A 72,089-nucleotide genomic window follows, 5' to 3' on the forward strand; every position below is an offset into this window, starting at 1 on the left:
GTTCCCTATGGACATGACATTGGATGTGCTGCAGTCTTTATATCTCGCATAACTGATATATCATTTTAAGCCAAAAAGCTTATGTCTTGTACTGATAAATAAAGTCCTAAATATCTACTCTTTGTTTACACTATTCTGTTCAACTATTTTCCAAACACTTAGCTCTCAGTTCCTGGGTCTGATCTTAGAGTTTGCTGAATACAAATTCTTAATATACTAGCTTACTGGCAAAAATAATTAAATTAATAATATGTTTTCTTAAGACCTCTGCCAGCTATCTTTTGTGATCCAAAAGGTTAAAAGGATGGTTGAGTATGTGCAGTCTCTGAAAGTCCATATAGTTCACACCTTACTGATGCCAGAATGAACTTACATAGGTCCCCAGTCACAGTAGATTCCTCATCTCTGAAATTATTTGAAACAAAGGTTATATGGACAGGCTATAAATAAGAAGCTCATCAGAATAATTTATGTTCATATTTGTAAAATAAAAGTGCACCTAGAAATTTTCCAAGTGAACAGTGCAGCACAACACAGGAGCTGTTTCTGAATAAAACATTGAATTTGAATTATTTTATAACTCCTAAGATGACTTAGTACTCCTAATTATCCAGAAAAAATAAAGTATGGAAAAAAGAAAATTATTCATGACTATGTAACTTAAAAAGAGGAAATTCTAAGGTCAAAAATCTTGAGATTATCAGAAATATAAATCTAGAGTTTTTCAAACACATAAACTGCTGATTCCCGAATTATTCATATTCTCAGGACAACTTTATTCTGTGGCAGAGTTAAATTTTGTTTCTTGAAGCCAATCATGAGAATGTAATTATATATAACTGTAGGGAAAAAAAGTTTAAGTTATATAAGATTTTTTTTTATCTGATTTGGAGATTAGAGTTCATATGGTCTATAATTTGTCAAGAGTACAAAAATTACTAATTACAATCATAGAATTGAAACTGTGATTGTAAAAGGAAGAGACAGAAAATAAAGTGTAATTCAGCTCTAAATGACTATTCCTGAGATGCCAGCATACAACTTCCATCTTTTCCAATAAATTTTCTGTGCACAGAATAAGATAAACTATTATCCCTAATGATTAATTTCTTACTGTAGTCCACAGATTAAAAGACATGGAAGAGGAGATGGGATGGATAAATCATTCTGTCTGGTTACTAAAAATTTTATGTCTATTTGCATATCTAAATATATGATCCCAGCACTGTAAGACTATATCAAAAGCTCCCATTTAACTCACATACATATCTGTTACTAGAAACCTGAAAATTCAAGGCAAATTGTGAGGAAGGTCATGTTTGGTTAGACAGACTTTCAATTCAAAGTACTTAATATGTCCTTAATTCACGAAATCCACTCAAATAATGGTTTAAATAAGGCTGTTTCAAAGGTCTGCTTCTCTTCTGCACTATCTGTATGAAAAAGAATCCCATAAAATTCTCAGAGTAATGCTCTGCAAGTGTGGGCTATCTAGTTCTGTCTTTTATTTTTTCCCATAGAGGTTATTGATTAAGCAAAAATGGCATATTAATGGATTAATTAATACTTGAAATTATAGCTCTGCAGTCCAAAAAATACATCATTGATATGGGTAATAAAAGACCCAGGCTTTTTCCACCATTGAAGCCTGAAGAACTGTGTGGATTTGGCATGAGCTAAGTTTAGGTTGTTTAAGCTGTCATAATAATTGCTTAACGATTGGGTAATGATTCAGTGTCTTGGGAGTTTGGTTATATTCATGAATCTGATATATGATAAATGTTTAACAAATCTGTGCAGAGGATCACTGAAGAAAGAGCAAGACTGCATTAGCAAATATATGAAAGTCACACTAAGCAGATCTAAGACAGAGAAGGAAGAAATCTCTCTCCATCAAACCTGCTGTCTCTCCGTGAAGAATATCTGTCATTACCAACCCTTTGGAACCCCCAGTATCCATCTGAAGTAAGGTGGGTATCATCAGCCTCAGGACTTAGGCAGTGTAAGATTGGATATAGCACCTGAGAAATAAGGGTAAATAGAGGAAAAGGGACTTTATGACAGTGATAAACTGCTGAACGGGACATTAGTTCATTCATTATATAATTAGCATTAGTTTTACAGTAACTTCATTGATACTCATGTGACACCATCCCCTTTTACCCATAGTATAATTTCGAGTGCAATATTATAGGCAGGAAATAAAAGCACTGTGTCAATACTGAATGTTGTAATTTGACACACTGGATTACCCAGGTAAATTCTTTACCTAAAAAGATTTTGTTTGTGAGCCTGATGGCATTATTTTTTATCCAGAGCTATATAAAAATTTATTTATAACTAAACACTCAGGATCATATTTATCTAGAAGCATAACAGTAATAATGCCCTAACCACCAGACCTCCTTCTTTAAACATAACTCATGTGTAAATATCTTATTTACCTTTTCTTTTTATCTGTAAGTATATTAATATTTCTTTTATTATATTAATCACCTGTATTACACTGATTCAACTTTGTCTTGGTGTATATGGACAAAACATGTTACACAGAAGTAAACCATTTATACTGGATATATTCCTGAATTCTTATTGACTTTGTTAAACACACATTTGGAAATATAAACATGAATAAGTTTTAATTAATATTAACCCCAGTTATTTTTCTTTTAGCTCAGTGTAAACCAGTGCTTGTCTTTCAGTACTGTGTTTAATGTAAGATCCGCTATTTAGCAAGAGTTACTGCAATTATTTAAGTATATTTATAATGTGGTCTATGGTTCCATTGTGCCTATGTATTATATGTATTTTTATTGCATAGGTTTGGTTCTAGTCCACATTTGGAATGGTTTTCATACAATTCCAGGGTCACAGGGATGGGAAGAAAATTATAGAAACCCTCCAGCTTAGTGGTTGTTTGCTTTTTTTCATTCCCCTCTAATTTAGTAAAAAGCTTATTCAGATAGGTTTGGAGCTCTTTGTGAATATTTTAAGCTTACTGATCCTGTTCTCTTTTTCACTCTCCAAGGGTGTTTTATGCTTACTTTTGTAATTGACAAGGTGACTATGTTTAATTAACAAGGTTCTTTGATTCTGTTAATCTTACAATTTGAAGCTAGAAATATGTTTGCTTCTCTTTGGAGACTCAACATTTAGTGTCAAATTAATGAAGACTAAAGACCTACTGATAATAATTATTGCTTATTTAAGAACATTTGCAAGTAGATAATTTCCAAATTCTTGTTCTAATTTCAGCCCAGGATGTGAGGGGGCACAGTCTGAAGCCATGTGGGTGTGTCTATGTTGTTATTCTGTACCGCGTACATCATTCCTGGGCACAGAAGTAGGGCATTCTCACCTCTGAGAAGAAGGGCTCCAGAGACATTTTGTCCTTTTCCAGGGAGCAAGCAGTGAATGAGCCATGGGGTAATGCTGGTCCTGACTGCAGGGTTTGTCTGCAGTTGTTTTTCTATGTCTCAGGCTTAGGGAAAAAAATATTCACAGAGGGTCCGGGGGCCATTCTGTCCTTTGTCTCTTTGGCTGGCCGTGGTCACATCAGGTCACACTTGGTGAGAATTTTGCATGTAATCACTCTCTTTTATACACTGTTGTTATTTACATTGTTGCTGTTATTGCTTGTTTTCTGAACTCATTGCTGTTTCTAGTAAATTGTTATCTCAAGCCTCAATATCTCTACCTCATAATATCTCTGCCTATTGTCTCTCTTGCCTGAAGGGGTAGAAGGAGGGCTTAATTATCAGCTGGACATTTTTTCATAACTCATTGCTTTTATTGGCTTTTTTAATAGGTGCTTTTAGTACTCAGAGAATTGGGTTTTTATTTATCCTTAAAGTCAGTATATCAATTGAGAAGTGAAAATAAAACTTTGGTATTTTTTGTAAAAATTCTTTACAATTTCAAATTTCCAGGGAAAAACACAGTCAATTTATATTAAATTTCTGGGAAAGAAATAGTGATTTCATATGGGTTTGAACTGGGTTTTTTGTACCCAAGGTCAACTTTTATGTATTATGGAGCTTTAGTCCTAAAATTACAGTTATTTGCCTCAATGTTAACGGTTCCTGTTTCTTGGGGGAATTAGGAAGTAAACAAAGTGGATAACTGCAATTTTTCTACTGTTCTTAGTTTTCCAGCGCTTCAGATAGTAAAAATAAATCACAAGTCTTGCATACACTGCTCTGGCCTTGGTTTTCAGCATGGAAACGGAAATATTTAAATTTACTGACTCTTAAGCAGAAACAGAGAAAACAATTTAACGGTGTATGTATATTGAGAAGGAAAACAAAACTAGGCACTGGAGAAGAAGTAAAAAAAAAAGGCTCTAGTTGTGTCTACCTGATGCAGCTCATAATACACTCGGATAATATGTGTTAAGAAATGGAAAAAAGATATCTAGAAGTTGAGTTCTGACTTTTTTTCTCTGATCCCTGAATAACACAAAATCCTAACAGACTACACTCAAAGACACTGGATATAAAGAAAAAAAAGCAAATTATTTTTCAGGTCTCTTTTAAGAGATAGAGCCAAAAAGAAAGCAAGGAATAAAATTCTGTTACTTAAGAAAAGAATGGAAACAAAGCAGAGAAAGGAAAAGAAGTGGGCATGGATAATATAAAGCAGTAAGTCTGAATAATGGAATCATTTATGTTGAAAGAGATTCTTAAGATTATTGATGCAACTCTTGAGCTAACATTAATGAGTCCAAATGCCCCTAAATGCCACATCTGTAGCTTTTAAATATTCCCAGGGATGGAGACTCGTTCTTTTCCTGGGCAGCCTGTTCCAATGTTAGACAGTCCTTTCAGGAAAGAAGTTTTTCCTTGATCTTATAAAGAAAATCTTGTGGGAAATAAAAATGAAGTGAATTGTATATGTTAACTTTCAGATGAACATATTCCACTGAGTTTGGTTAGTTCCTAATTTTTGATAAAACTCATCCATATTAGCTGAAAACTTAATCTGGTTTATAGTTAACTGATCCTAATAAATGTGTCGCAGGACACACAGAAAGCTAGAGGAGTGGAGAAGATAAGAAACTCCATGTTTTAATTGTTACACAAGCATCTATTAGTAGTTTTTAAATCTCTCACTATCATTTTAAAGACTTTTTTGGTAAGTATTTTTCCTATACCACAGAACTTTGGGTTTTTTTCTTAATTTCAAAGATAGGAAAGGTAACATCAGCTCCTATGCTTCTTGAGGCAGTGACTCAGCTAATGGAAGAATCTAGGATGGAATAATTTATGCTATAACACACAGGAGTTACACATTTAAATATGGACTGGAACTTGGGATTTCTTAGCTCTATATTAGAGTGCAGATTACTGCATCACTTTTGATTTCTAGTATATCTTTGGATGAAGTGTGTCAGAGTTAATGCATTCACTATTTAAGATGTATATTTAGAGTATTTCACCAGCCGTGGTTGAAAATGACCCATGTAGAGGATCAAATAAGTGCTATTCAAGGAGCACAACAGAAGTGAGCTGTAAATTCAGTCTTTGAATTGGTGGTTGTTTTTCAACTTAGATGCACAACGGAATAGTTTCTTGAACCGAGGTTTAAACATTTTGTTTTTTAACAGATCTGAAATTTTTAAACTTTTGATTAGAGGACAAAGATGTCTTTTGTAATGATTAGCATTTACAAAGTCATTATTTTAGAATGTTTCAGTGTTTATTCCTTGATGAAAATTCTTTGTGCATAATATAAATATTAAAAATTCACAGTTAGATCAAATTTAGAAATTAGATTGAAATAGTTTTCTTTTTAAAAAATTACACTTTTTATTTAGACCTAAAAGAACTAAAGATTTCTTTTTATCAGAATACTATATTTAAATCTATTGGAAGATATAATTTAAATGCCTGTATAAATATCTTGTTGAATATCAAGCACTGATGATCAAATACTTGGTCAATATTAACCTAAGTATTATTTGGAAAGCCTCTATTATATAATTTTCTTTGATCCAAGTTATAGGTCAGACAGCAGGGTAGACATTGGAATAAATGTGCAGGTCTTTAGTGCACTTCAGCAGAGGGCAATAGAGAAAGTTAATATTTATGCTGCTTTGTTGCAAGTGGCAGGCTATATTTGCCTTAGCAAAAGAAAGTAAAAACAAAAAAAAAAAGGACTGGAGGATGGTCCTTGGTGACAGTATATCACTGAACTTTGACTGAGAGGTAATTTGAGTTATTTAATGACAGAGTAATTGTTTTTTATTCTTCACTCTTTTTTAAAAATTTTGCAGTTGCATCAATGGGCATGTCCCGTACCTACTTAACTACTTACTCCATAGATAATTGGAAGTTTGATTATGATGTACAATATATTGGAGGCTAGGTTTGGAACTGAAGTAGCGGTAAAAAATATAATACATTTTTTGACCTTTTCGCTGTGTTTCTAAAAATATTTAGTTAAATATCAAGCTTAGTGGACTGGAATAATTTTTATTATAATTGTCTGAGGAAGGGATCCCTTTATAGGATAGCATGGAAGATTTTTAAAGTTTGATTTAATATTTATTAAGTTTTGCTGCCTAAAAATTTTTTTTCTACTTTCTCTTCATGATTGGCAATAGTTATAAGCATAATTAAAAGTAGATCTTTCAGCAAGATCATTTCAAATCCTAGTCATACTATAGTAAATTAAATAGGCTTTTTTATAAAATCAGACTATTTTTTTTTTGCCAGGTGCCATTGTGACCTGGTTGAGATGTTAGGCAAGCTTCTTTAAACTTCTGCCCAATGTTTCATCTTTAGACCTAAAAACAAAAAAGCCACCCAATTTTTCAAAGTTTGAGTTTTACATAATTTGTTTAAGAACACTTTTTCTTCAGCCTAGCATAAACATCTGATTCCTCCTCAGTATCTTTTAGTAGTACAAATTTAATTTTATGTTACCCCCTATTGTTAAGCGTATTAATTATAATACTTGGAAATTTAAGTTCTGGACTCCAATGTGGCAGGCAGACAGCTATGGACAGGGCTGTAAAAGTGAAGCAGTAAATTACAAGAAACAATTCTACCTTTCCCACAGGAAAATGATGCTGAAATTTACTTTGTAATGTATATTTGAACACCAAAGGGAGTTATTAACTTTTCTGGTCACTTTTCATTTAGCTGATACTACTGTAAATGCATTGATTCCAGGAAAGCTAATTCTGATAAGCATAATTTTACAAAAGATAGTAAAACAGTAATTTTACCAAGTCAATGAACTAATGCTGTGAAAATGCTTCCTTAGGATCTGATTTTTATTCTACAGTTTCCTTCTCTCTCTTAGCTGTTTCATTCATTCCCCTTTTCTTGAGTTTATTTTTGGGAGAACTAGTTTTAATATGCTCTGCTCTTATGTCAACTTTACTATGACTCACTAATGCAAAAATTTTGGATACTGTTTTCTACCCTGCAGTCCTGACTTTGACCTTTCCAGTCAGAAGCTAGAAGTTAACAAAAGCTAAATTTTGTTTGAAGTTAAAAGCCTTCCACTTAATAATTAAAGACAGTGATCCCAGTCTATATATCAGATATATACTCATACTAGGTGAAGTGACTGATCAGAAGACTGAATTATTTTAGTTATATAAATCACTGCTCACAAATGCTCAAGCAATGATTTGCTGCCTGGTTTTCCTGTATGTCCATTAGGGAAGATTTACTATAATGTTAATATTTTTCAGTGTTAGTAAATGCCCTTCATAAATAAATAAATTTTCTGGAAAACAAAAGAAAAAAATTGTTCATAACAATTAGTCTATGTAAACACGATAGGAATGTTTTCTGTATCCTTTTGGTGTTCAAAAATTGTCACACTTCGACATTTGTGCTCTTTGATACAATATTTTTGTATAATATCATAAGTTCATGTTCAAAAGATCTTTTGTGGAATTTTTCATAACTGAAGGATATTTCTGCTGATAGAAATTTCATCATGCCATTTTGCTTATGGATTCATTTGCTGTGGATATGTGCCCATTTGAGCATAAAATAAGTATTGAGGATCATGGAAACTTTTTAATAAATTAATCTTCTGTTTAATCTAAACAATTCAGTACAGTTAGTTCTAATAAAACACTTTTTGTAAGTTGTTTTCAAAGGCCAACACCTCCTAGTCGTTTTTTTTTTTTTTTTTTAATGAAGAAACCCTGAACCCAGTAGTCATCTTCCACAAATCTGATCATATAAAAGCAAGTCTTGTAGTACAAACTGCAAAAAGGTGTGTCTGGCTTTGCTCTGCCGCCTTACAAAGTGACAAGTTCTTCCAGATGGCTGTTTGTTCAGGTGCATGAGCTACAGGTGGGACATGAATGAAAAACTTAGACTAGATACCTCATTATTAGTTTTATAAACTGATTTTCACAAACACTGGCATAAAAAAAAATGACAGAAAAACTGACTAACAAATATGTTAACCTTATCGATCCTCTAAATAATTTTCATTATCTTATTGAACTCTTTCAATTAAAAATAAATCACAGGAAAAAATCTAGATTGAGTGATCCAACTTTTGCACTTAAAAAATACAAATTTGTATCTGATAAACAGTTGTAACATAATAATACTTGGATTATGTCATTGACTGTCTTTGTCATTGATAGCATTTATTGAGTTTTTCACAGTGTATCTACTTTTTGGACAGCAGTGGAAACCACTGGATTTCGTGGCATGAGAACAGCTATGGAACTGTTTTAATGACAGCTGAAGTTACTTTTCCCTTTGTTTCAGGGAAACTTGCAAATACTTAGAAAGAAAAAAAAAGAAGTGCTGAAATACATACAGTAAGCAAGGCAGTATTATTGTAGATTATATTTACAGGACCTCATTTAAAATACAGGTTCTTTGAGAATTCTTTTCTTTTTTTCGGTTTTCCACTAAACTGTATCATCTGATTGGTCTCAACACAATATAATTAATATGTGAATGAGAGAGTGATGTGAGTCCAGTAGATGAGCAGGTGACTGTTTTCCTCTATTCTGTGGTCAATAGCATTATGTTAATGTCTAGTATCTAACATGAGGTCTTTAAATTTTAAAGAATAAATGTGAGAGAACTAGTCTCTCTTATTTGAGACTTTAAGGACAGTCAGTTCAAATAGTCCCTCATATAAATATGTAGGTATGAAGTAATATTAGTGATGTAAATTCTGCAATACAATAGGAAAATTATATGTGTCTTAGCAGCATTTCCTGCATGCAAACAATTTCAAAATATTCTCAAATATATAAACAGGAAATTTTTATAGCCAATCCTCAGAAGCTTTAACAACATTAATAAAATTTCAGACTCAACTGGACATGGCCCTTTAGCAACATGCTTAACTGGGTCAGCTTTCAGCAAGGGGTGGGATAAAATGACCTCTGACAATCTAGTCTAACCTAAAATATTCCAAAATTTAAAAATTTTTAATTTTAATAATTTAAAACTAGTTAAAGAAAAACTTGTGTAAACCTGAATCTGTTTGGCCTTGGTAGTGGCCCCTAGTATTCTGGACTTTTGACAATAGGACTTTTTTTAAAAGAGTATAGTAACATTTTAAAGATCCAAACAGTTTTTAGAAGTGAGGTGGCTCTTATTCAATTCAGAAGTAGAAATAAAATACCAGGGTCTCCTCAGATATCTTTTAAAATCTAATTTTACATACATGAAGAAAATAAATTCAATAGGCTTTTAGTTTAAAGTTAATTTTTGAAAGCTGCAAGGAACTAACAGCCTTCATTATTGGCAAATGTATCAGTATTTGGATAAGATTAGAAGTAACATTGAATATCTAATAAATATGTCACTCTTCACACATAAACTCAAGTATCTCGTAATTCACTCTAACAATCTACATCTCAGATACAATGCAATTACATTCTGTCTTACGCTTTCTAAGTTAAATACTACAGCTATTATATTATTTTAAAAGGAGGAAGCAGAGTAGGTTGTTACTAAGTGCTGTTTTGTGCATGAAATAATGTTCTAAGGTCCAGCTAAAACCAATGTTACTAAAAACAGTCAGTGACACCAAAATGCTTCATTGAAGTAATCAGTAAAAAGCATGGTGAAATGAAAATGGGAGCATTAATTGTTTATTAATTTGATTCTTTAAGACAATAGCCCTAAAACTAAAATACTATCACTATATATATTCTGTAAATACTGTATAATATATTATTTATTTATGTGTTTATTTATTTCACAAAGTTATCAATATTTAATTTAGAGTCATTGCCCAAATCTTGTATTAGGGAAAATATATTTTCTCGAGGCATGTACTTTAAAGACACAGCTTGCTTATTCACACTTATATGCAAGAACGTTTATGAATAGTTAAAAAAAGGATGCTAAAATATTGATACTCTTATGACTTTAACAAAACATTCTATGAAGTATGAGATAACAAAGCCATGATACCTTGATACCTTTTTTGTTTGAGCATTTTTTTCAAGTTTTGGGTAATTTTTTCATGCTCTAAAAATATCGCAGTGTAATGAAATATTGAATTCAAATAAACAAAAAAAGTAGGTAAAATCCACATTTATTTCAAAGTGCATTGGATTTATTTGGTTAATTTTTTCTCTGCTGAAACTCATAAAGAATTGTTTGTCATGATATATTTGTAACATCTGTGTAATTATAGTCTATGTGTTCGCATGAGCTGATTGCAAAGAAAACAATTTTCGTTTGGGGCTGAGCTGGTTTTAAAAAATGCATAATGTACTTAGATATATTCATTATGCTGGTTGTGGCTTTTTTTCTCTCAGTTGTTTCTGCAAATCAACATACAAAGATACAATGGGTAAGGACTGACAGTTTAAAATAGGAAAGTGAGAAGTAAAAAGGGTAGGAATGGGGAATTCTTATTTCTTGCACAAATTTTAATTTTCAAATATGTAAAATCACAGTGAACAAATTTTAGCCCCTTTTCTTGAAATTAACATTTTTTAAATTATTTAGCAAGGTAAAAAATATGCCTCAGAGAGAGTTAAACACCTAGGGAATTTATCTCAAAAATCAGAAAATACTCTATGAAGGTTTTATTCAGAACTATTTTATTTGGTTTATGTGGCAAGATTTGGTTGCAGGGGATGGAAGGAGTGTCAGAGAAGGTTTTTTGTGAGAAATTTTCAGAAGCTTTCACCTTATCAGGCACAGCTAAATTCAGCCAGCTCCAGGATGGATACTCTTGGTCAAAGCTGAGACACTCAACTGTTTGCTGATTGAAGCTGTTTGCTCTTCTTTGATATCAAATTCAAAAAAAGAGGGGTTTTTTGGTTTTTTGTTACATATTTGAAAATTTCTGTGTGACGGAGTTAGAAGATGTGAGAGAAACAACTCTGTAACCACCAAGGTCATGAAGAAGAAAGGGAGAAGATTGCAGTCTCTGTTCCCCATCCACCATTTAATAGAAGGAAGCAGAAGAGATAGGAACGAAGAAGAGCTTAGGAAGAAGGGAAGGGTGGGAGAAAAGATTTGGGGGTTTGTTATTTCTCATCATCCTACTCTGTGTATTTGGCAATAAATCACATTAATTTCCCCAGGTTGAATCTGTTTGGCCTGTGACTGTAATTTCTGTGTGATCATCCTGTCCTTATCTCAGCCCAGAAAGTTTTTCTCTCTGTATCATGTTGAGGAGGGTGAGTGATAGAGCAATTAGTTTGGTGGGCACCTGGCAGCTTGCCAAGGTCAACCCACTACAGCTATGAATTAGTTCTAATTTTTAGGCTTACCAGTAAAGAAGATCATTAAAAAAAAACACAACAACTTTTTACTGATAGCTAAAAAAATAATGGTAACTTCTTTTCTGGCAATTGCTAGGCTACACAAAAAAAATGTCTTTACCCTTGAGTTTAAATTAAAGGTATTCTATCCAAATAAACAGCAGAAAAAAAGACCTCTTGCTACCATTGTGAAGGCCACTTAATGAATAATTTACGAGTTGTTAAAAGAATAAAGAAATCCTAACTTTTTGTCTTTCAGTTGAGTGAAACATCATTCATATACTTTCTGAAACTGTTACCGCTGAAAGAACAAAGCATGACAGTTCACAGTATGGTTCCATGTCATGACAATGGCTGAAATGATGACAATGTGAAAAATGGTGTGGAAGTTAGGATGGAAAATCTACAGTTCTGTATTACAGTTAAAAATAGAGCACAAATGTAGCACAAAAATCCTAAAAACAGTTTCAGCAGAACTGTTTTATGACATGTTCTCTTGGGACCCCTGTGTTCCTAAACAGTCTCTGTCTTACTTTACACCACTGACCAGTCTTGACCATTTTTTCATGGTTATCTCTAGTTTTGGATATTTCAATGATTACAAGATATGTTACAAATCATAGCTGCTTACTTCTTACTCCTTCTTTCTCACTTTTTGAAATTATATCTATTCTCTTTTCAGTACTTACCGGGGAATACCTGAGTCTGGAGTCTCTATACTTCCAGTGAAAATGCTTGACAAGATAGCAAAGATTAATTTCTCCCTGAAGAGATCATCACACTTATGTCCTCAAAACATCTAGAGATTTCCTGATTTTTTTTTTCAGGTAGTCTTTTTTTTAATGTAAATCATATAACTTAAATCAAAAGCAGACAATCAGAAAATTTCAGCCAAAAAAAACAGCCTACGGACAAAAGTTCAAAGTCCAAGTAAGGGAAATTTAGATGGGTAGCTTCATAAAGTATTTGGGTAAATGCCACATATAATATTTTTAAGAATGTATACATTGAAGAAAGAAATTGCAGAAAAAACCTGTTAAGGGAGTTAAGATCTGTTTTTCAGTCCTTTTGGAGGCCAATGGAAAAATTACATACTCATGAACACAAGCACCCAAAAATAAACATGTATATGTTGTGTGTGTACTGTCTGAAAGAACTGTTTTAATTTACCTGGGACCACTGGGATCGTGTGTATCGAGTCAATGTGGCAGGTTTTGGTAGCAGGGGGATGCAGGGATGGACTCTCAGAAAAACTACTAGAGGTTTCCTCAACATCCAATGCCAGACATCTCCAATTACTCTGGCCAAGGCATCATGAGCCCACCAATGATGATGGTAGTGCCTCTGGAATAAAATAATTTAGAAGGGGAAAAAAATGTTTCATGCAACCCATTGTGGCCACAGAAGAGAAGAATGATAATTTTGAGATTGACAACTCTGCAGGCAGCAAGGTCAGTGCAGAATGTGTGGGCGGACACGATCCAGGCACTGGAGAAGAGATTCCTCTGCAGCCTGGTGAAGACCATGGTGACCCTGTAGCCCACAAAGGTCCACAGGGCAGCAGAGATCCCCTTGCAGCTCCTGGAGAATTGCACAAATGAGCTCATGTACTTCTGGATGCCCAGAGGTAGAAGCTGTGACCCTGTGGGAAGCCCATGCTGGAGCAGGCTCCTGGCTGGGCCTGTGATCCTGTGGAGAGAGGAGCACTGGAGCAAGTTTGCTGGCAGGATTTGCAACTCCGTGGAAGACATCCACGCTGAAGCAGTTAATGAAGAATTGAAGTCTATGGCAAGGGTTTGGAGGAAGTCCCAGAAAATTGTCTCCCATGGGAGGGATGCCACATTTGATCAGGGGAAGAGTATGAGGAGCCATCTCCCTGAAGAGGAAGAAGTGGCAGAGACAGCATGTGCTGAGCTAACTGCAACCCACATTTACTGTGCAGCCAGGGGCAAGGAGGCAGAGAATTTAGTAAGTGAAGTTAAGCCCAGAAATAAGGTGAGTGTTGGAAGAAGAAATTTTTTAAACATTTTATTTTATTTCTCATTATCCTACTCTGATTTGCTTGGCAATAAACTAACTCTCCAAGTCAGGTCTGTTTTGCCTACGACAGTAACTGGTGAGTGATCTCTCCCTGCACTTTTCGTGACTCAAGAGCCTTCGTTTTATTTTCTGTCCCCTGACCAGCTGAGAATGGGACCAATAGAGTGGGTTTGGGGAGCACCTTGTGTCCAGCCAGGGCCAACCTACCACATCCTACTGAATATTTAATTTGAGGTTGCCATAAGGACAGGACTTTGACTGTGGTAAATTATAAGGTCCAAAACATGAAGATTTTGGAAGTTGAAACTCATTAGATATATTATTATAAATTTTATTCCTGACAGACTATTCAATGATGCATGTTTCCAGATCTGTAAGTACCTGATGCAGCTTTTATCATTTACATATAAACAGAAACTGAATGGCATATAAGTAGAGTGTTATAAGGTATTTCTGATTTTATTTCCATCTACAGTTCTTTAGTATCTAGGATTATTTTCCTGTTTTACATAGATGATGCAGTTCTGCTTTCTGTATCTCCACTAGGCCTGACACTGTTCCCAATTTTTCTTCTAAGCTTATAGCTTAGATTCACTGAGAAATGTAAGAACCCCAAAGTTACTGTCATTTAACTTTTCAAGAACTAGTCATGTATTTATATACCTTACTCAGCAATAAGGTGCAAATGAGTGTTTGAGGAAAAGGTGCATTAACTAAAGTAAACAGATATGTATTTTCATTTTGTTAAAGAATAAATGCTCCTTCATTTATAGAGATAAATTCATAACTTTACCATCTCCAAAAGTTCTAATATTTCCTTTTGCATTTTCTGCAAACACACAGATAATAGTGAGATGATGCCTTTTAAAATTTTAGCTTCTATAGTCATATTTAATACTACATTCTTCCACCTTATGTTTCTGCGTTAAGTGCTTTTATTACTCACATGGAGTAATTTCAGTTTGAAAAAGGAGTTAATTTTGAATTTCATTATGTACTCTCATATCAAAACTTGTTAGTATTTTAAGATGTAAAGTATATTTATCAAAATAAAATATTACCCAAATTACTTGATGGTGTTAGCATGTTAAATCACTTCATTAAAAGCTAGTTTGCATTATCTGGTTCATGAATATTTTATTATTTCAATTATATTTGGAAATTTTACATGTTTCATTTTTCTGTTTCTTTCCTATGTTGAAAAACATTCCTCATATTTTTTATATAAAAATGCTTCAATGCTTTTAGGGGAAAATGAATAACAAACCTAACTACCTGCAACCTGCTATTTATCAGTATCTCAATATACACTAAACCAGCAAATTAAAAATATACATAGCTTTTCCACTACCAGATAATTATTAAACATTCTAGCATTTCATATACTGCTATAGGAAGAAATGCAGAGCTGAACACTCTTATTGAAGATTTCCTTGTTTATGCTTATAAAAATCCCCTGTGAAGAGCTGAGAAAATGCATGTATTAAATTTTAATGACTATTATCTGTGACCTTTTTTGCTCAGTTTTGTATTTCTGCCTGTCTGAAAGCATAAAATTAAGTCAAAGGAAGCCCCATATGTGTTTAAATCAAGAACAGCAAAAACTATCAACAAAGTAGAAGAAAAGTGTGAAGTGATGGGCCGTGCACCTTGTGGCTATGAAAAGAATCCTTCTAGCTCCCATCCTCTGAGGGCATTGTTCTGCAAATGCTGAGATGTGAGATCAAAACTTATCAGTCTCTTGAAAGCTGAAGTGCTAGAGAAAAACTGAGCACACTGTAAATCAGACTGGGCTGTTTTCCCAGCAAAGAGTCTAGGACCTGAAATAATTATGCATAAAAAATTAAAGTTAACTAAAAAAATAGTCTTGGAGATTTTTTTTTTTTATTTTAAACAATATTTTCACCTCTTTTTATTTATATTATCATTTTAAGAAGGCATTTTATGGGGTAGGGGAGCAATCTGAAACAAGAAAATAAGCTACAAAGGAAAAAGAAGAAAGTAGGAGAGAGCAGTTATTTAATTACATCTACTACAGTATCACCCAAAGATATAAACCTTCCATGAGACTGATCTCATTAGAGCGTCCTGAGACATTTGTATTAGCACTACCAAAATGAAGGCTAGGTACACAACTGCAATTTTAGAACAACTTGAATAAGAACCCATTTACTATGGCATGGTTGAGAGAATATCAGTGAAGGAACATCCTTGGATGTCCTTGGATATGCTGATAAAATTCCAAATTCGAGAAGGCTGTAGAGACAGTATTCAACAAACACCATGAAAAAAAGCACAAAAAACAAACAACAAAATAAACAAACAAACAGACCAAAAAAAAAAAACCACATAAAACCCCCATACCAGGCACAGAATTATTCATGGCTTGATAAACACATGTAATTTTATCTAAATTTAGTTGTACATTGTCTAGCTAAATAGAATTAGAACTCTGTATTTGCTATATAAAATCTTGTTCATTTTATTGAAGGTTTTAGATTACAACTGGTCTCTTTAGAGGCACAACTACTCTTTGTAATCCACCCAGGACTCCCTGATTGGCTCCCATCATCCATAAAGGGAAAATCTTTGAGGTGATGACTGCAATCTTTATCACACATACATTATGTGGTTCTGAAATCAGGTGGAATTCCTTCTTGAAGGATGAATTGCATTAACACTTTTAAGGCAAATAATAGAAAAATAGGAAAACGAACAGGTTTATAAGAGGCTTTTCACAGGAATTACATGCCACTGTTGCTCAAGAAAAGCTCTCAGTTTGTGGGTATTTAGACTTAGTTAAATGCATTGATAATCTTTTACCCCTTATACATATTTAAAGAGAAATATGGAAATGAAGCCATATGATGTATGCATTTAATGAGTTATGTGACAAAAAGTCATTGTGATCCAGTAGATATTGGCTACTAATATTCAATTAAGAAAGGGAATTTCATCAGCTCTATTTGATTTACCCATTACTTAACAGTTTCTCAAATTGACCAGATGTCTGTGGCTAGCTTGATTTACTTTTTTTCTCTTTTTGTGTTACAACCACAATTTTATATAGGTAGTAGTTATCGAAACAAATCGTTATCAAAAAGAAAAAGAGAATAAAGAAAGAAGAGAGAAAAGAAAAAGAAAAAGAAAAAGAAAAGAAAAGAAAAGAAAAGAAAAGAAAAGAAAAGAAAAGAAAAGAAAAGAAAAGAAAAGAAAAGAAAAGAAAAGAAAAGAAAAGAAAAGAAAAGAAAAGAAAAGAAAAGAAAAGAAAAGAAAAGCCTCATGCCCATGAATGCCTTTCCAAACTTTAAAACAAATGAGTGAGGAGACTGTGTTGAGGAATTATCTGAATGCAACCATACTTCACTCTAGTGAAAATACAGAAGTGTGTTTCAGAATTCCTTGGTTGTCTGGAGCTGCTGAGGGAGAAATTATTCTTTTAATTCCATCTTCTGATGATACATAATATTGTTTGGAAATTTTGATATGGTATCTTTGGACATTTTTTCACACTCTACTAGACAGAACAGACTGGTAGAAATGAAGCAAGTACTTGTGTGGAGAAAAAATAGTGGAGAGCAATTGGAACAAGAAGCAACATAACATGGGTCATGATGTGAAAAAACAGAACATGTCAGACATTCAGTAACACTGGCCTAAGGAAAGGAGAAGTGCATGCACTTTATGAGAAAAAACATCTTTATCTATCTAACCATTCATATTTCGTCTTCAGTACTTTTTTCCTGGTAGAAAATTTAAATGGAAACATAGAAGTAAAATTGTCAGCTTTAAAAATAAAAATCACCTTCCTTAACAATAATTACATGCTGTTAATTACAAACCCAACATATTCCACCTGCTGAGATTTCTACTCTTTGGAAAATATCTATGGTGATTCCATTATATCCTCTGAAAACTTCTGTCTTTAATTGAGAAATACTTCTCACTAATGCTTTGCAGAAAATGTTAACAGATGCATTTTCCCTAAAGATTAAATATCAATCTATTTTATGAATGTCTAAAAGTATTTAGAACCAGTGATTTCCAGAAAAAAAAACCAAGTTATTTGGTGGAACTTAAGAAAACAAACCAGCACAAAATTTTTATCTCATAGAAGTCAATGAAAATTCAATTCCTTCGGTGATTGCAAAGATAATTTCTGTCTTACAGAAATTCTTTCTGTCTTCTTTCTGTTTTGGTTTCATTCTGTGTCTCTGTTCAGTTCAATTTTCAAGTTTTAAGTTTCTTTTGTTAACTACTCAAATTTTCCAGATCTGCAAAAGGCATGAAGGCTTGTCACTGGAGTATATTTTCACTCCAAAGACTGGACCTGCTTTTTAAGTAAATGTGGTGGGTTAACCTTGGCTGGTGGCTTTCTCACTTCTCCACCTCAACAGGGCAGCGGGAGAAAAGAAGATGAAAGATTTGTGGGCTGAGATAAAGGCAATTTAAGCAAAGAAAGCAAAGAAAGCAAAGGTTGTGCAGAGAAGCAAAACAAAACATCATTTTTTGTCTACTTCCCATCACCAGGTAACGTCCAGTGACTTCTGGGCAAGTAGAGTCTGAGTACGTGTGGCAGTTGCTTTGGAGAGCATTTGGAGAGCATCGCCTTAACAACAAACACTGCTCCCCTTCCTCCTCTTTCCCCTCAGCTTTTATTGCTGAGCACAAAGCCATATGATATGAGACATCCCTTTGGACAGTTTCTGTTATCTGTCCCAGATGTGTGTCCTTCCAAACTCTTGCCTGGACCCAGCCTAGTGGCTATTGTGTGGGAGTTTGGGAAAGATAGCCTTGATACTGTAGGAGTATTGCTAAGCAACAGTCAAAATATTATCAACATTCTTCCAACTACAACTAAAAGCAAAGTGCTACATAGGATTCTCTGGGGAAAGTTAACTCCATCACAGCCAAATCTAATAAATCTCTAGCCCACATTCCATACCATTTGCAAAATGCTCGGGTCCCACACAATCTGATTAATTTAGATATCTTCTGACCATTCAATTGTATGTTTCTTATTCCCAAAATCCCCTTTTACCAACTCTTAGAAATTATGCTACATCCTTAAACCGTCTTTATGATTAATAGATTTTGATTAACCATCCCATGCCTTAGCAGAGAGACCTAATTTGCCCACTCTATGAGTCTCTGTCACTCCACGAAATGTCCAGAAGAACAGACTGTGATCTGAGACTCATGCCTCATGGTGGTTGCTCAGGAAACCAGAAGCAATATGCTTGATTGCTGAATGCCCAAACTCACCCAGTTCGTTGTGAAGCCCCCATTTCATCAGTTCAGGTAGTTTCTGCTACGTTACTTCCTATGACATGAACTCACATCATTGGTTATTTCTTCCCAAGGAAGAAAATCCTCCAGAAAGCAGGCACTGGATCTCCTCATCCTTCTGCATTATTTACCAAGTACACCCAGGTCCTTGAGCGAAGACAATCCCACAGCTGCTTGCCTTTAAACAAGTGAGGAATAATCTACACTGCCTTTCCCAATCTCTTACTACAGGAGCTTTATTTTCTCCCAGGCTTTGTAGGGGTTCTGTTTGGGCAGGACTAGGACATTTAGAAATTACTCTGGTGTTAACCAACCAAGTACCCTCAGAAAAGAGTACTTCAAGGACCCAAAGACTTCAATTGACTTTTGTTTTAGCCACCAGGAGTACAGACATCAAAACAGTTCACTGCTTTGCCTGGTCTCTCTATTTGAAATATTCACCCTCAGCATGGTGGATGTTTCAAGTAATGACTTTTCCATGTGCCGTAAATGTGTGGTCTATTACTTCACCACCTTAAAGTTGATGAATATATATTTTGGACACCTGGCTCTGAAAACATATGGAATTCACAGTCCCTGATCTGGCACCTACTTCCTTTGTACCACAAATGGAGAGTGTCAGATGCTTAAAGATAGAATATGTACAGCCAGAGCATGAAATGAGAAGACACTCAGTCCCTCGCATAAGTCGTATGAAGGCAAATTCTGAAAATAGTCATGTGGGGATGTGAACAAGTATATCAATAGTCATCATTCTGATTAGAATTTATAATACATTCCATGAATATTCAAATTTAAAATTAAACTAAGGAAGTTGTTAAAATCATATTATATGCTAATGACAGACTTACAAAAATGAGCAATACTGAAACATCAGATCAGTGCAACTTCAACAATTTGAAATACAGCTACAACAGGAATAAATCATGTTCCTTTGTGTATAGAATGTACAAAAGCATTCTTAACAGCTGCTTATTTAAATTTTGTGAAGTCAAGATGAGCTATATAAGGCATATTTAGAATCACACAAATAGGAACCTAAGATGTCTAACCACAATTTTGGATCTCCTACACTTTCAGGTTTAACAACATGAGTAAGTATTCAGGTGCTTACATTTTTGCTGCTTTCATTCATAATGAAACACAATTATTCCAGCTAGAAGTATATTTTGATTTTCCCAGAGTTTACAAATTGACATTTTCCTATCAGAAGTTCTTTTCACTGGGTTGTCAAAATGTCATCCTTAAGGCACTCTACACTAGTGAATCTGGGAGGTCACATAGAGCTCAGCCACAATCTCATTAATTGGTCACTCACATTAGTACCTCAAACCTGGTTCCTATAAAAAGTGAGTGAAGGTTTATGTCATTCATCTGCAATATCTCGTGTAATTCTGTAGAGCATTTCAGTACTGGGTAGTACTAGGGTGGTAAAATCATCTCTACTGGGAGACTACAGTCACTAGGGAAGACTAGAGGGCACACTAATAAATAACAAATACTTGCAAAATATTTTAAATCTAATTTCAATTTTGTTTCCACTTCGTAATTTTATTATTATCTGAACAGGCACAAGAGTCTACAAGATTCACACCTATATTTCATTTAGACTAGACTTTTCACACTTAGGAGGGAAAATTTGGTTCTTTTACCATGTTATTCTTCCCATCCAAGACCAAATGTTTCAAGTGAGATTGCTTATGCATTGGAAAGTTTTGCCTTCTCTTCTGTGCAATGAGATATTTAACATAGAAGACAGATGTTAAGGAAAATAAGTCCTATTTTCAGAGTCTGAATCCATTATTTGCAAACAATCTTCTAACCCTATATTCTGTTAATGGTTGGAATTTTCTGCATGCTTCCATTTTAGATGGGGTATCTAAAGTGATGGGTTGAGTAGTATTTTGGACTGGGTAAGCACAATCTCATAAACAATTGTGCTATCTCTAGATGTAAAATTTTCATGGAGTCATAGAATCTGATGAGTTGGAAGGCACTCATCAAGATCATTGAAATCCAGCTCCTGGCCAAGCACGGGACACCCCAGGAGTCACTACATGTGCCTGGGAGCATAATCCAAATGCCTCTGGAACTCTGTCAGGCTGGTGCTCTGAGCCCTTCCCTGGTGAGCCTGTTCCAGTGCCCAACCACCCTCTGGTGAAGAGCCTTTTCCTAGTATATAACCTACATACATACATAATTTACTATCTTTTGTAATAGCTCATATTGTCATCTGTACATAGCAAAATACTTCACAAAGGTGACAAAATCATCATCACTTTAGGTGAAATAAAATTATTTTGGGGAAATTGTTTTTCAAAAGAAACTAAAATAGAGGCAAGAAATTGGAATTTATTAAGTAGTTTTCCTAAAATTTTCTCTAACTGTACTTTCCTGTAGGTGCTTCCTTTTAATGCTACTAGGGGGAGCCCCTGACAGCATTCTGTTAGCAGTAGAATCCAATTCTTGCATTCATATACAGAGGGATATAATATATACTCATGGAGAAATATAAATATATAATTTTTAATTACATTAATCTGTAGGAAAAAAAGCCCCACAAGGCATAACAGGTTTCCAAGGACAAGGAAGACCTTTTATGACATGTTTCTAGTATGGAAACTGAGCCATTAGCAATCTGTAGCTCAGCAAAAATCCTAAAATGGAACTTCTGTCTTTGGTTGCACTAGTTTTTTGTGACACTACTTGCTTTGAGTGGAAATAATATTGTATGTTAGGTCCTGAATGTGAGATTATATGTGAGGGGGTAGGGATATAAAACAGGAAAGAAGCACATCAGGTGCAGAGGCCTGACATGAATGTCAGGTTGTGATGTGGGGAGAGCTCTTTACATATGCTTGTTATGAGAAACTAAACCTAGAGATGTACACGTGCTTATCCATCATGGTACATGCTGAGGTGAAAGTGAAACGTGCATAGTCAAAGGTTGGTGGTTTTAGAAGAACCAAAAGGATGAGGAATGAAACGTATGAAACTATTATGTTATTAAGTTATGAAACTTTTGAATTGCAGAATCACAGAAAGGAGGAATTTGGAAGGACCTCTGGAAATGATCTGGTTCAACCTTCTGTACATAGCAAGGTCATGTAGATTAGCTTGTACAAGACTGAAATGCTGTGAGGTAGATTGTTGTGCTGTACTTGCAATTGTCTACATTAAAATTCCTTTATTACCATTCTGGTCAATCTCTGTTTATCAGAATATGCTTTGTAGTCATGAATGACTGACTTAATTTTCTGTTGCTTAGTGATACTAACATTTTTTCTGTGGTTTATATCATCATTATATCAAGAAGAACATTTAATTTCTGAAAATGTGAATAAGAAAAAAGGCAATTTTTTTTGCTCAGTAATCATTAAAAAATTAATTCTATGTGTGACTTGATTGGAAAGATGCTGCAATCTGTTTTATTTACTCATAAATGACCAATTAACAAATCAGTGGAACATGAGTCTTGAATTTCTTTTCTTTATGTGTTTGTGTGTGTCTTGTGGTTAGTTTATAATCCAGAAATCTGTCAGTTTTGTCTAATGGAATCACAATCTATACAAGGATCAGGCAGATACTAGAATGGGGCTGCTCCACAAGGAAACACAAGCCAGGGGTCAAGCGTGACCCCCAGTGCAGCATAGGGAAAGGCACCTGAGGCCAATCCCTCTCCCTCTGTGACCTGGATGTGGTGTACCACAGTCCCAGCAAGGCAAGGTAATGAGTTAGGAGTGGTACCCATCCACAAAGGCCATTCAGTAGCTGAGAGTGGCCAGAGTAAGGCGGAGCACAGTCACACCTCTGGTGTAGCCCAGTGTCCAGGTTTAGAGCAAATTTGGGGAAGAATCCCCCAAAGGAGCTCCGGTGGGAAAAGCAGATCTAATCGGCCCCTCCCCTCAACTGGTCCGGGAGGGAAAAATACCTCCTTGGAGAAAGGTGGAAAAAACCTGTTTATTAAACAATAAAACCAAAACAATATCAAACAATGAGACCCCTTGCCACTCTAAAAGAGATGACAAACTGAGAAAACCCTGGGTTCAAGCAGCAGCTCACTCAGTGTCTGGTCAGTCCCTCCGGTGCTGGAATTGTCGCAGGCCAGGCCCGGCCCTGTGGGCCACAGCTGCAGCTGCCGGTGCTCTCCTGGGTGTTCAGTCCAGAGCAGGTTCAAGAGGTCCAAAGAAAAGGAAAATAAACAGTCCAGGGAACTTCTCTGCCTCAGCTAGCTAGAACTAACTAAAAAGCAAAAGAAGAGCTCTGTCCTGCTGTCTGTTCATCCACAGACAACACAGTCCAGGAGGAGGAATGTGGAGGAGTGAGTGCAGTGTCTGAAAACAAACTGCGCGCTTCTTGTCTCCCCCTCTTCACTCTCTGGAACACTCTTAAAGGTACAAAACTTATTATTCAACATAAACAGAATGAGACGATTGGGGATAAAGGCATCATATAGTCAACCCAGGACACCCAGGGATGTGCATCCCTGATGCTGCACATCCCTGAGCTCAGGGTGCCAAAGGCCTTGAAGTGCGCTTGGCCCTACATATACAAATGCTGGAACTAAAAATAATTTAGCAATAGCTGTAAAAATAAATTCAGTGTTAGGACAAAAACAAACTAGCCAAACAAAACCCCAACTTCCATTACATTTGGTTTGGCAGATACATGTCTGGGTTTTTTTAATTGTTGATACCTGTAAAATTGCCCAAATATGTGCAAAATTGAAGCAGTTAAATGCACATCCTCCTCCTTATTGGAATATTATTTAAGCCAAAGTGTTTTTAATTTTTTTTTCATAGCTGTAATTGCACCTATGTACATCTAAATGTAAATTTTCTCTCATATTTCTAAGGTAAAACCAGGATTTATGCATCATTTATAAATAATCTCATGATGCATTCAAATAATATACTGGTAAGCAGCAAGAAAAAATTTTGGAAAGGCAGCTAAGTTTCTAGACAGATGGATTAGGAGTTCAAAAAGTATCTGAAATGCTAAAAGGAAGCTTGACCTTGACAAAAATGAAGAAAAAATATGAATAACAGTGACCATATATAATATACATGTACAGTGCCAAACATTATTCTAGAAAAGTATCACCTGCTGGTTAATGAAGGATATTATAGACACAACTAGGATTGCATAGGTTAGGACCATGAATCCCAAAGTACAGTGCATGCACTACTGGGAAATGCAAGACTTGAAAGTCCTGTACAAAGGAGAGCTGCTTTTACCCCTAAACACCTGGTATCAGTGCTTGCAACTGCTTTGCAGTGATAGATGCTGATGATGGCTGTACTTGACAAGAAAAATTTTGCAGATGACAAGTACAATACATTATTTTTATCTGGCTTTAACAAAACATTCTAGAGAAAAATGGTATAACTTTGTCTTATTTCACATAAATAAAATGCCACAATTTCTTTTGCCAGTTCTGCTGTAATTTCATTTATGAAGGACATCTGTACATAAATATTAGATACTTATGCTCACATTATTCTGACACTTTTTTCTGTACATAAAGATAACTGTCAGCACAAAGGAGGATCATATATAAAAAATGTGAAAAATATTTAGTAATGCATTGCATAGATTGTATTTAATTTTCTGCCATATGTGGGCTGTTCGTGCTCATAATATTGTCCTTATTTCTCAATCTATTCTAAAGTATGAGATCTGAAAGTTTTGTGTGGCTGAAAGCAAGGGGTTTTTGTCATTTTCAGCCGTTGGTCTAGTAAAATGTGGACTCTTCAAACTCTTAGTTGCTATATCCTTAAACGATTTTAGTTATAACCAGAAAAGGACATGAAAAAGACATTAAAATTAAGGTATTTTATTTCATCTGGACAATCATGTTTCTCATCTTTTGAACTCAAGCATGGAGCTGTAGACTAAATTTAACCTTTCTGTTTTGTAATAGCTTCCTTCTTGCAGTATCATATGCATTAAACTTCCTTTTTCAGCAGTGGAAAGGCTTATTAATTTTTAAATAAGCTTTCTCCATCTGAAAATTCTCATGTCTCCTTCCACTTCCACAGATCTATTAGCGCTGCTGATTGTGACAGTGCTGGTGATGCCATTCCCATCACAGCTGCTGGCTCTAACAGATGACAAAAGCAGCAACTTTTTTGCTCTGTCACTGCAGCAGCAGCAGCAGCAGCTTATTCCTCCATCTGTGAGGAAGGTTTATTATATATTTAAAGCATATATTCACTGCCTAGTGAAGAGCTCTCACAAATTTGGCTCTGACAGTTCTTTTCCAGTTTCTATCGTCTACACCAATGAGACTTTATTTAGGTTTGCTGAACATCTTTAAAATTTCAACATCTGATATACTGATGATATTTGTAAGATCTCTATGACATAGAATTTTCCAGGAACTGATAAATCATATCCTACATTAAGAAAACACATGAATAATGCCACAGGAGTTTTTTAAAGGTGTAAACAAGCTTAAAATAAAAATGTTTTCATACAGACAGAATTGAATGGTTGTACATATCTATTCCATAGATAAAGGCTAAGAATATTCTAATTATCTGGTAGGCATTGTAGTTTGTTAAATGGGTAAAATGTGACTTGATAATTTAAGTAGCTGGAAAATTTTTTCTTCCTGTTCAGAAGACTGCATACAGTGAGCGTTCTAGAAATAGCAACTTCTACAAATAGAATCATCTGCAAACAGCCACAATTAGTGGTCTTTCCATTCATCTGCAAAATTTTATTTCTAAACATATTTAGGCAAGTATGCAGAAACTACTAAAATTACACAAAATTTCCATTTGAAGATTCAAAATCTCTTGGGCTGGTTAGCTTTTTAGCTTTAAATTTGGATAATAGCCTGTGTTTTGGAAATCAGAAAGGAAATAATATGGAATCATTCTGTTTTAAAGACAGCATGGAGGTAACTACTAAGATGCCTGATGGGGCCCTGCTCTCCTGGAGACAGCTGAACACCTGCCTGTCTGTGGGAAGCAGTGACTTAATTCCTTGCTTTTCCCTGTTTGTGTTTGCTGCTTTTCTTTTCCATAATAAACTGTTTTCATCTAAACCCACGAATTTTTCAGCTTTTACCCCTCCAGGTGTCTGCACCATCCTGCTGGTAGGGGAGTAAGCAAGCAGCTGCATGGGGCTTGGCTCTTGACTGTGGTTAAGCCAAGGCAGAGAGATGAACAAAACATTAATGAACTACACAGGACATCAGGGCTGTGACAGTGATTAGGGTGGCTGGACCCTTTTGTTTTCAGTTTTTTGTTACTTTGGATCACTACCAAAAGCCACACTATGATTTTGGTGAAATATTGACTTCAGGTAAATTTGTCCCTGAGGACCTTAGAAAAGAACTGAAACTGATGTGAAAATATGTTTTTCTTAGGAAGACATTTAGCACTTTTCTGAGGAACTACAGGATATTATGGAGCAGTACTTAATATACAGCTTGCTTTTATACCTCAAATAAAAAGCACATACATTTCTATTGCAGGAGAAAATATTCACTCAGAAAGTCTAGGTGTATCTTTTCCTATAGCTTTGATGTAAGGCATTGGGAGGCAAAGGGAAGAACATCCAAGTTCATATTTTCCATGCAAGTTTATTAACTCTGAGGCTGTTGCTTGAAGAGAGGTGGGAGAGATCAATTTCTGTTTCTGTGTTTAAGGTGAGTTACTGCACAGTAAACAGCTTGAATCCTTGGGTCAAGGACAGTAATCCTAGGAAGCATCTTAATACAAGCCTATGGACTCAGGAACCTGCTAGGTTGAGAGATTCCTTATTTCCAGATTCTGAACCTGTCTTGTAGCTTTCTGGTTTTTTTACTAAGATGATGTGTTTTCTGTGCACTGGCAGCACTCAGCTCAGGCTTTTCCCTGGTGTCAGGGTCCATCCTAGTGGACAGATGACCTGATGGTTCGTAGGAATGATCTCAGAGTGCAAAGACCAACACAGTACAAGGGGGTTTGCAGTGATAATCAAATCAAATGTGGTTTTATTGAAATAACTACAGCAAAAATGCGATAGAGGGATTAAGGGAGAGAAAAAGATAGAGAAAGAGAGAGAGAGAGAGAGAGAGAGGGGATATAGCTACCAATGCAGAGACGAAGTCCTTTGGTCCAGTCCAGCTGAGGGTCCGCCTGCTACGCTGGGGAGATTTCAAAGGCTCTAGCTAACTCAGAGGCTTTTATTACTGAAAATTGGGGGGGGGGGGGGGGAAGAGGTACAATAGGGAACAGATGTAACAGGTAGTCTATGTTCTCAGCAGTAAATGAGCTTGATAGATGTAACAGGTAGTCTATGTTCTCAGCAGTAAGCGAGAGCCATTATTTTCTTGCTCCGGTGATCACAATCTGCAGGCATACATCTCTCTTCGGTCAGCTTGCCTCCCCACACACCTCCCCCAGGCTGGAGGTTTCAGTCCCAATCCTGTTAGGAATTTCATGTCTCAGTCCTTGATGGAAAAGCTTCTCACATCTCTGTCTGTCTGTCACGGTGGTTGTAAAACAGGTGAGGGTCTTCTGCGGGAGACCACCTGGAACTCAGGAGAAGTCCAGCCAGGCCGAGAGTGGGACAGTTTCCAAAGCTGCTATTGTTGCAAATGGGGCATGGTGCCCTCTTCTTAGCATACAGTAAACACTCCTGTGAAAACAATAGCTCAACACTGAGCTTTCAGGTCTCAGGGCCCATGGCATGTGACTTTTCTCCTTCAGAGCCAGATATAGACAGGGGGGGGTCTTCTCTTCAATGGTCTCCCAAGGACGATTGTGAGGCAGATGAGGGAAAATTCTGACAGACTCTCACACCTGGGTAGGCAGAAATTCACATCTTAAAAAGGAATTCATATCTAGAAAATATCACTGAGCCCAGGTAAACAATCCCTGCAGAAATGCTTCTGACATCTACTACATGAAAATGCAAAATATCAACAGTATGTTTTAAAATCAGATCCTGAAATAGCTGCCTAAACTTCAACCCAAATTCTAGACTGAAGTGGAAGTTCTGCAACAGTTTGTTTTCAGTGTTACTTTACCAGCTGCTTGTTCAGCATGCTGACTGGTTTTGACCCTACTCTGAGACACATAAATCTTCCCTAGTTCTGTCCGGGGAACACAGGCCCCTGATTCACTGCCAGATACAGTGGCAGCCATGCATAAAATTCTTTCCCCTTTGGGAGTCATGCATTTAAAAGTAGCATGGTTGTGCCTGTTACTGGATATACCTTTTGGCTGGATAGAACTGTGGGAGGCAGGAAATGAATTGTAGGGAAGTTCATTCTGACAGTTCATTCAAGCTAGATTCTTTCACTTTTTTTTTTTTTTTTTTAAATCAGGCCATAGACCTTGAAGAAAAGCCAAAAAAGACCTGCTATGACTCAACTTATATTATTTTTTTAGGATGAAGCTTTGTTTTGGGGGGTTAGCAATTTTGCCTAATCCCTCAGTGTGTTATTGGTCACCTGGCTTGATGCTGGCATCTGTTATGGGGTGTAAGTAGTTGTTAAGTTTGGGAGCTTCCTTTGTGTCATTAGTTTCTTTATGGGATATTTCTATCTCTTTAGTGGCTGATCCTTTTCTAGAGATTATAGGGGATTGACACACTGTGGGATAATTCCTAGAATCATAGATCCAGGCAACAGAAGGCAGTACAGAGAAGGATGAATCCCATGATTGGAGTGCAACTGTTGATGGTACCTCCTATTCATAAGAGACAGCCAAGGAAGGAGGGGTGGAGGTGTTGCCTTCTACATCAAGACCTGGATTGAATGTGAAGAGCTGTCTCTGAAGAACAGCCATAAGAAAGTTGAAAGTTTGTGGGTAAGAATCAGAGACCAAGGCAAGAAAAGGAACTTATTTGTCTGTGTCTGCTACAGGCTTCCCTTGATCATGCAGAGTGATGTTCACAGGGTCTTTGTCCTCGTGGGGGGCTTCAACCACCCCAACATCTACTGGAAAAGTAGCACAACAAGCTGTAGGCAATCCAGGAGATTCTTGTAATGCATGGAGGATAATTTCCTGACCCTTGTAATAGACAGCCCTACCTGACGGGTGAGTTACTGGGCCTGATGGTCATCAATGCTAGTGAACTCATCAGTGGCATCAAAATTCAAGACAGCCTGGGCTGCAGTGATTGCACTGGTGGAATTTACAGTCCAGAGGGATATGGCTCGGGTGAATAAAAAAGTACCCTGAATTTTAAGAAAGCCATATTTCAGCTCTTCAAAAGAGTTAGTCAGTAGGACCCTCTGGGAAACTGTCCTCATGGGGAAGGGAGCAGAACAGAGCTTGTGAATCATTTCACAGGGAAAGAGAGCTCTTGGTCTCCAGGTGCAAGAAATCAGGAAAGGAAGGCAAGAGCTCAGTTTGGGTGAGTAGGAAACTACTGATCAAACTAAAGAGCAAGAAGCAAATGCATGGGAAAGAAGGGATTTCTTGAGGGACAGGATGCCATCCAGAGGGACCTATACAGAGGGACCTTGAGAACTAATAAGATTCAATAAGGCCAAGTGCAAGGTCCTGCACATACATCAGGACAACCCAGACACGAGCACAGACTGGGAGAAGTAGGAGGAGAAGGACTTGAGGGTTCTGATGAATTAAAAACTGGATGTGAGCCACTGTGTGTACTTGAAGCCCAAAGGCCAACCATATACTGGACTGCACCAAAAGAGGAATGGCTAGCAGGTTGAGGGAGGGGATTCTCCACCTCTACTCTGCTCTTCTGAAGCCCCACCTGGAGCACTTCTTCCAGGTCTGAGGGCCTCAACATATGAACGACATAGGGAGCAAGTCCAGAGGAGGGTCATAAGGATGGTGAGAGGGCTGGGGCACCTCTCCTATGAGGAAAGGCCAAGAGAGCTGGGGTTGTTCAGCCTGGAGAAGACAAGGCTCCAGGAAGACCTCAATGAAGATGGGAACAGACTTACAAAGGCACGTTGCAACAGAAGGGGTAATGGTTTTCAACTTTAAAAAAAGACCATTTTAGACTAGGTAACAGGATGGTGAAACACTGGAACAGGTTGACCAGTGTTGATGACTTTTCCATGGAAACATCCAAGGTCAGGTCAGGTCAGATTGAGCAACCTGACTGAGTTGATGATGTCTGTGGTTTTTGAAGGGAGGATTTGACTACATGACATCTGAAGGTCCCTTCCAACATAAACTATTCTATGATTCTAAGGCAAAGAGCTGTTTAAAAATAAAAATGAAGCAAATTTTTAACATCAACAGACAAAAGACTTTTACAAGTCTGGATGTTACCATTTTGATGGTGGTCTTTCAGACTGATTTAAGAGGGAGCACTTCTAATCAATGCTACAAAAGTCCTTACCAGTAGTGGTGACATTAGGGTCTTTGGTGCTCTTTTGCCAACACATAGAAAAAAAAAATTGATAAAGTTGCTCAAGTTACTGCTATACAGAGATATGAATAGCCTCAAATCAGATGGGTTAGGTTTACCTTACTCTGTAGAAAATAGAAGTAAAAATAGTAGAACTTCAAAATAAGCATTGCTGAGCTAAACTTTTGCTTATACAGTTGAAATGTAGGAAGAGACAATGAATGAACTAAAAATTTGAAAAGTCACAGATCTAAGTTACTATTCTATTTTTTTAGGGGATATTAAAAATACCATCTTGTGGAAAAATCTCTGGTTGTGAAAAATGTTCCATTGCCCTATCCTTCAGAACGTAGTATGTCCTGTAACGGACAAGACCTGAACATTACTTCAAGACTGAAGAGAGAGATTGAAAATATTAAACAGATAAATGGACCTTCTGCTTTAAACTTCAAAAATTTCAAATAGGAGGATCAGCTTTACAAAGAAACAAGGATAATGAACATTTCTGGAGTTGCTATTTGACCAAAGGATGAAAGAAGAGATAGACATAGGTGCTGTCATTAAATGTGGAATTTGGATTCAGCTCCTAGCAGGCTGACATATATTCATTTTCAGAAATACATTAAAGTCATCCAAAAGAACCAGAGTAATGTAATTGGCTTGAAAATATGATTGATATAGCTCTTTGAACTCAAGAGCTGGTAAGAAGAAAGGAAAGAGAAGGCTATTGCCAGAACATGAATCTGATTTCACTAGCAGTTCCAATAAAGACTAAGAGCAAAAATATTAATATAAAGACCTTGATGATTAAAAAGAAAAATGTGATGTTTCACTAATCGATAGGAAACACAGAATGTCCTGGAAAAACAAAGCATGTTACTAGGTCATATAGAATATTATCTAGAGGGTTTTAATTTGTCACCAGAGTGCAAAATTATTCAAGATCTGTTATAAATGTGTCTTCTCTAAAATAAAAATACCCATATATGGCCTTTTCCTTAATGCTGAAGTTTAATATCATAAAATACCTTTATAGTACTGGACAAAAGCAGGCATTTTTGGTTGTATGCCAGCAATGCCATAACCTTGGCAATCAATTTGAAATACGTCTAGTTAACTTTACTTGACAAAAATCTGCTGTGCATCTGTAATAGTCTCTCTCCAAATCCGTTCATACACTGTGGTGGCCTGATGTTGTACTATAAAACATGCAGATCTTTCTAAATGTCACTCCAGAAGCAAACCCTTACATGAAATTAAGAAAAAAAAACAAACAAACACTCCTTTTAATTCTCTCTGTCAATAATATTTTTATAAACATTAAGGAAATTGTAAAGGAACAATTATGTTCCTCAATTTCACAGAATGTTATATTTCTAATAGAATTTCATATGAAGCTTAAGGACCAATTGAGAAAGTTATCTCTGCTTTAATGGACATGATACAGACTTCTAAATTGCTCTTGTCACAGCAAATTCTCAAAAAGCTGTTAGTGTCAGTAGATCCACTTTTCATCATATGTCTTGGAAAGGACATTATTTTTTCCCCAGTAAGTTGAAAGCCTGCTTTTCATCTGGTAAAGCAAGTTGGTAAGTGCTGGTTATGAGATTGATAACAGTTGTCCTAAAAGATAACACTTGCTGTGCTAACTGATTGCCAAATAGTGACCAAAGAAAACACAAACCAAAAAAACCTACCAAAGAGGCAACAAAAAATTTACCTTACTAATGTAGATACCATCAAATGCTTCAGATGACCTGAGCAATCATTGGTATGGCTTCCAATCTGAGAAAGAGTGAATGGCTTCATTTTTATTTCTCAGATTTTCCAGAGACTTCTGAATATTGGATTGTCATTTCCTATAGTGAAAATTACTATAGTAATTTCCTGCCTATAGTGAGTAGCGCTCTCATATTAGGCAATGCAGAGCTCTGTTTTATTTTCCCTTTGTTAATCAGTTAATGAAGTTACAAGAATAGCAGGGAAAGAACCAGAAACTATAGTTTCTTTAATGCAAAGAAGAAAAAGTAGAAAAAGCTTTTGAAAAAACCAAAATGTTATCTGAATTCAGTGTGAGGCTTAGGCAATAATACTAAGTACCTGTTGTTACAGCTTTTCCTTTTGCTTTGAGTCCTGTTTGGACAAAGATGACATGAGTGATGGCTTTTTTTCAGGTCAAGCAAAATATTAGTTTCAGGTGAGAAGAACGAGAAAAAAATTTAAAATACCATATTTTTCTTTCAAAAGTCTTTAACCTGTGCTTACAGTGTTGCAAACATTATCAACCCTTAGTCTGACCATGAGTCTCATCTTACTTCTAAATAAATTCTAAAGTCCTGTACAGAGCCTAATAATATAATAGGCAACAAGCCAAAACTGAAGAATAGTGGCTGGGACTAGAACCAGGCCTTTCACTCAGAAACAGATGGGGATCATGTTGAAAGAAATGTAGGAAGAAAGAATGAAACAAAAAAACAAACAAACAACAACAACAACAACAAAACCCCCACCAACCCTAGGGCTATGAGGCAAAGTAAAAAATGTAAGAAAAAAAACCCACAAAAACCACAAAACCCAACCCCAAGATGCAAACCTAATTAAATATTTATTTATCTTTCTTTTCTGATATACCTTTAAACAATGTGATAATCCTCTACATTAAACAGATTGACTGGATATTCAATTTTACATAAAAGAAATTCCTCTCTAGTTTAGATATAGCCATGAAACATTTTGAAATTGTTGTAGCTTTTGCACTTATGTTTGATCAAATGTAATTAAAATCCAATCACATTCAACGGATGGGGCTTTGAAATATAAAACATAACTAGTATATGATTGCACAATTGAATAAATTTGAAAACCAAATTTATTAAGTTTTCCAAGCAAATATGGATAATTCTGGTTTGTTTTTCTGTTCTGTCACTGATATTTTTAGATCTATTAACTGTAATTAGTGGCCTAGATATCTAGCTTGTTAAACAAGGGTGAAGTTTATCTGATTTAGCTTCAGCATTGGCACATCTTTACCTGAGACAATGTGTTGTCATTCTGCTTTTGTTGTTTCTTGTATAAAAAAGAAAATGTGGATTTTAGAAAGTATCTGTTGATACAAATCACGATTAATAGTGAAATATGCAACAGATGGTGAAACTTATAATCATTCTATCAGACTAATAGTATACAGTCTTCATTTTGGAATTTGCTTTTCCCAAAAGATGCTGTTGGGCTGAAGCCATATTGACAGCTGGTGTGTTCCTAATGCAGTTAGTTTGATATACCTCATCTATTAAATTCTGTCCATTTTCCAAAATAACAGATGACAAGTGCAATTGACCACCTGGGAAAATGCATCTTCAGTAGAAAGCTTAAAATGATCTTTATTTGTGTGGGATTGTAGAGCTATGTAATGCTTTTCTATTTTGGGTGACATCATAAACTACTGGCATTCTATCTGCCTTCCAAAAGTATGGCAGTTTTTGTACACATACAGTGATCAAAAATTATCTGAGGACAACTAACAGATGCTATAACTACCATGCTTTTGGAAAACTATGACATGCTTATCTACTCCTCTCTTCAAATGTGGTATTTAGGAATCATATTGCAGAGACTGAATTATCAGTCTCAAGCAGTAGGGCTGTAAAGTGAGTACAAAATGTATCCTGCAGAAAGCTGTGCAGCAGATAGACATTTAAAAGAATCAATAATTTTTCTCTCAGGTAATGTACAGTGATATATTTACTAGAAAACATTATGTTGGTTTCTTGTGGGTTTTTTATTTTTTAATGAATGCACCAGTGTATGTTATTGATTGCATTATTAAAATAAGAAATCAAAATTGTTTATAGCTTTGAAAACATGTTAAGTAAAGTCTGTATACATTGTACATAATTTAGATTTGGTCATATTCAAAATCCTTTGACTTTTGAAAATAAATTATTTTCATGGGTTGCTCAGTCAGTTTCTTGATGATACATTTATAAATATTGATATTCTATCTATCTATCTATCTATCTATCTATCTATCTATTATTGATGATACATTTATAAATATTGATATTCTATCTATCTATCTATCTATCTATCTATTATTGATGATACATTTATAAATATTGATATTCTATCTATCTATCTATCTATCTATCTATCTATTATTGATGATACATTTATAAATATTGATATTCTATCTATCTATCTATCTATCTATCTATCTATCTATCTATCTATCTATCTATCTATCTATCTATCCATATATTCAATAAGGCTAGTCCCACCAGCAGCAAAGTGTCTACTACTCAGGTCCCTCAACTTTTCCCATTATATATCCAGAATAGGGATGTTTTGGAGAAGGATTTAGGAAAATACACAAGGCATTGGACTGGTATGATATGTTGGAAAAAAACCAGTTTGTCCACCAAAGCAATGCCTACTGAGCTGCTGACTCTTGAATGGGGTGGCAGACCCATGACATGAGGTACACATTTTTTCTGAGAGCCAGTCCCAAAGTAAGGTGCTGACCCTACTCATTCTTCAGGGAGTCAGCTGAAGATTAGACAAAGAAGTATGCGGACAAGGGCATACAAGGGGCAGGACACACTGCCAGGGCAGGAGTGTGAACTGCTGCTGAACATGGGTGGGGAAAGATGATTTTGGATTATGGGAGTAGAACAGCTAGTGTCTTTTTAAAGCTGAAAAGCTGCTTGAGTAGCTGTGACCTGGGAGCTGTTCTTAGGACACATGACCAATAACAAGGGGAAGAAAGGCTGTGCGTTAATTAATGTATCACTCACATGGGGGGGATGTTTGTTTTGACTCCAGAGGGTCAATCACACTTAGTGCAGGTGAAATGGAAAGAAAGATTGTCTGGTGAATCCTGCTTGAAGTTTAAAACTAGATGTTATGCTAAGGAAGTACAAAATCTGTAAGAAAGCATTCAAGTTTTAGGGGCATGAGGGAGTTGTTTTGCTATTTAGAACTCCGTTTCATTATTGTGTTCTGTTGCAGCGTGTTGCAACTGAGTTCATCATGACCAGGGAGAATGCAGCAGGCAGTGTGGGGCAGGGGAACAAAGGAGACGAGATGGGTCCTCGTTTCAGAAAGCTCCAGAATCCATCTATGAGCCCCAGGCAGGATGAAGACAAAAGACTGGGCAAAGGGAGGGTTGTGGGCTTTTACAGGGTATCACAGGGGTGGAGTTCAGGATTTAGGTCAAGGGAGGAGTGATTAGCAACACAAGAGGGATAAGATCAAATTCCTGCCTCTTAGGGGCAGGGGCACTCCACAGTGTTTCAAGGTGGATTTTGTAATAGATTATAAAAGAAGAGAGGTGCAGGTGGGGGGAGAGAAGGAAAGATTAGTACTGGAACAATCTAGTAACATAGAATATAAATGAAACAATCAGTAAACTGATGAAATCAAAGGCCTTTTACATAACTAAATTACCAAGAAGGCATTCTAGAGGAATTATTATTAAAATTAATGTCAGCAAAATCACAGAGTCAGTGAATGGTAAGGTTCGAAGAGAGTACAGTGAGTCATCTGGTCCAACCTCCCTGTTTAAGCAAGTTACTATGGAACTTCTGCCAAATATAGCAATAAAATATAAAGAGTCTGATAATTAAGCTCTTATGTTATCTGAAGCTTACCCATGAAAGTAGTTTTCTAAAAGGATGATTTAATCAAATAAATACCAAAAGCAGTTAGAATTGAATAATGCGGTCCTGAGTAACTGCTTATAATTTTATTGTTTTTAAACACAGCGAGTGTTCTCTTTTGTGAGTATAACCTAAACCTTCTGCTCAAGATATTCTAAAAGAGACACAGAACTCATATGAAAGCCTCATTATTTGATGGATATTGAATAGATATGTTTATTTATTTTGCATTTTCCTTGACAAAGGCTGTGGCAAAACTGCATGACTACTTTCTCATTGTCATGTTTTCTTCTCTTGGTCTCTGCAGCACTCTTACACTAAAGCAATAGTTTGAATACCATTTTGCTCCCAATGGATATTTAAAGGCAGAAATCTGTTTTGCCACTTCATATTGTTATCTGAATAGGCTAATACAATGAAACAGTCTGGAAGATAGGGATGAGGTGGGGTGCTCCAGGTCAAATGTTTCATATAATTTTCCATTATTTTCAGTCCTTCAAAATTTTGTTACAAAGAGTAAAGATATCTAAGTAATACCTGAAAAGACTTTTGAAATATCACTATACTGCTGTCATATATATCATTTTAAGAAATATAGCTGTCATCTTCCAAACAAAGAATAATTCTGTATTCAAATAATAACCATGTATTTTAGTAATAAATGAATAATTTAAATATTTTTTTTATTTATTTTTTTCCTTTGTGCATTTTTTTTAACTTCCTGATCTATTTTCTTCATAGGATATATGTCTCCACAGATTCCATTTATGCAAAATAACATTTTTAGCCTTTATTTTCAAATATTTTTCTAGGTAAGTAAAAAATCAGAGTGTAATATTGCATGGGTGTAATCAAAATGATACTGAGGATCATGCTTCTGTTTTCACTTTTATCCATCCAGTATTAGGAGCTTATTACAGTGAAAAAAGTGTAAGTTAAAAACAATTAGAGCTGCAAAAATAAAACCCCTAAGAAAGAAGAAAGGTTGGAATCCAGTGTCTAAGGATTAATAACCTAATATAGTGAGTAGTGCTCAGACATTATGGAGGCACTCAGATACTATGGTTAAGACTGCCAATATGTGTGCCTATGGAGATAGATGATGGAAAACACTGACTCATTAGATCTGTTATCTGCCAAAGTATAAACAGGATTCAAGAGTTTTATGAGTAGAGTGTCTATTAAGTTCTTTATTCACAGCCATCTAGCAAAATGAATCAAAGTGACATGGATGTTATTGCATTGAAGTGAGTATGGAAAGAGATGGCTTTCAGATACTTTAATGAGGAACTTAGGATACAAACTTGGATGCCTGGATTGTTAGATGGATCAACTGCTATTCATCCCTGTCTGAAACATAGCTTATTGTGATAAAGATTAAAGCGCATATGTTCTCCCACTGGGTGATTTTTAACAAAGTACCCAACCAAGCATTAAAAGAAAAAGGTGTTTTATTTTGCTATTCAAAATCTGTGTCTTTTCCCTCTAGTGTAATGAGACCACTGCAAAATAAACATAATATAAATGTGCATATATTACAAAAACACATTTGGAAATTTTATTTAAATCCTAATAATTCATTTCCCTATGAACAAAAAAAAATTGGGGCTAATATTTCACTGTATTGCTTCAGGTTTTTGGATTTTGTCTTTCCGATTTTCCATAGTGTATTTGTTATTTGTTTGGTTTAGCATTTGTATATAGGTGGTTAACATTTCTTTGTTTTCCATAGGAAAGGCTCACAAATGATCTTTGCTGCACTTGATAGGATTGCATCAGGTTTAAAGACAGGGTACTACAATATAATCTTGAGTTATTTCAATGTCCTTTCTAATGGAAGAAGAAAAAATAATTATATTGGACACCCTTCATTAAGGCACTTCTAAGGTGCCTACATATAGTAGGAAGAATCTAATTGCAGTTTTAGTAACAGAGCTACCCAGGCAAATATCACAGTTTGCTTTCCTACCTCTTATAATCATTGCCTAGGGTTCTGCTCCTGGCCATTGTCAATGCCTGATTTTCAATACACTATAAAAAGGAACCTGCTCTAACACAAACAAAGCCCCAGTTTCTGCAATTAGCATTATGTTCTTCATGACACAAAATGAGCTTCATCCATTCCACCTGTGTCCAGTCCCTACTGATTATCAGATCTGGCTAATATTAGACACCATGTTGGATTTAAAGTCATCCTTATTTTAAGAATAGAAGCAGCTGAGGGGGAAGTGCCATCAGCTACCTAAAAGGGAAATTAAAATCATAACTGCCTAGCATTGGTAACTTGTGGCCAAGGATACATCTGGCTGGAAGCAGAAAAGCCAGAGACAACACAATTACCTGCAAGGGAGTGATCTTACTTTGGTGATAAGGTAAGAAATCATCACAGCATTGTCTGGTGGCCTTCCTGGTATGCAAACACTGGGAGCCACATTTGGGGAGTAGGTGTGGTGATGAGGGATGGACCAATGCCAGAGTGAGGGAGCCTACATTGTCACTTACAGGACTGATGCTGGTGCAAGGGTGTGTACAGAACTGCCTTGTGACATAAGTTTGCAGACTCCTTATGGAACTCTTAACAGCAGTAAGGCTCCAACCAGTGCATTGCTCATGAATATATTTTTAAATATGTATTTAAGCAAAAATGTGACTTTGCCTCAAAGAGTAATTTCTGAGTGTAGCCCTAGCTATCAAGGGACTCTCATTTTTTTTCCTCAATGAATATACTTACATATTTACTTTTACTTATTATGGCTTCTCTGCCAGACGTTACTCTGATGACAACAGACTCCCTACAGAATTGATTTTACAACCTGTATAGAAAAAGAAGCAGTTGCGTAACATTCTCATTTAATATCCCTCATGTGAGCTATCTATGCCTTTTGCAAAAAACAGTGACAATTTACTTTTATTTTGGAACAAATGCCGTCAGCCAAAGCTTTTCCTTATGTAACTGTATAGAGAAAATTTGCACTAACCAGCAATAGGCATAGCCACAAACAAATAAAAATAAATATTTTTGTTTTTGTAGATCTTCTAACCAGTCTTAAACTTTATGTATTTTACCTGCCTTCCTTACACATCCTTCCACAGTGCATTATTTTTTCTTCCATTTAATATAAAGCTTAGGTCCCCACCAGTTTTCAGTTTTAGAGCAAGGAACAATGAATCAAAATCCAGAAGTAGAAAGAAAATAAGTGGTCGGATAGCAAAAAAAAAAAAAAAAAAAAAAAAAGAAAAAAAGAAAAAAAATACCTGGACTGTCAGTTTCATTTTGTATGCCACACATGCAACTCACACATACACAAATAGTGAAAAAAATGATTCACAGAAATTGAGTAACTTAGCCCATATACATATGTGTATACATAAAAAAAGAAAATATCAAGAATATTAATAAGATCATGACCTGAATTTTCCATCAGTTATCAAGCTATGATGAATGCAAGGACAAAATTTTTTAATGACTGCAATAAAGAATTTTAAAAGGATAAAGATTTGTCTAAATCCAGTAGAAAGTATTGCTTCAGCACTATATTAATATTCCATTAGTTATACACAGAAAAAACACAAGAAACCATGTAAACCACAAAACCAAAAAAAGTGGACTAGGGTAATTTTAAAATCTTTATATCTCAGTATTTGGTTTACTTTCTATTCCTTCTTTTGAGCCCTGACTGCAGTCTAAGAATACAAGCTCAGTCTGGACATTTGGATTGTGAAGTGTCAAAACTGAAAGCATTTCGTTTGGCATTGTGAAAATCTTAGAGGTACCAATTTACTGTGCTCAGAAGTGACTGGAGAAAAATTTCTTATCTTCTTATTTTTATTCTACTGCTCTCTCTTCTATAATCCTCCCTAATCCACTCAAAAAATTATCAGCTAGGATTTTGCCCATGTCAAGTTTTTGAACTGAGGGTGGTTTTACTCTGGCTTTGTTCTCAGAAGCGTGACGGCCCTTGGATCACTTTTACAGCAGGAATTGAATTTTTTCCCCACTCTCATAAGTTGGAGAGAATTGCAAAAGGATTTTGGATTAAAGCCACAGAAGGATTTTATCAACCAAATCTTACCTTACCCTTTCATGAAGATTTCCCACTCAGGTGCTGTCTGACCCATAGATGTTGATGCTTATAAAATTTAAAATTGCCTACATGGTTAAAGGCTTGCTGGTAGGACCCAAACTGCCTAACACCAAGCAGGTGATTGTTGCATACTGCAAGACAGAAACTAGATTTTATATAGAAATAACAAGACATACTGTCACTTTTGGCACTGTAAAAATCATATCTAAAAATCCCATGAGTATTGGACATATAATTTGAAAGAATTTCTTAAAATACTAAAACCAGATTTCTCCTGTCATAGTCAATTATCTGATATAGAAGAATAACTTTAAATAAGCTGGTTTTTTTTCCTGCCACTTATTCAGCTCTCCCTTGCTGGTGATTAGGAGCTTTGTTTAATTTCCTGTGTTTCTTCTTGGTGAATTTACACCTACTTGTTTATTTGCCAGCATGAATAGGCTCCTTGGTGTCCTTGTACATTTGCAAATAGTAACCTTATGTTTTTTTCTTCTTTTCAATAAAACCTGTTCCTAGAATGTATATTTGACTGAGGTCTCAACCCAAGAACTTACCTTTATCTACACTCCCTAACATAAAATCCTTACAAGCCTGAGGTGCTGATTATACTATGGTGTGTTGTAGCCTCCTCTGTGCCAAGCTGGGGATCATGTTGATAAACACCATAGCCAGAATGGTGAATAATTAAAATAGCTGTGATTGAGGACTGTTTAAAGAACTTTTCTCTAACCATCTGTTTAGGCAGCTGCTAATTATCCCAATGCCATGCCATTCACTATCAAAAAGTCTCAATGAAAAGGCAGCGCTGTTCAGGATCAGTATTGGGACTGGGGATGTTTAATATCTTTGTCATGGCATGAGCAGTGGGACTGAGTGAGCCCTCAGAGTGTGTGATGATGCCAAGTGCAGCGCAGTCGACAATCTGAAGGAAAGGGATGCCTTCCTTCAGACTAAGAAGAGAGCTAATTGCACAGGCTTCAGCAGTGAACCTGTGTGAACATCACGAAGTACAACAAGGCCACATGCAAGGTCCTGCACACAGGCTGGAGCAATCCCAAGCAGAAATACAGGCTATGCAGAGAATTGAGCGCAACCCTGAGGAGAATGGCTTGGGGGGGTTGGTTGCTGAGAAGCACAATGTGACCAGGTGATGTGCATTTGCAGCCCAGAAAGCCAGACGCATCCCGGATTGCGTCAAAAGAAGCGGGAGCAACAAGTTGAGGGGGGTGATTCTCCAGCTCCATTCTTGTGAGATGCCACCTGGAGCACTGCATCCAGTTCTTGGGCTCCACCATAAGAAAGATGTGGACCTGTTGGGGTAAGTCCAGGTGAGGGACACAAATATTATGTGAGAACTGAAGCATCTCTGCTATGAAGACAGGTGGAGACGGAGTTGTTGAGCATGGAGAAGAGAAGGCTCCAGGAAGAGCAGCCTTTCAGTATCTAAAAGGGGCCTATGAGAAAGCTGAAGAGGGGCTTCTACAGAGGCATGTAGTGCTTGGGCAAGGAGGAATGGCTTCAAAGTGAAAGAGGGGATATTTACACTAGATATTAGGAAGCAATTCTTTGTTATGAGAGTTGAGATATAGGAACAGGTTGCCCAAAGAAACTGTGGACACCTCATTCCTGTAAGTATTCATGTGGGATACAGCTTGGAGCAACTTGGTCAAGTGTAATGTTCCCTGCACATGGTAGAGGGACTGGAACTTAGATGATCTTTAAGGTCCCTTCCAATTCAAACCATTCTATGATTCATTGATCCATACTAGGTATAGAGGATGAGAGGAATGTTATCTCTTTTTAGAAGGTTCTATTAATCTTTTATTTAAGGTTGAGACTGACTAGCATAATCAGCTTTGCTATAGCCAGGTGGAATTCGATGCTGATGGCTGGCTTCAACAAACGAAATCTATCTGCTGAAAGGTAAAGAGAAGTGGTCTCAGCTGTGGGAAACAGCTGCAAACAACTCCTGCATGCAAACAGGTGGCCTTTGCACACAGACTAGAGAAAATGAAGCGTGCTCTCACAGGTGTTCCCTGGAAGTAAGCAGCAGTGATTGCTGCCTTCAGGTGAGTGGTGAAAGCCCTAAGTCTAGTGTTTGTCATTGAGTGCTTCTCCCCTGGAGTTAGCCCATCTGACTGCAGATGGAAAGGGCTGCTGCCTTTTAGGGAGCTTTGCAACAGCCACCTCCCTGCACACCTGGATACTCAATGTGTTCTCATTTATTTTCAAATGCAGTTGCTCAGGAACTTTACAAAGGCAACATCTCAGGCTCATTTTTTGATCACGGCAGCTGTGAGACATTCTTGCCCCTGTTCCAATCTGCAAGCATCTTCACAAACTATTTGGTGGGCCAAAAAATGCATATAGTATTACAGAAAAGATTGTTACTACATATAATGAAATTAATAAATCCTTTATTTGGTAAGTAAAACCTAGTCTGACAAATTTTAGGATTATTTTTCCACTTTTATTATGTCACTCTGGCATTCTGTAGACTTTCAATGACTACTATATGCAAACTTTTCTGTTTCTCAGCAGTTTTCAGCTAATGAGACCACAACTTCTTGAAGAATTTCTTCTCATTAGCTCCTAAATGAAAGATATTTTAGTCTCCAATGTTTATTCCATTTCTATTGCTTTATTTCTCAGCTAAAAAAAAAAAAAATCTTCCTCCCAATGTACCTATCTGAAAAATTTATCAATACATACAGAAATTTTGTGCCAGGAAAATTAAAAAGAAAGCTGTATTGCATCATTCAATGGATATTTCTTGAGGGGCTCCATAGCTAGGACATTTGCAATTGATTAAAAGGACCTTGACCTCTCAATGCCAGATTTTAGCCTATCGGAGGCTGAGCTGGGTGTTACTGGTTTAACCCCTGTGCCATGGGCAGTGACTGCTGGGTCCTGTGCTCCAGCTCCAGCTCTGGACACAACTTCCCCCCAGTCCCCAAGTCATTGTCTGCCACACAATATCCCTCTGTGTGCAAGGGGCTGGGGGACACTGCCAGGCTGCAGTGGGAAAGTGAGCTGTGATTAAAAAAACTAAGAAAACCAAACCAAGAAAAGCTCACATCCAAGCAGGAGGAAACCTCCTCATCATGAATACCACAGCCCTCCCTCAAGAGACCTCACAATGCTGAAATTTGCTGCATGCCTCCTACACCAGCTAAACCATCCTTCTTAGAATGCAGAGGAATATTAGAATAATGAGCACACTAGCTGGGAAAGGGATAGATAATGGCAGGTTTGTCATATATAATAATTTCTACCTTTAGTATTACTAGCAAGATCTATATTATATTGATTAGATAATTTAGAGTGAGTGTTAGTATTATTGTAGCTGGACTAATAATAATGTTTATTGCATTTTTCTACACTCGTAAAACTTTTAAGAAGACTAAAAATGAACTCTCACTCTCAACTTCACATATATGTATGTTATACTCCTCTTTTTCTTTTGTTCATATAATGTCTTAACTGTTAAAACTTCACTAAGCATTCATTTTAGTAGTCATATTTCAATATGAGGTATCCATGAGTACTCTTCAGTTAATTCTCTCCCTATACTGTTTCTCTTTCAGTCCCTTTCTCCACCTTCCTATTTGGCACCTTTGCAAGTATATATCTGAAATCTAGAGAGCTTAGATCTGCTACCTTCTTTTATTTAATAGGAGGTCAGTAGGGGCCTCCAAATATGAATGAAATTGGTCAGATGTGATCCACATTCACTAATGTTTATGCCATTTTCCATTAATGTCTCCAGCCTTTTGTTCAGACATTTTCTAAAGAAGGAGAATACAACTCAAGTGATTGGTCAAGCCCTGAAGAACTCTGACTTATCAGATTGAACATGTCTGTAGTTTTCATTACCTCCTTCAATCTCTCCTAGATATTTTCATGCCTATACATCTCAGTTCCTTTCAGGATTCACTCTACTTGGCCTTCATAATTTATTGAAGTCCACCTCCTGTCCCTGCACAGGAGAGCCCAAAGAATCACATCATATGCCTGAGAGCATTGTTCAAATGCTACATGAACTTGTGTCAAGCCTGGTGTGACCACTACAGCAGTCCTGTAGCCTGGAGCATGAAAATAGGGAAAATTGGAAAGCAGAGAAGGAAGGCAAGCAATATTTGGAAGTCATACTAACAGCATCTGATATCACTTGGCTTGCTCAACCTGGAAAAGGGGAGGCTGAGGGAAGACCTAATGACAGCATACAGCTTCCTCACAAGGGGAAGGAGAGGGGCAGGCACTGATCTCTTTTCTGCGGTGACAGGACCCAGGGAAATGGCCTGAAGATGTGTCAGATGTTTAGATTAAATGCTAGAAAAATCTGTTTCTTCTCCTGGAGGCTGGTTTGGTGCTGGGACAGGCTCCTGTCCAGGCTACAGGACTGCTGTAGTGGTCACAACACAAAGCCTGACGCAAATTTATGAAGCATTTGAACAATGCTCTTGGGCATATGGTGTGATTCTTGGGGCTCTCCTGTGCAGGGACAGAAGTTGCGTTTCAATAATTCTTATGGGTTCCTTCCAACTCAGCATATTCTGTTATTCTAGATTTTTTTTTTTTCAATGATTTGCTGGTCTAATGGGAAAATGCAAATCACATAGTTTAGTCTAATCAGTATAGAAGCAAGTTTTCAACTTATTAACATTAACTGTCCTCCAATAAAAGCAGAAAAAAAGATACACCACAATATTTGACATATAAAATGTTATCAAGCACCTACAGTTTTATAACAACCTTTCTCTAACTCATCCGTGAAAACAAGGATCACACACTGGCTGAAATGTAACCCACCTAGTGTGTAGGTGAGGCTCCACCACATGCAGATTGTTCTGTGAAGGTGTGGATGCACCACATGAGCAGGTTCCCGTGCCACTGCTGGCACCCCACGAAGGCACCATCTGTGGGCCGGGCCCCCAGGGTGACCCACACACTCGAAGCAGAGGTGGCCCCACACTGTTCCTGTGGTGTAGGCAAGTTGTTAGCTGTTTCTGTGTCCTAAAGAAAGAGCTGAGTCTGGTCAAGGTAGGGCTAGAGATGCCACAGGTGATGCCCTGCAGGGCTCAGCTAGAGGCACTGCTCCTCATCCTGATCCAAGGCCTCTACCCCCACCTTTTACACATTTATTTGTTTCTTTTAAATTTCTTTCATGTTGAACTTTTTGTACCTGTTTGTAATTCCCTGGTTAATATTTAGAATCTCCTCTCAGACAGTTTTTCATGTTTGATTTACACACAAACCCTTGCACTTACATTTCTATCGTAAAGAGTGGATTCCACATTCTTGTCATATGTATATGACATGTACATAGAAAATACATAGTTTTGTTTAAAGCAATGGACTGCAGGCCACATTTGGCTTACTTTACTACCAAAGGCAAACCAAGTTGTCTGATGATTTTTAAATGTAAGTGGAATATTTGCTATTCTTAAATCACATAGCACTAACCTTGGTTCAACAGATTCATTAAAGATCATCATCGCTTGCTACCACTGTGATTATGTGTGCCAATTCTTGCAATACAATAGGGTTGATATTGTCAGGCTCCTCAACAGAAAAAAATTTTCTTAAAATGTAACATTCTATTCTCATTACGTATGTGATAGGTTTCTTTTTTCTTTTGTACATGAACTCAATATCCCACTTGTCTTTGCTAGGCCGTTCTCCTTACTAAAATGCGTTATAAAGGTTTTGGGATATCTTTAGATAGTCTATCTTTAGTAATGATAGACATACTATCATTATTATCTGGCTTATCCTCATAACTATCCACCCCCATTAGATAGCAAAGCCAATTATTTTATCTTTATTTTTTAGAAGAATAAAAAAAAAAGGCAATGTTATTATTTCTTTTGCAATCAGATACGTTCATTCTTGCCAAGTCTGTCTTTATTTCTATTTTTGCAGTCTCTAAAAGTATTTTTAGTCAGATCCTTTTTTCCGATTTCTTTAGTCTCTCAGGTTATTCCCAATACATCTTTTGTCTTGAGTTTTTACTAATATTTTGTTAAAACTATAAGTAAAGATCAAACATGAAAAACATTTTAGAAGGTTTTTAAAAATTATTTCTTGTTATTTCAAATGAAGAAGTAACACAGGGAAAAATATTATTTACTGCTTAGTAAATTTTGATACATCCAGTCTTGTATAGTTGAGATGTTAATGTTATTGTTACAAAGACCATAATTCTACACATGCATTTATGACGAGTAATCATCAGAGTGAACTGTCCTATACTGCTCCTTATCGGAAAGCAGAGAAGTAAATGGACATCAAAAAATAGAAAGTCAAACACGTAGTGTGTCTCACCAAAGTCATACAACTAACTTTCAACAAATCCAACAACAAAGAATCAAATTTTTGAGATTCTCTTTTATTCACAGAATTACAAAGTAAACTGAGTTGGAAGAAATCCTGAAGGATCATCGAAGATCTTCTCCAAGTTTTTCACAGCACCATCCCCAAGAATCTCACCATATGCCTGAGAGTATTGTCCTCATTTGTTGAACTCTGTCAGGTCGATGCAGTTACCACTTTTACCACGGCCAGTCTGTTCAGGGCCCAGCCACCCTCTGGGGGAAAAACCCTTTTCTAAAATCCAACCTAAACCTCCCCTGACACAACTTCAGGCCATTCCTTTGGATCCTGTCGCTGGGCAGCAGAAAGAAGAGATCAGTGCCTGCCCCTCCTCTTCCCCTCACAAGGAAGCTGCAACTGCAGTGAGGTCTCCCCTCAGTCTCCTCCAGGCTGAACAGACCCAGTGCCCTGAGCTGCTCCTCACACAGCTTCCCCTCAAGGCCCTTCACCATCTTTGTTGCCATCCTTTGGATGCCCTTTAAGAGTTTAATGTCCTTCTTATATTGCAGTACCAAAACTGCCCCCAGCATTTGAAGTGAAGTTGCCCCAGTGCAGAGCAGAGCAGGACAATTCCCTCCCTTGCCTGGCTGCCACTGATGTTCCTGATGCCCCCAGGACAGGGTTGGCTCTCCAGGCTGCCAGGGCACTGCTGACTCATGTTCAACTTTCTGTCAACCAGTATCCCCAGGTCCCTTTCTGTGTCACTGCTTTCCAGCAGCTCATTCCCCACTTTGTACATTTATCCAGGGTTGTCCCAGCCTGGGTGCAGAATCCAGCATTCATTTCTCTTGCATCAGTGAAACTTCCACTTAAGGTCAGGATTATCTATTACAGAATTACAGAATCACAGAAATTCTAGGTTGGAAGAGACCTTTAAGATCATCAAGTCCAACCCATGTTCTAACACCTCAACTAGATCATGGCAGCAAGTGCCACATCCAGTCTTTTTTTAAACTCTTCGAGGGATGGTGACTCTACCACCTCCCTGGGTAGATGATTCCAGTATTTGACCACTCTTTCTGTAAAATACTTCCTCCTTGATTCTAGCCTGTATCTCCCTTGGCACAGCTTGAGACTGTGTCCTCTTGTTCTGTCTGTTGCTGCCCGGAGAAAGAGACAGACCCCCAGCTCACTACAGCCACCCTTCAGGAAGTTGAAGAGAGTGATGAGGTCACCCCTGAGTCTCCTTTTCTCCAGGCTGAACAACCCCAGCTCCCTCAGTCGTTCTTCATATGGCTTGTGTTCCAAGCCCCTTATTAGTCTCGTAGCCCTCCTCTGGACACGCTCAAGCATTTCAACGTCCCTCCTAAAGTGAGGGGCCCAGAACTGGATACAATACTCCAGGTGAGGCCTCACCAGTGCCGACTACAGGGGAAGAATGACCTCCCTGCTCCTGCTGGCCACACCATTCCTGATACTGGCCAGGATGCCATTGGCCTTCTTGGCCACCTGGGCACACTGCTGGCTCATATTCAATCGACTGTCAACCAGCACCCCCAGGTCCCTTTCCACCTGAGCACTGTCCAGCCACACCATGCCCAGCTTGTATCGGTGCAGGGGGTTATTGTGGCCGAAGTGCAGGACTCAGCACTTGGACTTATTGAACTTCATCCCATTAGATTCTGCCCATGCATCCAACTGTTCCAAATCTCTCTGCAGAGCCCTACGTCCCTCTAGCAGATCAACACACGTTCCCAGCTTAGTGTCATCTGCAAATTTGCTAATAAAGGACTCTAAACCCTCATCCATGTCATCAATAAAAATATTAAACAGAACTGGCCCCAGCACAGACCCCTGAGGGACACCACTGGTGACTGGTCGCCAGCTGGATGCAGCACCATTCACCACCACTCTCTGGGCCTGGCCATGCAGCCAGTTCTGAACCCAGCAAAGGGTATTCCTGTCCAAGCCACAGCCTGCCAGTTTGTCTAGGAGAATGCTGTGGGAGACAGTGTCAAAGGCCTTGCTGAAATCCAAGTAAACAACATCTACAGCCTTCCCTGCATCCACTAGGTGGGTTACCTGGTCATAAAAGGTGACCAGGTTGGTCAAACATGACCTACCCCTCCTAAATTCATGCTGGCTGGGTCTGATACCCTGGCCATCTTGTAAATTTTGCGTGATCGCGCTTAATATAAACTGTTCCATTATTTTGCCAGGTACTGAGGTCAGGCTGACTGGTCTATAATTGCCAGGATCTTCCGTTGCACCGTTTCTGTGAATGGGTATCACATTGGCCAGCTTCCAGTCATCCGGAACCTCACCAGTGAGCCATGACTGTTGGTAAATGATGGAGAGTGGCTTTGCAAGCTCGTTTGCCAGCTCTCTCATTACCCTGGGGTGGATCCCGTCTGGTCCCATAGATTTATGAATATCCAAGCATTTCAGTAGTTCTATGACTGCGTCCTCTTGGATAATGTGGGGACCATTCTGCTCCCTGTCACCATCAACCAGCCCTGGCAGGCAGGTGTCTTGAGGGCAAGTCATCTTCCCACTAAAAACTGAGGCAAAATAGGCATTAGGCACTTCTGCCTTCTCCTCATCTTCAGATACTAAGTTCCCTCCTTTGTTCAATAAAGAACAAAGGCTGGTCTTACCTTTCCTTCTACCATTAATGTATTTGTAAAAACATTTTTTATTATCCTTTACAGAAGTTGCCATTTAATTTCAAACTGAGCTTTGACCTCCCTAATTTTTTTTCTGCATGCTCTAGCAGCCTTCATGAATACTTCCTTAGAGACCTGACCCTTCTTCCAATGCTGATACATCCTCTTTTTATTCTTAAGTTCCTCCAAAACCTCCTTGCCCAGCCAGGCTGGACGTTTACCCCATTGACTGATCTTTCGGCACACAGGGATGGTCTGTTCCTGTGCCCTCAAGATCTCTGTTTTGAGGTATGCCCGCCCTTGCTGAACTCCTTTGTTTTTTAGGACTGCTTCCCAAGGGACGCTCTGAATAAGTCTCCTGAACAGGCCAAAGTCTGCCCTCCAGAAGTCCAATGCAAGAATTTTACTGGTGTTCTTCCTGACTTCACCAAATATTGAGAACTATTATTTCGTGATCACTCTGCCCCAAGCAACCTCCAACCACCACATCTTTCACCAGCCCATCTCTATTTGCAAACAGCAGATCTAACATAGTCCCTCCCCTGGTGGGTTCATCCACCAGCTGTGACAAAAAGTTGTCCTCCATACATTCTAAGAATTTCCTGGACTGCCTCTTTATTGCTTTATTAAGTTCCCAGCAGATGTCTGGTAGGTTGAAGTCACCCACAAGAACAAGGGCTGATGATCTTGAAACATTACCTAGCTGCTTATAGAATAAGTGATCTACCTCTTCTTCCTGGTCGGGTGGACGATAACAGACTCCCGGAATGGTGTCAGCCTTGTTGGCCTTCCCCTTAATTCTTACCCATAGACATTCAACTCCATCTTCCTTAGTTTCAATTTCGATGGCATCAAAAGTTTGCTTAATATAACGGGCCACCCCTCCACCTCTTCTTCCTTTCCTGTCTCTCCTGAAGAGCTGGTATCCATCCAGTGCAGTACTCCAGTTATGTGAGTCGTCCCACCATGTTTCCATGATGGCAACTACATCATAGCTCTGCAGTTGCACCATGGCCTCCAGCTCTTCTTGTTTGTTGCCCAAGCTGCGTGCATGCATACATGCACCTCATCTGGGCTACTGACTTCACCCCTAACTCAGCCTTGCAACCCTTGGGCCTGTTTCCAGATAGCTCAGCTGGTTCCCTTTCCCCCTTCAAACCTAGTTTAAAGCTCTCTCAACGAGGTCTGCCAGTTCATGAGCTAAAAACCTTTTGCCCTTAACAGAGAGGTGTACCCCATCTGGCTCCAGCAGAGATGCTGTAAAAGTTTCCCCATGGTCAAAGAATCCAAAATTTTGCTGATGACACCAACCCTTAAGCCACTTTTTGATGATGCGGATTCTTCTGTTTCTTTCATCATTTTCCTCCGCCACCAAAGGGACTGAGCAGAACACTACCTGTGCTCCTGCCCTATCAACTACCTGACCCAGTACCCTGAAGTCCTTTCTAATTGCCTTGACACTCCACTTCTCAATCTCACCACTGCCAGCCTGGAGTATCAGCAGTGGGTAATAATCAGAGGTTCCCTTCAGGAGGGAATCACCTACTAGGATTACCCTTCTTTTCTTCTTGATGCTAGAGGTAGTGATCGGTCTTGCAGATGAATCATAATTGGGGGGTTCACTGGGCAGGCAATTCTCTCCTAAATCATCTAGTTGGGTCTCTCTATCCAGGATCTCATACCTATTCTGAAGTGGTACTTGGCTGGATGATGGGGAGGGGGAGGACTTTTTGTTATTACCTCCCCAAATGGAGACCCGTTTCCACTCCTCTTCATCTACCAGGTGCCCTTCTGTTGCCTGAGAGTGGGAGGCATATAAGTCCTCAGTCTCTTGGTCAGAAGCCTCCCTTAAAGATGGTAGGGCTGAACACCACCTGTCTATTTCCCTTTCACTTTCCCTGATACTCCTTAACCTTTCGACTTCCTCCCGAAGCTCAACCACCAGTGAAAGGAGGTCATTCACTTGTTCACAGCACAGGCAGGTCTCCTCAACAACACTCCATGAAGCCACCGATAAGCTCAAACACTCTGGGCACAGATGGGTCTGTACAGACACATCCCTTTTGGAGGGCCCGACTTGGTCACTTATACCAGCCGCAGCTTTTGACCGTGTAGAAACCATTACTGACAAACACCTCAAAAATAACCAGGCAGCAGAAAGACCTCAAACAACACAGAGCACTCCTTACTAGCAAGAAAGCTGGCAACCCTGCCTGCTTGGCCTGCCTGCGTGAACTGCCGCGCAAACTGCCTTGTATACTCCCCAGAGACTCACCACACCCCTGTTTGCCCGCTCCTGGTCGCCGCGCTCCGGGTCGCCGCGCTCCCCGGACACCTCTTATAATCAGCCACTCAGCAGCAACTGAGGAAGCTCCACCCTCTGCTCCTCTCTGACTCACAATGCAATCCTATTAGTGGACCTGGTGGAGGTTGTTCTGGCAGATATCATAGCCAGACAAAAGTCAACTGTGAATAAGTTTCAGGCATTAAGAATGGGTTTCAGACTGAAACTCTAGGAGATGAAAGATGAAAGTTGCCTCAGTCCTACAGCATTTGTGTGCATCCATAACATCAACAGAACTAGGACACAGAGAAAAAGAGGATACTCGGATTAATAGAATAAATTTTTATCAAGGATAAAATTCCAGAAAAAAAAATTCCCAGCATATTTGCCTTATTGGCCTTCTCCATCCCTATTCTTAACCATAAGCACTCAACGCTGTCATCACTATCCTTAAATTCTCGACAACCAAAACATTCCCTAACATACAGGACTATCCTAGCACCTCTCCTTCCTTGCCTATCCTACCTGAAGAGTTTATAGCCATCTGTAGCAACATGCCAGTTTTGACAGTCGTCCCACCATGTTTCCATGATGACAAATTTTTTGTATTTTTCCTGCTGCTCCATGGCTTCTGGCTCCTCCTATTTGTCACCCCTGCTCTGTGCATTGGTGGAGATGCACTTCAGCTGGGTGATTGAATCCACCACCTTTCTGGAGAGACTAGCCCTAATTCCTATGTGATCAACCTTGGATCTTTACCACTGGATGGATCTACATCTACTTACATTGAAATAGTAGACTGAAGGATCTCAAACACTGCTGTACTGCCCCCAGGTTTATCCATAGCAAACCTGGGTTTACTCCCTTCCTCATTCAAATTAGTTTAAATCTCCCTGCTAACTCCTGTGCAAAGATCCTTTTTCCCCTTTGAGACAGGTTCACAGCAGAATCCTTATTTACTAATCAGGGTCCATCCAAAAACCTTAAACAAATATATCACTTATACACCAAACACATCGCTGATTTAGTCTTTACTGATTTGTAGTTTATATTCCTTCAATCTATAGGATCAACTCTTGCATCTTTGATTATAGCAGTAAAGTGAAAAAAATTAGCTCTTTAGAACCTTATGGGTCTGATCAGTCGGACGAGGAAAAGGAAAACAAAAAAAAAGATGGCAAACACAACACAATGGCTTCCTGCTCTTGTTTGAGAAATGAAATGAAAGCTAGATGTCCTCTAGTGCAAATCCTCTTTGAAGTTAATTCAGTCAGAACTTTATGACTCTTCATGTTTAATTGATATATCCTTTTAAAATTCAACCAAAAAGTTTCATAACACCAATGTTAAAACATTTCTGATTTTTCATAGCCTATATTCATAAATATTATTACTGTAATCCATTATTACTTACTTGAAAAATGTATACAATTTCAGATTATATGCACCAGATATCTTCCCAGGTGCATCACCATTTTTTCTTTAGTCACTACCTCATGTTTTCTTGTATCCGTTGGATGACGGGTTTCTAAAAGTGTGTTTATAATATCTTAGAAACTTGAGGATCAAGCTTGTCCTCCAGCTCAGACTTCTTGGTTTTGTTTCTGTGCCAACTTTCATCAAAGTGGCAGGATGGAGGCAGACAACTCTTTCTATATATAGATAAATTAGGCTGAGAAATTAAGGCAAAGGTAAATAGTTCACACTTGAGTTGTGCCAATAAGCTGAACGTGGTCTGTGCCACTGTAGCCTAGAAAATAAGACTTTTGCCACTGCTTGCATAAGGTCCTCAGCTGTGCATTGATCTGACAGTACAAGGGCCGTGTCGCAGACATCTTTTTATGAAAAATCCTTTCCTTAGGATTTTTTCTCCTGAGAAGATGAGATGCCTCAGGAACAAAATGTAAACAATGATTATCTGCTGCCGTGGAATGCAACAGGTGCATCTGTGATTGGTCCCATGTTCTTGTTTGTAATTAATGGCCAATCACAGCGCAGCTGGCTCGGACAGAGAGCCGAGACAGAAACCTTTGTTATCATTATTTCTTTCTTTTCTATTTTTAGCTTAGCTAGCCTTCTGATGAGAACCTTTTCTTCTATTCTTTTAGTATAGTTTTAATGTAATATATATCATAAAATAGTAAATCAAGCCTTCTGAAACATGGAGTCAGATCCTCGTCTCTTCCCTCAGCATAAGACCCCTGTGAACACTGTCACAGTGTTTTGCTATGCTTTGTTATGCTTTGTTATACTTTGTTATGACCTGGACTGGGTATTGCTTGTTTAACCCCTGTGCAGGTGCCAGTGCCTGCTGCCTCCCCTGCTCCAGCTTGAGCTCTGGGAGTATCCCTGTTGGGGTCAGACATCCCCTTTCTGTCTGTCTGACAAGCGCTTGGGGCAGAGAGGGGGGGCTGGCTCTGGGGGCCGGTGCCAGGCTACAGCTTTCTGTGTGGGGGAAGCAAGTCAGCTGTGACAGTGAAACACATAAACCCAAACTCAAACATACTGCAAACTTGAACTGCAAGAAATTATCATCCCCATACTTCTCTTGGCAAAAAGTAGGAGGAAAACCCTAGCAGACAAATCATCAGGGTGCTGACAGCTCATTGCAAGGTGCCCTCATTCTCCCTTCCTCTAGGCTGACAGTGTTAGGATGCCAGGGGTAGGGGAGGGAGAGCAACAGGACAAGTGGTTTGGTTTTTTCCCTTTCTCCCTCTGCAACCTGTTAGCTATATTAGCTACCATTAGAGGTTTCTCTGAGTTAATTTGGATTATTAGTGAATATTAGCGTGACTGAACTAACACTTTAGATTATTATGTTTAAACTTTGAGCTAATAATAAACTCTTTGCTCTATGTATGTGGTTTGTGCCCTTGTGTTCATAGCAAACCCATGACCACAGCATCATTTAGTTCCAAGAATGTGAGACTCATCTTGACCACAGGTGCTAAAGCAGTCTGAACACGTCTAACCAATCTGAGTACATGTTGATGAACATAAGGATAGGAGGGCAGGATTGGATTGTTTCCACTCAACTGTATATCATTCTGTTTGAAAGTATCTAGAATACAATTTTCAGGCAGTATCAGAAGTTTAGCTGATTCAATAATTTGGTTAGGATTTCTGTCCTGTTTTATTTCCCTTGGCATTGCAAAACTGTTGGGTTTTTTCACTTGTTCATGTGCATTCATGTATTATATTATGCATGCAAGTCTCAGACTGTAGCTATTTTTATCTATTATTTATCTTTTCTTTTCTTTGTTGTATTACTTCATCCAATGCCTTCAAAGTTAAAAGTACATGCTTTTTTGCAGCAACATAAAAGCATATATTTCACACTTCAGTGCACTGAACAATAGTTAATGGCATTCTGATTTAGCCTTACATCTGAGTATGCTTAATTGTATTCTTATTTTATTTAAGCAAGTTGCAGTATTAGGGAAACTCATTAAGGTTGTACTTGCTTCTTCCTCAGGGAAAGCTGAGCCATATTTCTCCAATTACAATATTCAGCATGACAGAAATACTAAAGATCTACTTCACATGGTGTCATTGTCTTCCCGCAAAGTGGGTCACAGAAACTAAAATATGTAGGGAAGTTTTCTTTGGATAACTTTTAGATGTACCAGTAGTGGCTTTTATTTTTAATTGGAGAATGTGATACTTGAGAGCTGTCAGTGTGGCACCTCCTACAGTCTGAAGTTTTCTCTTTATGAATATTAAATGTGTGATGCTCCAAGTAGGTGCTCACAATTTCCTAGTCTTTGAATCTCAGCCATGGAGAAACCACCCTTAGAACTATGAATCAGATCTATATGTCTTCCAGAGAGAAAAGCTTAAAATTTATACAGACTAGCTAATTTACTTTAAATGTGGGTGTTGATCAGTCCTAAGGGGTCTGATATTTAAACTCTTCTGTTCTCAGTATGACAAAATCTAAAAAAAATTGCTGAATCTGATCTTCTGAATCTTTTCCTCATCAAATGTAGAACTATAATGTTCTTTGAGGATGACCAATTAAGTCTTTGTGTATCCTAGTATTTCCCATTATTGTAGTATTTTGAAACTTAAAGTCAGCTCTAAACAGCTCCCTTCAAGTACTGAGATACCTGTATTATCCAAATGACTCTTCTTACACAGACTGCTTAGGCTTAGCCCCAAAGAGAAGCTTTTTCCTCTGCTTTATGTTCTTGCAACAGGTGCTGTCTGTCAAAATGTCAAAAGCAGAAACAGAATAAATTTCTGGTCATAATCTGTTTTGAGGTCCTCAGTTGAAAATTTTAGTACAAGAGAAATTTTTCCTTCTTTCAGGGGAGCAACAGTACCATGCTGGTTTTGTGAAAATCATATGCATTTCTATAATTATTTTGTCAGGTGAGACTCGTACACTTCAAAAAATGGAAGAGGCATCTCTTTTAATATCTGTTTCATGCAAGTTTACAGTCAATTTTGCCAGACTGTTTTTTTTCCCTTTGCCTAGTAATGAGCTGAGAAACAGGGAAGACTTGTAAAAAAAATTGCTTTAAGATCAAATTTCTGTCAATTTAAGATTTTTGTGAGGACAGCTTAAAAGAGTCAAGAGCTTGACTCTTAAGCAGTCCCACTCACACAGAGCAACACATATGTTTTAGATACACTATAAATTCATCAATTGAATATATTCATATTTATTACATAAGAACAGTGAAATCAATAAAGAAGAGACTATACAGCTTATTGTTTGTGCCACTGGTCACATTATGTGTTGTTAGGAGTTTTTTCACTGGACATCTCTGAACAAGATAAAAAGGTAGTGTTGGTCGTGGTAGGGAATCTGTGGGGAAAACAGTGTCAGGGGCATAAATGCTAGCCTAGTAAGCTTGTTTTGAAATGAATATACACCTGCTTGGGGGAGCTCTGAATACAGAATCATTAGTTGATTCAATGACCATAATGTACCAGTAATTTTAATCTCAAAGATGAGAAAAACCCAAAAGCATATTCTACTGAGGCTACATATCAATCACAATGTAATTAGAAGAACTGCTAAATTTGCATAAGGTTGCAATGTCCTTTATAATAGCCTGAAGGTTTTAGATAAATATAGACAAATTTCCATAATGAGCTGTTATTTTTTTTTGTATTTGTATTTTTCTTTTCCTTTGAAGTAATCTGTGTTTTTAATGATATCTTTTTAAATGAATAAGTTAATAAAGTGAACTATACACTTCCTGTTGGGTAGAAATTGCTGGAAAACAATATAATGCTCCTTATCTGGCCTGATATTTATATGTAGTTATTCAGTACGAAAGTCATCTGAATTATAATTATAAATTTGAGATATATATATTCCTGTACTTGTCTCAATTTTTAACAAAATATTATTGAGAAGAAAGTTAAAGAGCAGATTGAAGTAACGCAAAGAATTTTTTTATATATGTATTGCTTTTACTTCATAATAAAGGTTTTATTTTTTTTTAATAATTTTGATGTTGATGTCATTGGTTGGTGATATTATTAAGGTGTCCATTAATTTAGAATATTTAGATATTCCAGAGGCACTTAGTCTCAGTTTCATGAACATCTTCCTTGAAAATCACTTCAAAGCTTCATCTCATACTGAAGTAGATACATGCCCATCAAAGAATATTTTAGTCAAAAACTACTATAGCCACCATCTTACTTCTTAATAAAGTTAAGTATATATAATAAGGTAAATTTAATTCCATATTTAAAATTACTCTTTTTTTTAATTATAAATTTCATTATATGTGCATATTCACCCACTCAGATTAACACCAGTTTCGTTCCCACTGCCCAACACTGTTGATATGAGCTGCATTAAAGGTTTGAGGTTGACTTTTCATGAAAACACCTGCTTATGTGTTTGCTGTCTTCCTTATCTCTCAGTTGGGGTCCTCTTTTGCAAAGTCTTATGGCCTGACCATATCATAAATATGTAACTATATTCACTCCTTTGTGCACAAGGTAGCATTTCTGAGCAATGTTCCATTTATAAATTCATTCTACTGAAAAGGCTGACCACTGAAGAGGAAGAACAAGCTATAATACTTTTATCTTGTGAGAAACAGTGGGTTAAAACTCCAGAGATAATTTCCTATATGCTATGTTTCAGCAGTGTTTCTATTTAGAAGCAATCTGCTGATTATATTCCATGGGTTAGGAAAAACAAGGTGTGGTTCTCCAAGGGTATTATAGTGTGCTCAATAGCTCTAATTAATAAATGACATGCACATACAACATAATACAGGGACTGGAACACCAACTAGGGCTGATTGCTGCATAGTTATCTGCATTTTTTTTTCAGTGGTGTACAACATGAGGCATACTTTTGTAATATTTTTACCATTGTTTTCATTAAATTCCCTTTGAACTTTTTTTCTTTTTTAATTAAAAGAATATCAATGAGCAACATCTTCATTCACCTTGTTTCATTTTTAACTTTGTACTGTCTTACAGGAACTCTTTTGAGTATGTGATCAAGTTCTGATGACTATTCTTTGGTATTTTCTTTTCAAATACTGCCACATTCTTTTCCTTCCCTGTTGGCAGATGAAACCTATTTGATTAGTATGATAAATATTTAATTATTTTTCTGACAAAACTGGAGCTGGATTATGTTAATGCGCAGCTCATTAGTAAAAGGGTTTGGTTACAGTTCAAGTTAATGTTTTTGCCTTCATTCCCCAACTCCTAGACTTCCAACACTGAAGCATCAGGTCCAGTCAAGGAGAAACTGGCTGTACCAGTTGGGCATCCAAAGTGCATACTTAATTTCAGGTCAAGCAAGTAAGAAGCTCATTTTTTCTCTTTGTTAAACTGCTCTGCAGCATAAGGAATGAAATCATATGAGATGGATTGTTGTGTTAAACTGTGGCTGTCCTAAAGACAACACAGCATCTTGAACTTTCATAGCTCAAGGGAAGCATTCTTAATTCCAATTACCTTGACAGGATAGCCATTAGCTCCTTAGTTATTTGAGAAATAGCTCACCTGGATTTGATGCATAGTATAGTAACTTTGTCTGCCAGAAACAAAATATGGAAGACTTCTGCTTACTTCTAGCAGACTAAGATGGTGTCTCCCAATTTTATAAAATCTCATTCTCTGACATTTGTCATTCTCTGTCTTTGTATCTTTTTACGGAGTCTAGAACCAAAGTGCTTAGAACAAAGAGGAAAATAAAGTTAAATGTCAAAATAGTGTTATAGATCTAGACACTTTAGATATAATAGTCTGTATCTAGATTTAAAAAATAAATACTGAGTATTAATTTTGGAGGATTTATTTTAATTTTTACAAAATTACAAGGTACTATCTAGTAATTTTGGTTAACCATGCTACAGTATAAACATATTTATGGAAACAAAACTGTTCACTCACTCTGCCTCTTAAATATTGTGCTTCCACATCTTTAAGCTATGATAGATATTTTTTGTTTCAAATCAGCCTCAATAAGAAAAAGAAAATTTGATCATGTTCTGTATTTTCTGGTCCTGTGACCGTTAGGGAAAGGTGGATCTTAATGATCTGTGCACTTTCCTCTCAATCACCAGAATGGATTCATTGACATTTCTATCTTAAACAGTATGTACACATTTACTATCAAATATTACTTGGCTGTACAAATATTCATCTGCCGTAATACTGACCATATGAGCATAATCTGACAAATAATCAATAATTATCTGAAGGTCTAGAGTCCTGACAGCTAATCCTGAATACTATAATTGGATGGTGAATGATGGAAAATATTTATATGATATTTGACCTTCTTCCAAAGTTTTGCATATATTAAACAGGGTTTCCAAGACTAACAAGTTCAAATTAACTCTTAGAATTCTGGAATTTCATCTGAAAAAAGAATTCTTCAAGTGGAAGCCATACTTAGTGTTAATGTAAATTTATAAAGACAAGATTTTGCATAGGAATTTCAGAAGGAGTTCTTATTTTAAAAACACTTTGGGGACAAGAATGTTTAAGAAAATGTTATTTTTATTAAATTAGAAATATTTTTAAACATGCATAATTTTTAACAAAAAATATTTTAAGTAAAGAAGCAAATGCAAAAAGATGGTAAGAGAGGAAAGAGAAAAAGGCGATGTGGAAATGAAAATAGGGAAAGAAATGGAAGAGCTAGTAAATAAATTAAAAAAAAACTATATTTTTCCAAATAGGGCAGTCACTTAAAATAATAGAGAACAAGACCTTTCTCTCTAATTTTTAAGGTAAAAGTTCATCCAAATAAACTTGCTAATAAAATAATCAGATTTCTCAGATTTTTTGTATTTGTTTAGCAAAAGAGATTTCTTGCAATTATTAAAAGATATCAACCTTTCATATTTGGAATGACAAATTTATCTTGGAATCTACATCATAACAACACTGAAATACTGTGGATTCTGTTCCTACATTAGCAGGAAATAAGCTCTTGCTCCTTTATAATGTTAAGGCATTTTTAAATGCTATTTGTGGAAAAGATTTGAAATTTACATCTCTGGATGTTCCTTTCTGGAAATAGATAAAGTTAACTGTTGTGGATTAAATATTATCCAGTGGTAATTTTTTCTTTTTTTCTTTTTTTTTTTTTTTTTTGTAGCTACTAAAATGTTTAATTAAAAAAATCCCCCTAAGTCTCAACCTAGAAAATAGTTGAAATTGAGCCAGATTGAGTCTTATTTATTGTGCATATGTATGATACTGCTGGGCCTAAAGGCTGTTCTGTAAATTACTTTCCAATATCTTGTAAAAGTCAGAGATTAAAAACTGAATAACAAACTTGTACGCACATGTTTGTCAGATTTAGTAGACACAGCAATACCTGAATTTATGTAACCTTAATCTTAAATTCACTGCCTCTATACTTTACCTAATCTAGTTTTCATTAACTTGAATGCTTAAGTATTTCGTTATTTTAATCAAGATAAACCAAAATAGTATCAAGAGCTATATCAGGCTATATTTTTTAAAATCCTTTCTTGAATAATCCTGTTGTTTTTGTATTAGTAGCTTTTTTGCCATGAGGAAGCAAACTAAAATTTGTCAGATACTGATTAAAACTTTAAATTAGTTCATCATGTGAGATAAAGTGCTATTGAAAAAACTTATTACCAATATATTCAGTAGTACCCAGTAGCTCTTATTCTTCAAGTAAAAGTATTTTTGTACCTGTTAGAGTGATACTTCACCCACTTGGGTCCCAAAACCCCCGTGCGGTGCTACAGGCTGAGGCAGAAGTGTCTGGAAAACTGCCCAGCAGCCAAGGTCTGGTGGTGTTGGGCAACAGCAGCTGGACACGAGCCAGCTGTGCCGGGTGTCCCCAAAGGCCAATGGCATCCTGGCCCGTGTCAGCAATGGTGTGGCCAGCAGGGCCAGGGCAGGGATTGTCCCTCTGTGCTCAGATCTGCTGGGGCTGCACCTCAAATCCTGTGTGCAGTTCTGGGCTCCTCGGTACAAGAAGGACATGGAGGTGCTGGAGTGAGTCCATGGAAGGGCAAGGGGGCTGGTGAAGGGTCTCAGGAGTAAGTCCTATGAGAAGTGGCAGGGATTGTTTAGCTTGAGGAACAAGGGGCTCAGGGGGACCTTACCACTGCCTATAACTACCTGAAAGAAGAGTGTAGTGAGGTGAGAGTTGGCCTTTTTTCCCAGGTGATCAGTGACAGGACAGAGGATATGGCCTCAGGATGCACCAGGAGAGGTTCAGGTTGGACATTAGAACGAATTTGTTAGTGGGAAGGATTGATAGAAATTGAGACAGGGAGGTGATGAAGTTAACATTCCTGGAGGTGTAAAAGAAATAACCTAAAACAGACTGGCATTTTGTGCTATGGTCTATTTGTAAAAGTGATGATAAAAGGTTAGACTCAATGTTCATGGAGGTCTTCTCCAACCTGAATGATTCTCTGATTCTAAACATAATGTCTTAGCAGAGGTGGATGCTGACACCTTACATTTTAAAAATTTTTTGTCATAATTGTTGTCATTTACTCTAAACTTTGCACTTGAATTCTATACTTTTTATAAGCTCAGAGGAAGATAAAACCACATAAACTCTTTGAAACTATAGAAGTCCCTCAGTGGACTTCAAAATATTTAGCATGCACTTTAGTTACTGTGACTGACACATTAAGCTCAAGGCCAGTACCTTCAGGCATAAATTTATTAAAACTCATAATTCTGGACAATATTGTAGTATATATCATAGAAAACTTCAGTTAATCAGTGAATCCACCTGTTTGCTAAGCCAGGGCAGTATTTGTGCTCTCTGCCTGTTTTAGTACCTATTAAAATGTCCTTAAACTATAATATATTTCTTTTTAATTCAGCTTTCAATGTCATTAACTAGGTTAAATATATCCTAAGTGTGTTTCTCAGCCACATGCAAGTCTGTCTTTCCTAAGGTATTTAGTGAAACTTAGGTTAATTCTCTCAATAGTGCAGGAATAGGGTTCTTTCATTGCTATGTCTTCATTTAGTTAGCATTTTTGAACACATACTTTATTAGGAAAGTCCTTTGTTGCACCCTATGAGTTAGACAATGTGATGGTAGTTACCTTGCTACTTACTGTCAAATGTTCAAGGCATTTAATGATGCATTTTGAGGCATATATTATGGAGAAAAATATTTTCTAGGAGACTAGTCTATGGCCATTTTTCTATTAAAATGGGATTTTAAAAAAAGATATGTCCTAAAGAGAGTCTGAAATTGGTCTGATCTATAAGATATCTGACACTCTTTGTCTTTGAGTAATATAGAGGATTAATTTAAAAAGAAAATGCTAATAACATCAGAAAAATATAAATTATAAAAATAAAATGTGATCTGGTAAATATAGGCAGATGGTGTGGCTAATCTGTACAACAATCCTGTGTGTCTGCCTTTGAAAATAATATCCTTCAAACTGATGGAAGAACAGCTATAAAAAGAAAATTTTTATATTAATTTAATTCTTTAAATGGCCTGTGATGGTTTATAACTAGACTTTTTGTCAGGACTTATTTAAATACATACCAAGTTTATGCAGCAGAACAGTAATTTTGACTTCCAAGGGGCCAATCTTTCCCCAGTCTGCTAAAAAGATCTAGAGGACCAATGTTCTCACCTAAAAAGCAACCTAGTGTGAAAGAAAATTGCTGTTACAGCAGTTGTGTTGTAGCTCTTTTGCACATTTACTTTAAATTTTGTCTGAGAACTTAAAATTTGTGTCCCCATTCAAAACGTGGAAAGATGGTAAATAATACTGCATCTTGGTACACTGTGTTAGTAACACCCTTCTAGTGAAAGCATGAGAAAATTGAGTTTATGAATGCTCACAGACACAGAAACAGGTTTCTGCAGTGATCTGGAGCAATGAAAGACTGAATGAGCTGTTTACAGTCTCTACAAGATAAGCATGACTGAAGTCTAGCAATAGTCTACAAATGATAATATAAAATATTGAGCAGGTATCAAATGTAATGTTCAAAATTTAATTCAGATTCTCCAAATAAATCAGGTTCCTTACTGTGATCATAGGCATAATTCATCAACATCTAGAAGTCATTTAATACCAACTTTATGTTCACAGTCTTCTAAAAATTCATCCAAAGTAGCACGGAATGAGTGTCATTTTTCAGTTATAGGTAATATAGCTGATAAACAGTTTTACTGAATAACTACTCCTGCCTTTGGCTAACAAGGAAAGCTTATTTGAGAGTTTTAGCTCTTACTCTAACTAATCATGCTTTTAAATTACCAAGACAAAATTAAGTCCCTCTATTCTTACATTGATGCAAAGCAAGTTCATTTACCAGATTGTGAGAATATACCATTCTTATCACTCACGACATGTTAGTTATATAAGCTTAGCCCTGAGTACATGGAGTAATTTATCTTCCTGAAGCCTGTGAAAGCAGCTGAAAACTGAACTTCAGTTTAATATTCTTACATGTGTCTTCTGCTAATTCATACACTGGGTGGCAGCTTTTACTGTCAAAGAAAGATGTTATGATAATCTTGCATGACCTCCTGAGTAATTTTAAATTGCTGTTTAAAATTTGCTAATTTTCAGTCCAGAATTACTTTTTAAACCAGAACATACAACTACTCAGGTATAGTGTGGCCTTTATGCTAAGAAAAATCTTATCAGCAGCAAAAGATGGTCTTAGAAGATTGCAATTGCCTCCATCTCTTGGCAAATTTAATAGTGAAAATCTTAAATTTTTATTTTATTACTCACAGATCTCTTTCAAAAATTTTTAACTTCCATTACAAAATAAGAACACTAGAACAAAGCCTAATATTGTGGAAGAGACCCACTATGTCTTACAGACAGTTACTACCAGTATCTTATTTCTACTTAATATTTGTGGTTTGTATATCCAGCCATGCCATTCAAACTGGAAATAAGCAGAATCATACCTTACAAAATGTTGGGTTGCCATACAATAATATTATCTAGTTTGTTGACAAATTAACTGGTTCATACTGAATTGAAAATTTTGCAATTTCTGTGATGCACTGAGTTGATTTTTTTTCCTGAATTTTGTTGTACATTATCTCTAGTACTGAATTGCCTTTGGGTGTAAGTACATGATTATTTCATGCATTAGAGAGCTGTTGTTGTGTTAGATTCTTTGTTTCATCAAAGTACTTGAAATATATGACCAATGTGCAAATAAGGATATTAGGTTACAAACTATAAAGATGCATCAAACTTCAGGCTTCAGAATCTGAAAATCTAAAAATAATCTTAGACTTTTAGCCTCTCAGAAAAATAAACTTTGTTTTTAAATTGCAGGAATCTGTATTGTGCAATAAATTCTGGAGTTTAACAGACTATCTATAAATACCAGATTTCATTCCACTTAAAAACTTTGTGCAAAACTGGTGCAGTTAGAATGTAAGTATATAAGAAGAATGAATATTTTTGTAGCTGACATAATGTGATTTTAATAAATTCTCCAGTAACAACCTGGGGATTTTCTCTTGGTACTTTTTACTTATGGGTAAGTTGAGATCAATGAGCATGAAATAGATCACTGTGACTAAAAAGCATGTTTTGAACTTGCTTTCATTACATTTTATTTGGGCACATGGACAGAATATGACTGCATTTAATTTAGTTACAATGAACAGTAAGCAATAACATCATATCTCAACAGAGAAGCTGAAGTATATTTTTCATAAATACGTAAGTATCAATAAATTATATTAATAATTTATGTGAGGATTTATTATCTACAATTAGTCTTTACAGTTTACTGTCTTTATATTTGGATGGGATCATTCAATTCTTCTTGGTCAATCTTCTTAGTCAACAGGTATCTGATATTTTCAGCACCAGTTTGCCCCTGACACGGTGTTTGGTACAGACAGGTAGTGAGAGGACAACTTGCGCATGTTTCAGTTATGAATTTAAACCTGCTGGTTTCTGACTAAGTTTATTAAGTCATATTTTATGATTTTAAAGAATTCTTCCACAAGACGACTTCACCATGTTGTGGTCTGTGTTTTTAAGGTATGAATGCACGTAGTTAAATCTGCCGTATACTGCATTGTTCTTAAGGAGAAAAAAAAAAAAAAACCCTTCAGTAATTCATGTTTCAATACATTAAGAGGAACAGTACTATAAACCCCTGTCATGGTTTAGAAATGGTATTTTCCAATTTAGTGCTTCCACTAAAACCGTGCACCATTCCTCTTCCCGGCTATGACTGAAAGCACAAAAGGCAAAGATCATGAGTTGAGTTAAGAACAATTTCCTGGAAACCACAATGAGATAAAATGTACTGCAGCAGCAGGAATACCAATGACAGAGGATATAAGTCAGAACAAACTCATGTATACACTCTGCCCTCCCCCCAGCCCCCAAAACCAGATATTACCAGAAGGCTCACACCATCACGTTTTTTTCAACCAGAATGAAACTCTTCTCCCTTTCCCTTATCCCTGGAAATGGTGTGAGGATATAACATAACCTCTGTGTCCTGGCCATGTCCCCTCACAGCTACTGCAGTAATTAACCTTGTCCTGGCTGGAATCTGGAAAATCAAATCTGTTTCTTAGGTCTACACACCTTGATATTATTCAGTGTCAAATCTGTATTTGAGTTGCTTGCTATTCTATTTATCTTTTTTTTTATTTTTATTTTTCCTTAGCTTTCTCATTTTCATTTCCAAAATACATAGTCAAAACAGAGCAAAAGCTGTGAAATGGTCCTGTCTCATTGTGCTTTACAAATGCTTTTCTTGGCAGTGATACATATTTATATCTCACACCTTTATCTTGGGCTATTGCCAGTGATGCACTACTTGTGATGAAACTGGTCACTATTCTCCTCCATGGAATTCTGAGCAGTCATCTGACTTTTTCCTAAACATCTGTATTTTAAAAATACTTGTCTGAGGACACAACAGCAGCAAATCAGTGCTGTTTAGAGAAGATATATTTTACAAAGCCACCTTATATGTAAACATGGCAGAAATTTGCCTGTATTTGGGAAAATAAATCTCTAAGGCTTTGCTAATAATAATGATATTTTTGAACAGCTTTTCTGAGTCACCAATAAAAAAATATTAACTGGGTTTTTTGGAATGATTTGAAGTGTATAACATGCACAGGTGCTGAAAGAGCCCAGGGCATTTAATCCCTTTTGTTCTTGGGCTAGATTCCCAAGTTTTCTGGTAGAAATCTGACTGGAATTGTATTTGTTAAAAATGGAATTATGCTTCTTTCGTGCAAACTCTCAGAGTGTTGCATTTTTGTATTCTTTATTTATCTTCTGTGAACCTGAGCAGATTTTTCTATATTAAGACATTCTAAAAATGTGGCTATATTGCCTACATAGCCATGATTTTTAGTAAGGGCCTTCATAATGGACTTGATGATCTCAAAGATCTTTTCCCACCTAGTTTATTCTATGATTCTGTGATAACTGCAAATTTTTCAGCAGCTGCTGAAAATAGAATATTTTATTGTGATACTTTATTTCATACTCTGTAGATTTCATACCCTCTAGATTTCCTGTAACCTCAACTAAAATCATTAGTACTTTACATCTGATCTTGTGATAATATTTGTTTGAGTGTATAGATGAAAAAGCATAGTTATGCCTCTCTAAATGCACAGGGCAAATTTCAAAACGCAATTGCTAAGTGGAGAAAACATAAATTACCTAAACAAAAAATGAAACATTTTTAGAAGCAGAAGTACTCTGGGGAGACTTCTCCTTTAGCACAGTTAAATGTAATTCTAATAAAAATTATAGGTGCTTGTAGAAAATATTTGCTTTTAAAGCTAAATTAGTAGGATAATAAATATTAAATAAAATACGATGTGTTTACAAGTATGGTTTGGATCATCTGGCAATTGGTTATAATCTGAGATAATTATTTCAATGCAACCACATGCAAAGCTGTCCATTTAAAAATTTTATGAGATGACTGTCCTGAAAAGCACTAACTCAGAGGTTTGATATTCTTTAGAGATATCTTCCTCATACTGAGTGAACCACTGTGTTACCAAACACTAATTAAATGCTTATAAAAATAGAAGCAAGTAGTGGACAGAGAAATCAGTTTTCCTTTCCTTTCAGCACTTGAATGGACAACCCTTAGGAGTCTGTCCCTGCTAGTGGCGCCAGCTCATTGAACTGAATGGGAAACTCCTGGAAAACCTCTAACTAGAAACTCAGACACACTCCAGTATGCAAAGTGGGAAAAGCTGTACTGTGGGAAACTTGTGGAGTGCGACCTACGTGCCCTATTAATAGATCTTAGAAAACTCCTCTGATCACTCTGTATCTGGGTATAAACCTCTGAAAAGTTTGAGTTTGAAGGTCAAAGAAATTATGGATGAAAAAGATTTCCTAAAGAAAGATAATTCATAATCAGATAAGGTTGATAGGAAGAGAATAAACTTGTATTAGCTGCACTTTGTAATTTACGGACATGTGAGACGTCTTGCATTAAGCCAAGTTAGTTTTGTCCCAGCTGCCATGAGAGCTACTAACTGAAGACCACCATCAGTGAGCTGGATCATACAGCATTACTCCAGTAATACAAATTATTGTTATTATTATTTTTGTTATTATTACTGTTATTATTGTTAATATTATTGTTATTATTGTTATTCATCATCATCATCATCATCACCATCATCATCTATCAGTAGTTTTAGACCTCTTCAGCCCATGGAGGATGATGGTGGAGCAGAAGTACGCCATGTAGCTTCTAGGGAACCCCAGGCTAGAGCAAATGGCAACGTCTCATATTATAACAGGTCTTACGGAATAGTTTGTGCCCATCTTTCTAATGTGGAAAGGCCTCTACTCCTTGAAGCAGAGAAACACTGCAATGAGATATCTCCAGCGCCTTTTCTTCTCCAATCTGAACAACTGTCTCAGACTTTCCTCACAGGAGAGGTGCTCCTGCACTCGGATCATTTTTATGGCTCTTCTCTAGACCCACTCCAGTTCGTCCTTGTCCTTCTTGTACGGAGGACTCCAGAGCTGGACACAATTCTCCAAGTGGGGTCTCACCAGAGCACAGTGGCGCAGTAGAACCACCCTTCCTGGCCTACTGGCCATACATCTTTTCATGAGACCCAGGTTGTGAATAACTTTGTTGGATTCCAACTGACATTGCCAAGTCATATTTTGCTTCTTGTCAATCCACACCTCAAGTCCTTCTTCTCAGGGCTACTCTCAATCCATTCTCTGCTCAGCCTGAATTTATGATTGGGATTACATAGACTCACATGCAGGACCTTCCACCTGCCCTTGTTGAACTTCATGAGGTTTGCACAGACTCTCCTTGTCAAGGTCCCCTTGGATGATGTCCCTTCCCCTTTACCGTGTCATTCAACTTGATGTCTTCGGCAAACTGTCTGAGAGTGCACTCAACCCCACTATGTCATTGATGAAAATTTTAACATAATGCAGGATCTAAAAGAAGTATTTTCCTTTTTGGGGTAGCAGAAATCATACTCCAACTTCCGTGATTCTAATTTATGTTTTGGAGTTTTGCCCATTACTGGATAATTCTTACAGATTAAAAGCACCACCAAATTCACATGGCCCAGGTCTGTGGTTATGCAGGATAAAGTAAAATATTACCATCATGTGTACACATGTTCTATATGTCTCCACAGACAGGTGATGTCTAAGCCTTAGGTGAGACTCATTGTCATACTAGTGTGGGTGTCTCTGAACAACTTTACATAATTTGATCTTCCTAGGTAAGGATTGTAGGCTGAGACTATAGTACAACATTAATCCCCTCCATTATTGACAACAGTAAGAGAAGAACTGACTTATCTCTACTATTCAAATGTAGATACTCTTAATTCAAAGATCTCCTCCATGTCAAGAATACCATTAGCATTCTAATGTAACTGGCTTCCATTCCTGGAAGCCACATGCAGCCAGGAGAAACAAACATGACAATGTTATCATCTCTTTATGCCAAATGATATTTTAAGTGCAACTGTAAGTATTATAAGCTTATCTGATGCCATTTTGTAATGTTTTCTCATTTGCTGTGTGCAAACTAAACTTGTGTCTTATCTGATACAATGAAAACACACTTAAACTGCTTTTTTAAGTTGCAAGTCATCAAACGTGTCTGTTTGGCATGTGGATATTGTGCTAGTAGGACTTATAAAAAGATAGAAAAGAAATAAGTACATTTTAATTAGAATGAATGTAAGAATAACTGATCAAATATATTGTGTCATATCTGTTATACAGAAAGCATTGAAGCCTTAAGAAAGTTTCTGTTAATTAAGTTAATCAAGTCATTGCTTAACTAGACATAGGAGGTATTAGCCTGGACAGAAAAGAAACATGAGAGAATGACCTGCTATATCTGTCTGTTCAATGAGGTTTCAGATGAACGCATACAATTCACCAATGGTTTAATTGTTCCAGTGGTGCAGCACTCAATTATATGGTGTGAAAAGAAAAAGGAAAAAAAGAAAAAAAATTTAATGAGCTGTTCCAGCACTACAAGTAATTGCTTTCATAACTAATACAAGTTAAGTTCTACTGGATACAGAAGATTTGGAACACTATTATATCAACTAAAAAGGTGTAGTTAAAGAGAAACTGAAGCTGAAGCTTTTCTGGCATCATTGATAGAGTTTGGGCTTTTTTTTGGTTTTGGAAAAAAGTGTTTGCTATACTCTTTTTCTTTTGGTTCTTTATCTAAGTACAACAAAAATAATGTTATTGGTAAAAAGAAGTGCACAGTCAGTTGTTCTCACTTTAGTATTACATTTATATATTTTTCATGGGTTTCTATTCCTACTAAATACTGTAACTCATTTCTCAGCTCTTTAACTCATGTGATTTGGAATTAATAGAATAGCATCACTAAAACCTTTGTCTTATGTGATAATAAGTATATGAATTTGGCAAATTAATGCTTTCTGACACATTCTGAAATGGAATTCTAAAAGAATTTGTTTCTTTCCTTGCTTGAAAGATGAAAATGTCATACACGGAAATTTAGTCTTGAAATGTAGAATTAGTCTCTGACCTGTCATTATTGGGGTGGGCTGTCATTATATAGAAATATACCAGTAGAATTCAACATAGTTTTAAAAACTGAAGGGATGTTTGTAAAGATAGATTGAATTTAAACAGTATAGTAGAGTTTGGAATACCTGTTTGCATAAAGAAAAAGACAGGGAAAATTTGCTTAATAGATTTCTCTATAAAATGATTGGAAGCTATACTGAGCATCTGTGGCCTTGCATTACCAAAGTGAACCTATTGGAAAACATTGAAATGGTCAGCATACAGGTCCATGACTGCAATAGCTGTAGGATTTTTAGTCTAAAGACCTTTACAGTGAAAGCATAATGTAGTCTTCATAAGTTAAATGACTGGTGCAAAGAGGAGAACAACCTGTTTACTAAGGCTTCGGCAGAGTACCATGTTCAGCTCTGCAGACCCCAACACAGCAAGGAGATGAAGCTCTTGGAGCAAGTGCAGAGTAGGGCTAAGGAAGATATTAGAGCATGGAACACCTCTTCTATGAAGAAAGGCTGGCAGATTTGGAATCATTCAGCCTGGAGGAGAGAAGGCTCCAGAATCACCTAATTGCAGCCTTTCAGTACATGAAGGGAGCATACAAAACAGATGGAGAGGGACATTTTACAAGAGTATGTAGTGACAGGGCAAGGGGGAATGGATTCAGACTGCAATAGGGTAGGTTTAGATGAGATATTAGGAAAAAAATTCTTTACTGTGAGGGAGGCAAGGCACTGGAACAGGCCGTCTAGAGAAGTTGTGGATGCCTCGTCCCACAAATGCTCAAGGTCAGGTTGGATGGGACTTCAGGCAACCTGATATAGTGGCATCCTGCCCATGGTGAGAGGATTAGAACTAGAAGATCTTTTCAACCCCTTCCAATTCAAACCATTATATGATTCTATGGAGAAGTGTTGAAAATTAAATTCAGCAAGAAAGTTTCCAGTTAGACATGTAGAAAAAATTACACCAGTAATGATAATTAAGTGCTGGCACACACTGCTTGGAGGAAGATTTTGGCATCCATCAGTGGATGGATATTTAAAAACACATTCAAACAAGTGTATATCAGGAATTATATCTCGTTGGGTTAGAGGGATAAAATGTAAGCCTTCTCAAGATCCTTTTCAGACCAGTTTTTATAAGAAATCAGAATGACTGATTGGTTAAAATTACCTGATTGTTCTTAAGAGGAAAATTTGCAAAATTAGGGAAAATAAGAAACAGATGGGAAATATGATTTTGCCTAGACATAGAATTAGAATTCCTTGTTTTATAGGTTTAATTTGAGGGATAAACTTTTTCTGTGATTCACTGAGTTTGTAAGTGTGAATTTCTGTACTTTTTCTTGTTCTAATTCTATATGTTGGAATGGTACATTTTTAAATCACAGTACATTAAGATTTTTTCATCTTGTGTCTGCTATGCATTCATTGCCATTTCTAACTGAAATGACCTGAGTTTGAATTTCCATTGTATTAACTCACAGATGCTGGGGAAATATTAAAACATGTTCTTAACTTGCAGTCTGTCCTTGCAGTACAACAGTAGGATATAGGATAAAAGTATATCTACCATCTCAGAAACACAAATAAATGAAATTATACAAGTTTAGTGATACAAAGCTACAAAGACTGAACCTCCATGCATTCTGTCATGATTTTTGTTGCTGAATTAATGTGAGAGTGCCTGTATGGTCCACCCTTGAAAACATCATGGATGACAACACCTGTTATGTTGTGGGTGTAAATAGCATGTGCACATCCAGTATACTGTCTGTAGGGTGTTTGCCCAAAACCTCTTGCATTTGAGTGAAAAATGTACCCTCATTACCTCAAATGATCATGTCTAACATGGAAGTGGCCACCAGCTTTTGTGTCTGCTGTCTGTGTTGTCTGTGTCCAGGCATTCACAATGCTTAAGAAAGCACAGGAAACATCAGAGAGGCAAAAGGGGTGAGAAAAAACAAACAAACAAAAAAACCCCAAAACCCCAAAAATTTACAAAACACATCTGTGAACACCAAGAGAAAGAAGAAGGGGACAAGGTGCTCCAGGTACCCAAGCAGGTATCTAGAACGTAGCACATTGAGGACTTGACACCTGAGAAGGAAACTGAAGCCCAAGCACAGTCCATGATTAAAGAGAAAGAAAAGGAGAGGACGAAAAGACAAATGTAT

Source organism: Ammospiza nelsoni, chromosome 3 (genome assembly GCF_027579445.1).
Source record: "Ammospiza nelsoni isolate bAmmNel1 chromosome 3, bAmmNel1.pri, whole genome shotgun sequence".
Classification (NCBI taxonomy): Eukaryota; Metazoa; Chordata; class Aves; order Passeriformes; family Passerellidae; genus Ammospiza; species Ammospiza nelsoni.